The sequence below is a fragment of the Artibeus jamaicensis genome, unplaced genomic scaffold, assembly GCF_021234435.1.
Source record: "Artibeus jamaicensis isolate MK-2021 breed Jamaican fruit bat unplaced genomic scaffold, CSHL_Jam_final contig_685, whole genome shotgun sequence".
In the NCBI taxonomy this organism is placed as follows: Eukaryota; Metazoa; Chordata; class Mammalia; order Chiroptera; family Phyllostomidae; genus Artibeus; species Artibeus jamaicensis.
In genome coordinates this window covers 33,657,223-33,728,147 of record NW_026521924.1, presented here as the reverse complement: position 1 = coordinate 33,728,147, position 70,925 = coordinate 33,657,223, and the positions used below count along the sequence as shown (strand labels likewise).

General features: G+C 51.9%; 2 protein-coding genes across 3 annotated transcripts in view; one reads left to right on the top strand and one right to left on the bottom strand.

Moving 5' to 3' along the window:
* The window catches only part of APCDD1L (APC down-regulated 1 like), a 10,894-nt gene extending 6,114 nt beyond the window's left edge, over window positions 1-4,780 (top strand). The window contains exon 4 of the mRNA XM_037153521.2: window positions 2,614-4,780. Within this exon, the coding sequence (XP_037009416.2) occupies window positions 2,614-3,384 (771 nt within the window). The 3' untranslated portion in view covers window positions 3,385-4,780. The remainder of the gene's footprint in view (window positions 1-2,613) is intronic.
* Window positions 4,781-19,068: 14,288 nt separating this feature from the next.
* Window positions 19,069-70,271, bottom strand: VAPB (VAMP associated protein B and C). Of its 2 annotated transcripts, XM_053671216.1 has the most exons (7): window positions 70,005-70,271; window positions 47,635-47,861; window positions 38,871-39,023; window positions 26,919-27,022; window positions 23,967-24,047; window positions 22,154-22,330; window positions 19,069-19,499 (listed from the first exon to the last, which is right to left on the bottom strand). In XM_053671216.1, exons 2-7 carry the CDS (start codon window positions 47,675-47,677, stop codon window positions 19,341-19,343), a joined length of 717 nt encoding a protein of 238 aa, XP_053527191.1. In that variant the 5' UTR covers window positions 47,678-47,861; window positions 70,005-70,271; the 3' UTR covers window positions 19,069-19,340. The 2 variants fall into 2 exon arrangements, with proteins under 2 accessions (XP_053527191.1, XP_053527190.1); XM_053671215.1 differs by lacking the exon at window positions 47,635-47,861 and having other exon boundaries at window positions 70,005-70,266.
* Between the last annotated feature and the right edge of the window lie 654 nt (window positions 70,272-70,925).

The following is a 70,925-nucleotide window of genomic DNA, read 5'->3' as shown; positions in this document are numbered from 1 at the left end:
CTGGGCTCTGGGCAGTGGGCTCCTGCCCCTGGGCGCCCCCATGGTCGCCACTGCCGCCCACCACGCGACTGAGAAGCAGGACACAGGGGGGCACGTGCGCAAACGATGCCAGGTGCATGCACATTACATTAAATGTCCCCTCTCTGGAAAAAACAAAACAAAACAGATGGAAGATCATTTCAGAGAAGGAAACGCACAGAAACCCTCGAGGAACAGACCCGGCGGCACCGTGTGCTCAGCGGGGCCCCAGCCTTGCCCAGGGCCCGAACCACGTGGTAAACATGAACGTTTGTTAGAAGTTAATTTACAACCAATTTGATCCCCAAATTCATTGCCGGGGTATAGAATCCTAATCAATCAGCCAGCACTCAACCAAAATCGTCTGAGCCTGGCGTCACCTCTGGGGGTTAATTAGAAGCTGCAGGTGATGTTGGAGAAGCAGTTTTATGTAACAGGCTTACACCGGGAAGAGCCTGGCTCCCGCACGGGCGTGCGTTCTGCCGGCAGAGGTCTGTTTATTAACACGTGAGGCCCCGGCCTCTGCCCAAGGATGTGTGGAAGGTGTGTGTGATGGCGACGGATCCCTTCCTTCGCCCCCTGCAAGAGCCCTGGAGGAGGACATGACGTCTCTCCCCCTTCTCTCACCCCAGAAGCTGTGTGGGTTCTCGTCAGTTTTGCTCTCTGAGAAAATGTTCGCACCGAATCACCCACCAGTGCCCTCGGTGCTCTGCCTGCAGAAGACGGCTCTATTCTCTGGGGAAGGGCAGCCTGGGATTACTCCGATGTAGGGCGTTGTGTCGCGGTGATACACATACAACGGTCAGAGTGCGGGTCAAAACGCCGGGGTCCAAGCAGGCCCTCTCCGGCCCGCACTCCATCAGCCCTGCTCCTGCGAGCGGCCCAGCCTGCTGGCTTCCAGCCCGCACAAACCTCTCTGCCCCCATTACCAATATTTCAGAGCGCCTTCGAGTTCTCTGGGTCAGCATCCCCCAGAGGAAAACCAACACACCTCTCTACATTCTGAAAATCAAGGCAAGGGTAGGTTCATCGCAGAAAGAAATGACAAGTGTGGCCACTCGAAAAAGGAAAAGGAAACGCTCTCCCTGGTCCAGGACATCCGTCCTTTCTGAGCCGGACTCCCCAACACCCCTTGTCTCGCGTGAACGCCACTGCGGAGCCATCCGTGGAAATCTTTTGTTTTTACGAGGAAAAATAATAGAAGCGGATTCCCCAGCCCAGTCCCCAAGCAGCCCTTCCCCTGGCCCGCCCTGCAGGTGTGGCTGTCCACTGGTCCCTGTGCCCACCTAGTTTGGACAGGTGACTGTGTCGAGGACAGTCCCCTTTCCAGTGAGGCTCTGGACTAAGTGCTGGGCAGCAGCTCTCTGTCAAAAACCCAAACCAAGCCGCCACCAGAAAGTCTGTGTGGGCTCCTCTTTGGCCTCTACAGGCCTTTCCACTCCCCGGTGCGGGCTGCCTACCCCCAACCATGCGGTCCACCACCTGGGCCCTGTGCACGTGTTTCCCTATAGACTGAGCTCGTGAGACTCCGTAAGGCAGGGACAATCGTCAATGAGGCCGACGAGAAAGTGAACAGAGTCACAGCCCAGGCCAGGAAGTGCCGTGGCTGCGCCTGACACCCCAGGGGAGGCCGGTCATCCCCATTGTAAATGACACTGCAGTGGGCACCTTGCTGTCCCATCCCCTTCGCACAGGCTCTAAGCAATGGCATTCCATGGGCGCTGTCATCCCTGGTGCCACGTCCACTGGCCAAGGCAGGGGCAGGAAGGGCACGCGCCTTCCGAGGGGAGGGTTCTGGGGACACACGGTCTCCCTCTTCCTCCCAGCGGTGGAGACACGGACCCCTGGCAGGGGTGATGGGTCCTGACAGGCAGGGGTGCGGCCGGTCTCGGCCACGTGCTTGGCCAGCCACCTGGCCTGCTGAGTTTAGCTTTCTCTGCTCTAATACATCACAGCTGAGTAAGGACATGCTAAGCACGGCTCCTGGCCCATCAGAGGCACCTAAAATTGTGAGGGGGTAGAGAGAGCCTCCTCTGTGGGCGAGGAAACAACCATAGCCCAACGGGCCAAGTTTCAGGCTGCGTGCGGGGAGGGGTGGCTGTTGTCAAGTCTGCGCCTCTCTCATTCCTTCCCCACTCAGCGATTTGTCCCTGCTGTGAACCAGGCCCTGGGGACAGCGGCCACAGAGGGACAGCCCTGCTTTCGGGAGCACACAATCCAGTGAAGGGAAGGGTGGCGAGAAGGACAGGTGACCGGTTTCTGAGTGCTAGAAGGGACCCGAGGGTGGCCGGGCGTGGGGTGGCCAGGAAGGGTCTCCCTCGGGCCGCTTTGGAGCCAAGGCCCAGCAGACAAAGCAGGAGCTGGCCAGGCACCTTCCGGGGCGGGTGCAGGGAGCAGGGACAGCAGGTGCGGAGGTCCGGGGGAGACAGGAGCCCACCGAGGTCTGAGAGGAGCAAAGCAGCCTCAGGCCAGAGGCAGGGAGTGGAGAGAGTGACAAGGGACCACAGACAGGGCAGGTCGCCCCCATGCCCTGTCCTGGGGTGCACCCTGACTTCTCCGCCTGGGACACCCACTGCCTTCTGTCTGTCTCCGCAGCACCACGCCCGGCCCTGCCCGGCCTGCGGCCTCCTCGCCCGCTCCGACGAGCACCACCCGCCCGTGCTGCCCGCCCAGACGGCGCTGCCCCTGCACCTTGGCGGCCGCTGGGTCAGCCCTGCGTGCGAGGTGCGTCCCGCCGTCCTCTTCCTCACCAGGCTCTTCACCTTCCACGGGCACAACCGCTCCTGGGAAGGGCGCTACCGCCACTTCTCGGACCCCGCCTGCCGGCAGCCCACCTTCACCGTCTACGCGGCCGGCCGCTACACCAGGGGCACACCGTCCACCAAGGTCCTGGGCGGCACCGAGCTGGTGTTCCAGGTCACGGAGGCTCGTGTGACCCCCATGGACCAGGCCACCACGGCCATGCTCAATTTCTCCGAGCCGAGCAGCTGCGGGGGCCCGGGGACCTGGTCCCTGGGGACAGAGCGGGATGTCACAGCCACCAACGGGTGCCTGCCTCTGGGCATCAGGCTCCCCCACCTGGAGTACGAGCTGTTCAGGATGGAGCGAGACCCTCTCGGGCAAAGCCTGCTCTTCATCGGACAGAGGCCCACCGATGGGTCCAGTCCGGACACCCCCGAGAAGCGCCCCACCTCTTACCAAGCGCCCCTGGTGCTCTGCAGTGGGGCGGCCGGGGACTTCTCCCGGCCCCCACAGCACAGGCCTCTGCTGCAGACGCCCCTCCTTCGCAGTGGGGGGTGCTGTCCTCAAGGGGCCCCTGTCCTCCTGCTCCTGGCTCTCAGCCTGGCCTTCCTCCAGCGGCTATGAGAGGGGGACACTGTCTGAGCCTGGGGACTCCCACCTGGTACTGACTCCGCCCCCTGTCTGTGAGGAGGTCCGGCTCTCTCCCCTGTGTGGTGTCGCAGACTGCAGCTCAGCCTGTGGCCTGGTGGCTCAGCCCCTGATTTCACCAGTGCCTGCAGAGCCTGTGCCACGGCTGGTCGCCAAGTCGTGCCCACCAGCCTGGGCACTGCGGCAACGTCAATCAACCGCTTTGAGTTTTGAATGCTTGCTCTCGATTTTCGGGGGCTGTTCGAGGACCAGTGCCAGGGGTTGGACCTCAGAGGCACCCCCATCCCTCCCTGCACCCTTGGGATCTTGCGCCATGAGGGTGAGGCTTCATGGGGACACGCTGCTGCTGGTCTGCCCTGCGTGGTGGTGGCCTAAAGACCACTAATTCAAATTCCAAAACACACACTCAGACCGGAGTCGCGAATTAAAGGTGCCGCCCTGGGCTTCTGGTGCTTGCTCACTGGCAGAGAGCTCGTGTCTTCGGAGAAAACCCAGCTTCCTCGAGCTCTGCCTGCCAGCACCTGCACACACGTGCATTCACCTGCGCACACCTGCGCGTGCTTCCGGGAGGCAGGCCTCCAGCTGTGCACACTGCGTGCGGAGATGTTCCCTCCCTCCGAGCCTGGGAGCGTGGCTGCCCTCACCCGCCCCAAACAATGTCACCCTGGGCTGGCTGCAGGGGGCAGGGCTTTGGGGGAAAGTGGGGTCTCGGCCTTTGGAAAGTAATTAATACTGACGAGCACGATGATGCCAGCATGCTCTGTGATTAGCCCTGCACAGGTGTCCTCTGTCTTTGAGAATCCCTGGCCTTGACTGACCAGGAGGGAGGAAAACAAGCCAAATGCATCCCTGAGACCACTCTAGGAAGAGGTCAGGGTCACGGGGCGACATGGTGACCTCCGGAGGACAGGCAGCCTGCTGGCGTGACGCCGACCACTTCCTCTGCTCGGTGGGGACAGGTCGCGCCTCTCCTGGCCCCTGCCTGTGTTCCCGGGGCTGCGTCTGCACAGTCTGAAACAGACTGGCATCCTGGGGGGCCCGAGGTTTTCCAGACTCGGTGCGGACAGGGCGCCCCCTCCTTCCTCCGCCCGATTCCTATCTCTGGCTCTTGTCACGGATCTCGAACAACAATTGTCTGTGAGGCTAATGATGCTTCCAGAAGGAAGCCCTTGTCCTTCCGTGAGATTGTGTGGGGTTCCATCAGCCCGCTGAAATTGCTCTAACTTATCTCCCCATTCTTCTTTTAAAAAAACCAAAAAACACCAAGTTAATATCGTCTGTGGGTCTGAGAGTGACAAGTGTTCCCAGCGTATTTACCAAAGCACAAGAAATAATTATTTACGGCCTCAGATTGCATCAGAGTGGCGGGTGGGGTGGGGCGGTCCCTGGTGGTGAGGAGGGTGGGTGGCGGCTACGTGTCCGTGGCTGAGCGAGTTTAGTATCTGAGGCTCGAGGCAACCCTGCCGCTATTTATCATCAAATTTGAATCTTTTAATAAAATTAAACAGCCCGAAAACTGTTCTTGCCAGTTATTAAAATCGACCGAGGGGGATTATGATTTGAAGGAAAGGAAGTGAACCGTCTTCCGGAGAAAGAAAATAAAACCAGTGGAGGTCAGCACTGGTATTCTCCGTGACGCGCCTCGAGTGGGTGCTGCGGCCAGGCCCTGCTTCGGACGCTGTGGGGGCTTCCAGTGCCCGGGGATAAGATCCCAGCTCCCAGCCCCCCAGTGTCCGAAAGGTCCCACCTCCCAGGCTGCACCCTGCATCCTTCTCTCTCTTGATCTCAGCAAGCTGTTTCCTGCCCCAGGGCCTTTGCACAGGTCATTGTTTCTGCCTAACACCTCTTTCCCTTGTTCCTTAGAAACTTGCCTCTTTTCATTCCCGTCTTAGTCTTAGACTACGTGTCACCTCTGTCACCTCCTCGGGTGACACCCGCCATCAGCACCCCCAGAAAGCAGCCTCCTTCCCTCCCTTGTCTTCTGGCCGTCCTGTCACTCTGTGTACATTTCCTGTGGTCACAGCCTAAAGTGAGTATTCCCACGGACCCTGCCTCAGCAGCAGATGTAAAAGGGAAGGACCAAGTCAGCCACCCCGACCTTTTCCAACCGGTTCCTTGGTGCCTGGTCTGTGGCGGAACCTCAGTAGCCACCGCTGAGTGACCCCAGTGAACCCTCACACCAACGTGAGGGAGGGGAGGGGGTCCCTGCCAGGCCAGGTGCGTCCCTGCAGGGGCCCGGCAGTGTGGGTGAGGGTGTGCCTGCTTCGTGACATGAGGACCCTGAGTCAGGCTCAGAGAGGATGGGGGGCTCACCGTGGTCACCAGCAGCTGGGCCTCCCTTCCGGCCTGAGAGCTGAGCCTCCTCTCGGGTGGCCGCTGGGGGCTCAGCCCCCCTGACAAGGGTGGGATTCCTTGACTGTGTTTGGGGGAAGCAATTCAGGGCTGCTTTGTGGGACCCGCCCTGAGCCACCCCTAATTAGCTGTCTGGACTGTGGCCCGATCCTCCCTCCAGGGCGTTTTGGTTCTGGAACGGTCTTGGTTCTGACGCGAACAGAAAAACATCTCGTTGGAGAAAGGCCAGTGGGCCTGCTCCAGGCTGGGGTTGAAATGGGAGGGTGGGGTTGAAATGGGAGGGTGGGTTTGGGGCCCGGGGGCCTCTCTTGGCTCCCCCTGTGAGTCTGGCCCCCCCACATACAAGCTGAGATGGCTTTAATCAAAAGCGGGGAGAGTGAAACCCACAGTTCTCGTTCGAAACAAAACAAAACAAAATTAATGTTCTCCATTGTATGTTCAGTCACGTTTAAAAGGAAAAAACTGGAGCAGTTGATAATTTCACAGCGTAAGCTCCCAGGAGAGTAAACGAGCTTTTTTTCTTTTTTAATAAAAAGTTTAAATCGTATACAGCTCTCAGAAGCCCATTAACTAACAGATGCTGGTTATCCAAAGTTATTTCTCTGCTTTCTCTCGGCGAATGTGTTTAATCTCCCAGCAGCACCACCGGCCCGAGGAAATGCTCCAGGTGCCTGGTGACTCGGGCTCTGCGCCTGGCCCTGGCCTCCGGGGGCTGGTGACTCAGACAGGACACAGCACAGCGGACCGGTCCCCTGAGGGCCCCTCAGGGCCATTCGTGCAGCCCTGGGGGTGTATGAGTGGGGTGCCGTCCTCACCTCCCGGCCTCCGGCTTCCTCACACAGGCAGAACCCCCGCTGGGTGGACAGGAGGTTGGGAGAGAACTACCTTCTGAGCTTGAGGGCAGACGCTCCTCGGACCCCCTTCCCACCTCCGCCCTCCACCCCAGCCCAGGGCCTCCAGCTGGGCCCCTCCCGGGCCCGCTGCCGGGCTGCGCCCCCTGGGTTCCTGTCCTTATTTCTCATTGGCCTCTCTCCTCCAGAAAGAGCTCCTTGATGGGGGTGCACATCTATCTTTTTTCCCCACTGCACCCCCAGTGTGTGCAGGGCACACAGTAGGCCCTCAGTAAACAACGAATGAATAGATTCTGAGTACTGACTGGTTAAAGGCTCAGAACTCAGGCATCAAGAGGACGACCACGTACTCTAAGCGCTGGCTTGGAATCTGGATGTTGTTTTTTTTTTATAAGATAGGCAGAGCAGAATCTGCAACCGTGACCTTGACCATACCTGTGTTCTGCTGGCCTGGCTCTAGGAAGGGCACTGGGGACAACCATTGTCCTAGAACACAGGACAACGGGGCCTGACGCAGGGTCCCTCGAGAATCTATCTCAGGTTTCTCGCGCCTACGTGATGGGGAGGCTGGGAGTCCCTCGGCCTTAAGGAGACACGCAAGGCTTTCTGTGCTCCCCCGGGGGTCCCGGTGTCTGCACCCTGGTGCTTCCTGGGCCGCCCAGCCCCACCCCCTGGAAAGACCATCACCAGTAAAAGACTCGGGAGGAATCAACGATGTTCTAAGAACAGGGACTTTAAACACAGAAACTCCCACGGCCTGGGTCTTTTTCCACTGACGTCCCATTTATTTCCCAGGGTTAATTAAAAACCTGCTACTCCCATTCCTACATTGGTCATTTTTAATCCCTCAGAAGTAACAAGAAAACTTAGGTGGCCATTATTCTGGTAACACCCCCCACGTCGGTTCAGTGAGAACCCGTAGATCTACTGCGCCCCCCACAAGGCCCTCGGACCCGGAAAGGAATGAAGGGGGCGCCCTGGGAGGCAGGCTTCCCGACTTCTGGCCAAAGGGATCGGTGGAGTGCGTACCTCTACTTCCTTCTGAAACCTCCGTAAATTATGCGCAAAACCCAAAAAGTCACAAATCACATGGATAAACACAAGAGGAGAAAACCCACAGAGCCAACAGAGATGTCGGTGGAATTCTGGACGCCGGGAGCTGATGGGCCGACCTTGGGGAGCCGGTCGACGAGGGCTGGCGGAGGGCAGAGCGCAGAGGCCGGTCCGTGTGATCTCCAAACACTGGTGCCCGAGGCCCCTGACCGGCGGGAGAGCAGGGGGCTGAACACCCGATGCTCACGTACAGTCCACAACAGAAGTCGGGCCCCCACGCCGTCTCTAACCCCCGTCGGAAACACAGAGCTGAGTGGGCAGGGTGGCCAAGCTGCCTCCGCTGAGAAACAAGCGCGATGGGAACTACAGACACTGACGGACAGAAAGTCCCCAGGAAGTGCGTTAGGTCCCGACCCAGTCGGCTCCCACAGGGACGCACGGGTTGTGTCCCGCCTATACACACACACGCAGTTTCCCTTCCGTCTGTCAGCGCTCCTGTCACACAGACACGAGGACACGCGAGGACCGCCAGGCACTGGAGGAGAGCCCCCAGAGTGGTGGGGGCACCAACTGGCCCCAAGTGACTAGTAGGCGGGGGATAATGCCGGTGGCAGGTCGGTACAGACTACACTCACCTTCGTTCGTGTAGAGTGTTAACCTGTGAAAAACCACCATCATTTCCCAGTCCCTTACACAGAGTGGCAGAGAAAACCTCATGGAACAACAGGACCGGAGCTTCCTCACTGAAATAAAACAATACTCATCTACCAAGAGCACGTGGCTACCCATGAATAATAGTGATGGAAAAGAATCCTCTAGAATTATAAATATAGTAGGAAAATTAAACTTGAAGGGTCTCCCCTAGAAGTTAATTTTTCAAAGGATAAGGAATTAAAACGTCACTGTCACTCCCTAAAGGCGACTCTGGAAGCTGGCAGTCAGTGAGTGACACTTTCAAAACCCCCAGAATGACTTCCAACCTTGATTTTTATACCCAGTGTAACTATCTCTCCAGTGGGCGGGCCAGAATGGAACACTTTCAGACAAGGAAAGTTCTCAGAAAAACGACCCCCGCACACTCCTTTTGCAGAAACTTGTTACAGGATGAGCTCCACCAGAATGAGGTGGGAAAACAAGGGGAAGCCAGGGATCCAGAAAACAGGTGACCCCCGCAGAAGAGAACAGAGGGTGTCCCCCAGATGACAGGGAATGAGGGTCTAGACAGCAATCCGTCTGCAAGAGAATGAACAGCTCTGGGAGTGACCTTTCTAAGAAAAACAAAACAAAACATCAGAATCACAGATTCCCTGTTGTGTGAAGGGGCTGAGGAGATTTACACTCTGTCCGGGGCTGGGGCCGAATTGAGGAGACATACCCAGCACACAGAGCAAACGAAACACGGAGACTCCAAGAGGAGGAAATGGTCACGTACAAAAGGGAAACTGTATTATCGTAGGACACACACAGCTGCGGACAATATTTTGAGGAGTTTGGGTAATGCCAAAGGATACTGATGTAGCCCCAAAATCACACCGGGAGAGGGAGAGGGAAGAATGAGCCCCAGATGGGGGGGAAGAACGGTTCTCGGAGTAAAGTAATGCAGCCACACTCCTCAGAAATACAGAGGTTGTGCTACTGGAAGAGCCGGTGCTCACTGGCTGCCTCCTGCAGGAGGACCAGATGCTGGATTCCATCATCGGCTGCTAGAACGACAGTTGCCCATGAACATGGGTGCGTCCACTTACACGTGAATTTTTTATTTTCCCTTCTTCATGATTTTCCTAAGAACCTTCTTTTTTCTAGGCTATTTCATTGTAAGAATACAGTCTGTAATGCATACAATGTACAAAAGATGTGTTAATCGACGGTTTATGTTGCTAGTAAGACTTCTGGTCCACGGGAAGATGTTCGTAGTGGAGCTCTGGAGGAGTCGACAGTTAAATGCACATTTCTGAGTACACAGGGGTTGCTGCCTCTGACCGGACTATTCAAGGGTCAGCTGTGTTCGGCTTTTTATGCTACGCACATGAAACGCTTCAGTAAAAATTAAATTAAAAATACGAAACCAAATCCAACTACCACCAAACCTACGACGTCTCCTCAAATGCCTTTCCATCGGGGATGGGTGGGCCATGGTAGGAGATTTCAAATGCTTTGGGGTGGAGGGGGCAGGGAGGGGCCGGTGCCATGGAGAGGGCAGTGCCAGCTAGTGGGACAGGACCGCACGTGAGGGTCCGTGCAACTGGGCTCGCTGTCAGTTTCTGAGGCTGAGGAAGACACCGGAAACCTGCCCCCAAGTGTAAGAGTGACAGGGCCACGGCCCTTCCTCACTGGGCGGACCCCCTGTGACGGGTCAGTGTTGGGAAGGCCTCTCTGTGCTTCGGAGTCACATTTAGGACAAGCAACGTGACCCCACGGAGGGGGGGATCCCCTGAAACAGCTGGTCTCGGCTGCACTGTAAAAAGCCCCCGCCTTCCTGCCCCCTTCCCTGACATTTTTGAAGTAGTGGCAAAGGTACATTTTTCCAAAAGTCCTGAACACTAATTTTGTGTTTCTGCAAATGTTTACTGTTCTTTTTCTTCTCTGAAGTGCTCTGAGCAAACATTGCTAAGAAAACTCACACATACACACACACACACGCAGAAGAAATCTACACCCGAGTGCAATGTCTGAGGGTGTCTGCAGTTGCTGGTGGGGCACGTCACACCGGTCACAGGACCCCAGCGACCTCACAGGGGGTCGCCTGTCCTGGAACGCACCAACAAAAGGTGACCACCAGGAGTGCAGCTGCCGTTGCTACAGGCCTGCATCTCTTCTATTGTGCAGAGAACACCTGCATCTCACTGCTCCGGTTTTAACCCTTACGATTCCCACCATTTGCAGCCCCTCTCAGAGAAGCTCCAAGCATCTGGGACGCCGAACCCCCCCCCCCCACTGGCATCCTCTGTGCACACAGACCCCTGGGCACCCAAGTGGGACACGCGTTTGGACAAGCGCCACTGTGAGGGTGCTAGGTCAGGGCGAGGGTCCAAGCTGTAGGGCTTGGCCGCAGAGAATTATTTACCTCCCCTGACTCCATTCATTTCTATCCCCATGGCTGCAAGTTCCTATTAGAAAAATAACGCAGACCCCCGTGTCCACACCCTAATTATGGGGCCATCAGCCCTGGGTGTGGTAAGCCTGCCTCCTTCGACATGATTCAGCCCCCATCTTCCTGAGTGTTTAGGTGGTCCTTACTCCTGTGAAAAGCTGCTCAACTTCTTGCAAAGAAATGTGAATGAAAGCTAAGTGAGTACTCTTCAGACCCCCGGGCCCGCAGGACAGAGCGCGGACTCGGGAGCAGCGTGGGCGAGCCCTCCCTGGAGGACAAGCACGACGCAGGCCCCCCTGTGACTCAGCCATTTCTAGGAACTGTCCTGATGTTCCCACTCAGGTACAGAGCTGTCTGCTGAAGCCGCATTTGCAGCAGCAAGACTAGAAACTACGTCAATGCACCTCTGATTCACAGAGTGCTGGGCCGGTCACGCAGAGGAAAAGTACAGGGCCATTAGGAAAACAGGTGGGCGCGAAATGATCTCCAACGCGCAGCACGAAGCCAGAGCCCAGCTCGCACGACAAGGGAGGGGAGGGGGAGGAGGAGGGCCACTGGTAAGAAAACACAAGGGCTGGGTACACATGCACACACACACACACACCCCCCACACACACACATGTGCACAGAGGGTCTCTGGCATCAAACAAGGAATAGGGAACCCGGGAGCTGCAGGGAAGGAAAGGGGTTTTGGGGTTGGAAGACAGCTGACTTTGCGGAGGGTGCCCCTTGGCCTCACATGAAGTCTCACCATTGGCACGAAGTCCTTTGCCGAAAGAAGCTAAAACAGTCTGGGTTAATGTGTTCACAAGGTAACAGTGTGGCGTGGAGAATTGTCAGCCATTGCTCAGGACAGGCACCGCCTGCGCTGCAGACTCAGATGCCACGGATGCCTGTGAGGCCCCGTCAGTCAGCGTCACGAGGCCCCCGACAGGAATATGAGGATGTGGGCTGGGGCCCGGCGGGGGCTCTCAAGGCAGAAGTCCCCTCATCAGAAAAATGAGGGTGTTGACCCGAAACCATCCTTATGTCTGTTTTCTGGCATAAAATATCTATAATTTTTCATTTAAACCCATTTTCTGTTCCTAAGCCGCAGTGAAAGAGTGGTGATGTGCACTAGAATGTTCTCTAAAGCACCTCTGAAGGCTCGTAAGCCATCCATTCAAAATAATTTTACACTGAAGCATCCTTTAAACACAGTCAGAGCACAGCTTATTGAACATAATACGGGGAGGCGGCTCAGGCCATTGCTGATGCCTCTGCAGGCTCCATCAGGCCGCCACGGGACACGGGAGAACCTGCTGGGAGTCTCTGTCGCCCCGGACGCGGCAGAAATGCATCCTCTTCCATCTGGCGGACACAGACCCGGCCAGAAAACCCCGCACGGACTACGTATCCCACCACCAGAACGGAGAATGGCGGAGTCCTCTCCTGCAGTAACTTTTCCAGTGAATTCCATGTCCAAACAGGAAATACACTTAAAATACATCAAAGAAAAACTGTGCAAACCGAAGCACTCTAAGGCATCTCTGGAAACGCTCAGTTTCCAAAATGTGAATGTGCACGGGAATGACAATAAAAACACGCCGTGGAGGTCTCTTTCCAGACCAACCGAAAGATGTAAAAGCCGGGCAGGGAAGAAGAGCAAGCCCTACTGAGAGGGCAGAGGGCGTCTAGATCATTCCGAGTTTCCTATAGGAAGTTAGTTCCAAATGGCAGCAGTTTGTAAACTGTCTTTGAAAAGGAAGTGCTGGGGGACAGAAACAAGAGCCAAATGTATTTTGCATTTTCCTCTCCACGTAGAAGCTCAATGGAATCGCCTCACTGCTTGGGAGTAAAGACCACAAAAACAATCCCTCCCACTGATCAATTTCTCGGTAACTAACAGAGATAGTAACTTGATAAATGTTTGCTGAATGAGCGAGTGAATGAGGAAAAGCGAGAAGCAGTTCCTGTCCACGTGGTCTCAGGATTAGACAATAAATTCTGGTCTTCGATTCCAAGAAAAAGGGGCAATGGGGAGGGGGAAAAAAGTCCTAAATGAAAGCTGGCCCAGAAGGGAGCCACTGAATTTGAATTTCGTTTACTTCTAAAACCCCAAGGAAAGCTGGGAACGAAGGCACACGGTTCATAGAAAGCACCAGACCTTTGGGCTCTGCACGGGATGCGTCCGAGTCATGGGCAAGGAGCACGCGTGCTCATGTATCATCGCCAAACGGGAGGCGTCCTCCTTAGCTCAAAGCCTTAATGACACTGTGTTGAGAAAACTGATTTGTCTTTCTTGGTTGGTGTTTACCAAGGAGAAACGAAAACTAAGGGGAAACCTGTCTGGTTTCCGCCAGCCCCGGTGTTGGGGACCCCTGGACGGGGGCTCTGGGGCCGAAGTCCCACCTGCGGCAGCTCTGGGCGCTCCCGCGGCTCACCGACATGCAAGCGGGTGTGCACAGGACAGGGAGCCGGTCCGGGGACCGCACCCCCATCCATTAGCCAAAGGATTAAATATACATCAGCCCCGTGGGATAATAAAGTAATTGTAATGGGGCATTGTCACAGGATCAATGTTTCCAGGTTTCAAAATAAACATTAGCATTTATCTAGCAGCAAAAACTATTATCCCCCCGCCCCCTCACTGTTTCATTCAACTGACATCTTTTAATCAAAGCGATCCATATTGTGGCCGCATTCCAAGGTATCATAATTGCAAATATTTATGGCAAGTTAGATAATAGCTATATTTTGGTTGCTAGCATTTTCTTCCTTTCCTCTGCAGAGCGGATGCTGGCATTTTCTAATGAATTAGTTCCATTAAGGGAAAAATCCGAAGTAATTATATTAATCGAGACAAGCTCTCACCCACCTCCACCGGTTTCACTTGTAACTAGCGCGCGCGGCTGTGTGTGCGCATTTGAGTCATCTCAATTTTTCAAAATACCTCTGTAATGAAAATAAATTAAAATGAAAGCGTATTTGTCAGTGGTGTAGATAAGGACTCTCCTCCGAGGGAGGCCCGGGTCCTTCCACGTGCGGGGGTGGCCTCCTGTGCCAGAACTAATGTTCTTGGAGGCTGAGCCCGGGCCCGGCCCGTGGGACCTGGATGAGGAGGAGGGTTCGGGGTCTGGCTGGAGATCCCCCGCCCCAGCCTCTCTAACCTGCCGCCCCGCGGATTCTCCTGGTTGAGGTCTGCTCTTACCGGCTCCCTCTGATGATTTCCCAGAGAAAGGCAACCTGCCTGATTCGGGAGCTGAGACCAGCGGCCCAACACACCGAGGTCTTGCTCCCAAACCCCCCAACTAGCTCCCCGGAAGCACAGGGAAGATTATAGGCAGTGGGAAAAGGGGAAATGAATTTCTTCACTGTCTGAAACGTGTCGTGCCAAAAAACAAAAGGTGCCCGAAGGAAAGTCCAGATTCCAGCGACTTTGTAATAACCACACAAAGGCGCACCCAGGCCTGCAAGGGGGGGCTCGCTCACCGCAGCCCGCAGTCCCCTCTGAGCAGCTCTGAGATCGAAACCCTGTCTCAGTGAGTGACTCGGGGCCTGCCGCAGGCTTCGCAGAAGCGGCCTCCGTTCCGAACCAGAGGTTCTAAAAAGACACCCAATTTCATCTGCTCCAGGCTTTTTCCTCCTCTGCAAAACAGAGACACGTCCCCTTGGCCCCAGCGACCTTGAGGATGAAGTCCAATGAGGGAATGTTCTGGAAATGCACGGTGTAGGGAGGGTGTAGCAACAGCAACTTTCCCCTAAAGGTGCTAGCACGGCCTCCTGCAAATAGAACTGGGGCGCAGGTCCTCATGTCCCGTGGGACACACGGAGGCCCCGCGGGCCTGGTTAGCTCCGCGTTCTGTACACTGGAGACCCCACTGCTCTCCGGGGAAGAAATCCAACCCCGTGTCAGCAAGAGCCACAGGGCCCAGGCTTCCTGAAGGTGGGACTCTTCAGCGGCGACTTCTATTCTTTCCATAATTTTACTTGGCTCCTTCATTCCTCCTGAGCTCCATGGGAAGGGGCAGGGAGGCCGGCTGCTCTGGGACTGAGGTGACCTGCCACCGCTAGCACAGGAAGCAGGGCCTCAGATGTCCATGTCCTTCGCGTGTTCAAGGTGACTTTGCAGCCTAGGTCCCTTTTCTCTCCTTCTTTTTTTTCTTATAAACCGAGGATGTCATGAACACGCCAGAGCCGAACATTTGTCAATGGGCCAGTTCTCCAGAGAAGGAACCGAAAATGGCAAACGGCATGATGCGTTGGCGTGGATTGTGAGTTTGCAAATCAGAGATTAGTGTGTGAAAAAAAATATAGGCACCATTGGAAAAACAAGGAGCTACTTCCATGTGGTCCATGCGCCACACACACACACACACACACACACACACAGCTCGTTGTCAAATTAATTTGAAAGGCCATTTAGCCCTGAGCTATCACTGCATTCAGTCCTCTCGGCCCCTGCGCCCAGCACCAGTATCTCCCGACAGCAGTTCTCTGCCTGGGGTCGGTTTGACAGCCTTCAGGTTTCCGCCCATCACTGGAAGCCCCTCGTCCCACTCACCCCCACCCCCTTCGGTTCTGGAGGTATAAGCCATCTCTTGAGGCACACACTGTCCACTGGTAAAAATCAATTTTGATTTTATCAGTATTTATTACTGCTGGTGCCAGCAGTTTAGACAGATTAAAGAGGGAAAACATGCAAACTAGGAGAGAAAAAAATTAAAGATGGGCCTTCGTGCCTATAATTAATATAGCCTGCTCTCTTGAAGGGGCGTTTTGCATTGTGCCGAGGGAACTTAAATTGTCCATTTAAAAATGCAGTCAAATAAATATGTAAGGGACTCTGTTCCCGTGTACGTCTCTTAGTGCTCACGAGCTAGGCGGTGGGCGTTCCTAAAAGAAGGGCGCTGTGCTCAGGTGTGCAGCAGAACCAGCAGCAACCCCGCCCCTGGGCCTGCGGCCGCCCAGCTCAGCTCTGGGCCAGGCCCTGCCCAGCGCCGGCCTTGTTCTAAGCTGGTTCATTCATTCCAAGGATCTCTCACCCTCTTGGGGGAGAACAGACCATGTGAGAGGACCACATGTACCCCTCTTTGCCTTACTCTTTTTTGCCTCCTTCCAGAAAAGACCCTCAAAATGTGTGGGCTTCGCTGGGGTCAAGCCCTTGAGTGTTTCGGCACTTTGAGTCGTCCCCGAACCTCAGCAGAGCTGGCTCCTCACGCATCCTCTTCTGACACACTCTTGACTCCCCAGGACGACCCAGGGAAGAGCCCGAGCCACCCCCGGGGGCCCCCACCACTACCCTCCCCGGGGAGCCCCCTCATCCCGCTCGGCCAAAATGCCCCACAAGCGAACGTGTTCCCCAAGTTGGAACCTCTAACGGGGACACAGACTCTACAGGATGTTGAGTTAAAAAGAAGAGACAACTTTGGATTTTCAATGTCAATGTCTGGCTGCAAACAATGCCCACATCCGCCTGCTCCCGGGTGTCTGTAAAATGCTGAGTCTCATTCAAAATGCAAAGCCCAGGAGGTCCCCCAGGCACTGTAAGGACAGTGGAGCAAGGGAGGCGCCGGCCTCGGGCCAGCCCTGCTGGCTGTCGTGAATGAAGCTTTATCGGAACACACAGGCGTGTCCTTTCACACCCAGCCTGCGGAGCCCTGCCTGGGGGAACCAGGACCTCCCTCCCTGTCCAGGACGAGCACGGCCCTCCCTCCCTTCAGTCCACTCCTTCCAAGGCCAGAAGCTCCTGGAGGCTACGTAAACATCACTCACCGCAGCTCCCATACTTGGGCAAATTCTAGTCCGCTCACAGAAAATTGATGTCAGAAGGCACATGCCTCACCGCGTGGTCCCTTTGTTCCCTGGGTCCATGTGGAAAAAACACTGGAGGCCCATGTGTGCCTGGGCAGCCTGCCCTGTCTGCCAGCTGAGTGCAGTCTGAGGGAGATGTGGGGGGAGGGGAGGGGTTGCGGCCAAGAACTTGGGACAGAGTGAGCCCCTCATTGAGAAGACAGGAAGCTACCGGCTAAATAGCCAGCGATCCCCCCCCCCAGCCCCTCTCGAGGTCCCGGGACCATGGGGACCAAAACCTCAGGCCCCCTTGCCCGCCCCCCACCCCCACCAGACTCAGGAAAGTGACTCAGGGTGTGTGACTTCTAAGAACGCTCTTCCTGGTGTTGAGTTTGTCTTTTGAAACCCACTCGCCCGCTGCAGCCATGCTCAGCACCCCCCCCACCGGTCTCTTCTGCACGACTCCTTAACCCAGAGGGAAGGCTCTTTCCACTGAGGGCCCAGTGAGGGCAGGACAAGGGTGACCGGCTGCTTAAGATGTTCAGCAGTTTTGTTTTACTGTTTAAGCTACTCCCTCCCAAGTGTGTGTGTGTGTGTACATGTGTGTATATATACACATACACACAGGGACAGACCTTGTATGTTGGCTTAGATTTAATAATTACATATGTATATATAAATAATTAAACATACAAGGTCTGTTCAGAAAAAGTCCAGCCACAGTTGATACGAGAACGGTTCACACAGCATCCACGTAACCTGCTGGCCAAGGAGAGTGGACTGGAGTGCACACGTGTGAACAATAACGACTTCACTGCACTAGTCAGCGGGGGCGGTAGACGCTGTTGAATGAGCGTGTGCACTGTGTGGCCGCCACATTAAAAATGACTGAGCAAGAAGAGCAACAAACCTGCATCGGATTCTGCGTTAAGCTTGAACATTCCTCTGTGGAAACTGTTCGAATGATTCAGAAGGGCAACTATGGGCAACTGGGGATGGGCGGCTTCATCTCAACAACACACCCACTCGTGCATCACGTCTCGTGCAGAGTTTTCTGGTCAAACATCAAATCACCCAGGTGACTCAGTCCCCCCCACAGCCCAGATTCGGCACCCTGCGACTTCTGGCTTTTCACAAAACTACAATCACTTTTGAAAGGGAAGAGATTTCAGACCATCAGTGAGATTCAGGAAAATACGACGGGGCAGCTGATGGTCAGTGGGAGGACAGTGTGAGGTCCCCAGGTGCCTACTTTGAAGGAGACGGAGGCATCACTGTCCTACGTACAATGTTTCTTGTACCTTCTTCAGTAAGTGTCTCTACTGTGCGTATTGCCTGCCTGGATACCTTCTGGACAGACCTGATATATTTTCTCGTGAGTAGGACGCACTTTAAAATCAATCTTCTAATAACAAAACAATGACAACGATAAAAGTAATAAATCCTCCCAAGCAACAAACGTGACAACAAGTGGATTCTTAATTTGGGGGCTTTATTTCATTTTTTTCTTTTTAAGATGCTACACAAACAGAAGTGGAGTGGTCTTTCGCGGCATGACCTCACAGCCAAACTCTCCGTCACCGCATGACGGGCAGACAGACGACCGGAAGGGCCCCTCGCTCGCCCCTCTGCACCCGGACACGGGCCCCTTCTCCTGACCCTTGCTGCCCCAGCACCCCAGCGGCTCCCCGGTCCCGGTCCCCAGCTCGGGCCGCAGGAGTGGAGTCCCGGCCAGGCTGCTGCGCAGCGTGCCGCAGTGGTGAGCGTGGGCAGTGGGCTGAGTGACAGAGGATGCGGGAGCCCGGCTGCCCCTCCCCATGCGAGGGGGCAACACAGAGCTGACTGTCACTGCTGCGAACCTCCCTCCCTGCGACAGCTGTTAATTGGTTATACAGAGAAATACTTCCTGGCCTGTTCCCCAGCCTTCCAACGGACCACATGCCCATCTACACGCATGCAGAGCCCAGAGCCTCCAGAAGCAGGAGTCCCGGCCCCCTCGCAACAGTGCTGGCCACAGCCACCAGCCTCGAGTAGCGCAGCTGGTCTTAGGCTACAGCATTCATTATAGTCTTGTGACAATAAGAAAACATGAGATGAAATACATTAAATAAGTTAAATGTGCATTGAATGTCTCTGAACAGAGCTCAATCCCACTACAGAACCAACGGAATTTGGCTTGGTCCCCTTAAGAGAGCGAAGCACTGACCTCCCTCCCGGAAGTGCTGGGCCGGCCCGTCCCACCCCCCCAGGCCCGTCCCCACTGGGGCCCGTCCCGCCCAACACATGTCTTCTCAGCCCAACACATGTCTTCTGACTCCCAACACCAGTCCCCAGGAACGAACGGATGGCCTGGGTGGCACATGGACAAGCGGCCTGGGGAGAGTGAGCGAGCGGCGTGGGGCGGCTGTGAAGGGGACGGCACTGCCACCATGCTGGGCCCCGGCTCCCCGTGGGGGCCAGCACCACCGGGCAAGGAAGTGTCGTGTTTTCAGAGAGGTGACCCAGCAATGCAGACCAAGGCTACAAACGTTTACAATGACATTTACAAGACGCCATTATTGTCGTTTAATCAGGGTTTCCCTTGTCATTAACAAAGATCATTCTTTTCCCCAATCACGTACTATACATTTTTAAACTTTCTAAAAGGTCGTTATATTATGTTACATTTGTGTGTGTGCGCACTCGCAGGAAGGGGTCATTTAAAGGCAAGACCTGTGAGATGTCGTCATACATTAATTTCTTTTTATACACGGTTATAGTAAATTTGAATCCCACGACGTGGCGGGCCCACCGACCACCCTCGCCTGCCGCCTCTACAAGGCGATCTTCCCGACGATGACCCCGACGATGAAGAACAAGACCACCAGCGCGAGCAGCCGGGTGCTGACGCCCTCCTCCTTCCCCGGTGCGGCGAGCACGGGCCCTGGGCTGTTGCTCTGCACCGTCTTCCTCTTCCGAAGTCCATCTTCTTCCTACGGGAGCGAAGGCACATGTGAAGACAACCCACCCACCGGAAGCAGGAGGCATACGCACGGCCGAGCACAGGGGGTTCACACCCAGACTCGGACCCCGTGGTGTGGACCACCCTCCCCACGGGGAAGCCTGTGCAGGGACTGGCTGGAGGCCACTACAAAATACCGCCCCTCTTTGCTTCCATCCCCCCGCACGCTGCGGCCAGTCACCTTTCCACAACCCGAGTCGAAGCAGGGCACTCCTATAGAAAAGGGCTCTAAAGAGGGTCCAGACGGGGCCCGCCGACCTTTGTGGCCACGTCCCAGCTATTCCTCTTCCCCTACAGCTCCAACACCCTGCCCTTCCTTCCTCTACAAACAGGCATCCCGCATCAAGTCACTGATCTGAAATGACAGGCGTCTCTCAAGGCGCAAATATAAAAATCACTAGAAACTTCCAAGGAGGGACCTGAAAGCTCTCCGATGGAAAGCTGTGTGCGCAGTGGGTATCTGATGAGTTCCACAGAGACTGTTGGATTTTCACTCTTCATATAACGTGACTTCTAGAATGTTAAAATGTAACTAAACTTGATACATGCATCTCAAACATTTGCTACGCGCTGCATGGGTTTCCCAAAGAGGCAGCGTGATTCTCCCTGCACATAAAGACACTGGCACGTCTGCCCTGGCTCCACAGGTGTGCGAGGAGCGGGGATGGATGCCTTCCTGCCCCTGCGCCCCGGCCCCTCCCTCCTGTGCAGCACTCGCCCCCCCGGCTCCCGGGCCCCCCACTCCTCCTGGGGCCCACACACCAGCTGGGCTCTTTCTTTTTTCCCTTCTGTTCCTTTACGTCTACCAGTAGGTGCCTGCAGGTCCTGGAGATGACCGGCAGCCAGCCCACCAGGGGGACTCTCCAGCCCTGGGTGGCCCCGCTCCTGGCCTCGGCTGCCGGTCTAAGGCAGTGCCTGGGCTGTGCCCCCGGTCCCACCACTATCAGGGAGCCCCTGCAAGGCAGCACTGCGCCTGTCTGTGCCCGTAGTGCTGGGCACATGGCAGAGACTCAGGAAATGTGTTGAACAAATAAAAGAATGAAAAACACAAAACAGAAAATCAGTGTTTGGCAGGAGAAAGAATCTTCTAATGTCAAGAATAGTCTGGTGGTATTTTAAAGGTTCCTGCTTGTGGGCACAGCCAGTATCACTGCCCGGTGATAAATGACCAGTGTTATCCCAGTAACTTCAAAAAAAGAAATGGGCGCAGCAAAATACAGCGTTGATTTTATTGGGTTTATACAGAAGCTATTTCTACCTATTCATCACTTTACACAGCACAGAACTGTTTCTGAAGAGAAATAGACTCAAGAAGAGGCTTTAGGCATATCTTAGGTTTTTAGCCAAAAAGTCAAGTGTCAGCACAGTAACTTCCCCACTGACAGCTGTTACTGAATGCAAGGATGAAGACTTCTGCAGAGAAGAGCTTGGAGCCACTTCCCAGGCCCGTGGGCTTCGTGCCGACCACGGGGTCAGAGGGAGGGAAGGGCCGGCCAACTGAGTGGGTGTGTGCCAAGAACCTGGGGCTGCGGGCTGAAGAGCGAGACCTCGTGCACTGTTCCATGCATGGGAGGCGTGACAGGGTGGGGTGGGGGGGAATAGGCCAGTGTCAAAATTGAAGCTGCAACAAAGTCCCTATGGTCTGAGATCAGAGAACAGAAACACTCTCTTCAAGACCAAGTTTAAAACACACACTTTGAAAGCTGAAGGAGCCGTAGAGGCATCTGGTGAACGGTGGTCCAGAGACTCTGTGACTGACCGACTGCAGGCCAATTCAAGTCTCACCAGCCATTTCCACAACTGCACAGGCCTCCTGGGCCCAGCGCCCCCCGCCTCCTGCCCCCCCCCCCCATGCACCCTGACCCTGCTCCTTCCCCATCTCTGCCTGGCTGATCTGACAACTTCCCACCTCCAAGCCCGACAGTGGGGCCATAGTTTGACGAGGGCTTTTGCTCAGGGCTACTAGAATCTTCAAAAGTAGAACTGTACCTGTGTTAAGGTGGAACAGAGGTCAACCCCCTTCAAAACGAAATCTCACCCAGTGGGGATGGATGGAGGGGGGTTTGAAAATGTGAATCCCAATAACTCTTACAGTTTTAATTTTGGTCTCATATCTTACTTTCAACTTATATAAATGGAGGGTGGGAAGGTTTTTTTGTATTTTTTTTTTTAAACAAGAGGATAAGAGTTTAAATAGCTGAGAAACTTCAGGTTCTTGATGGAGGGGGGAGAAGGTGTTCCAGGACCCTTTGAGAACCAAATGAAAGCTATGAAATTTCTTCCTGGGGAAAAAAATGTGCAAACATAAACAACTCTACAAATTCAGGGGTTCATCAACTTCCCTATCCCAGGTCCTTTTTTTTTTAAAGATTTTATTTATTTATTTATTTATTTTGACAGAGGGGAAAAGAGGGAGAGAAACATCGATGTGTGGGTGCCTCTCATGTGCTCCCTATTGTGGCACTTGGCCCACAACCCAGGCACGTGCCCTGGGAACCAAACAGGAGACCCTTTGGTTTGCAGGCCAGCGTTCAGTCCACTGAGCCACACCAGCCAGGGCCTTACCCCGGATCTTAGTGAGGAAGCCCCATTCTCTGCACACTATCAGAGGAGAAGTGCCATTACCTTGACTTGTCTGTTCTCTTCCCGTAGCCTCTGTACTTCACCTTGCAGCCTCTTACACTCGTCCATCAGCTTCTTGACTTCAGTGTCATCCAAAGAGGAGCTCAGAGATTTAGACACCACTGGTGTTTCTGTCTTTGGTGCAGTTGTGGATATAATTTTGTTTATTTCTACATCATGCTGTTCAGAAACAAACGAAAGCCCGGGTGTCACCAGCTATGCACTGAAGGACTTCTGACGCACAGTAAAGCAGCTCTCAGCAAACAGCTACGGCTGTGTTTCACCAGCACTGGACCATGCCGCACCTACTTTTAAAACGGGTCCCTTTACCTAGCATCTTAATCACCGAAAGCAGCTGAGCCCCAGAACTTATGGACCAGACACAAGCGAAGTCCGGCTGAGTCCGGCACTTCGAAGACAGAGCCCCGGGCTCTGTGCACTGTGCCCGCGGGTTCCTGCCGCACAGAAATCAGCATATGGTGATCGTGCAGGTGCAGGGGTTGTTAGCCACAGACTGTGGTCACCGTGAGACGTGAACATCCCAGGACCAGCTGGGCAGGGGTGCGAGGCCAGAGAGGGCCCGGAGGGTGGTTTACTGTGTGCACACTGTGCCGGGAGGCTGGGGTGTGGGGCGGGGGCGGTGCCGCAGGGTTTTGGTCTGAGGAAGCACATGCGCCCCCCTGCTTCCCACGTTAGGGCACCGTTCGGAGACTGACTAGGGATGCAGGTGTCAGGAAGGTGGGGAAGGGTGGGTGTGGAGGCTCAGGTGTGCCGGGGGGAATAAAGTAACTGAGAACCACTCGCCTAGCGCCACCCTTTAATTTCCAAGTGGCGACTGGGAGTGTGAGGTCCCATCTGCAACACTAACACCACAGAGCAAGGACCAGAACAAGGGTCCCACAGCTTCCAAAGCCACCCTTCACACAGCACACTGCCCGACGCGGAGGCCCAGCGTAACGAAGCGTGCTGACGCCTGGGCCGGCAGCGCTCCAGGAAGTCTTCGGGGGTAACACTCGCAGATGGTCTCAGAGCATTTTCACCGCCCAAGGCCAGCCGGCCAGGAACAGCCAAGAGCACCTGATACTCTGCCAAGACTTCCAATTGTGTTTTTAATGCAACTGAGGTTTCCTCTGACAGGTCTGAGGGCTCCACACCAGCACTTCGGTACTGTCTCCAGTGGGTCGCCCCTCAGTTTCACATGAAGAGAGAAGGGAGGCGCGGCCCAGAGGAAGCTACTCCAGCGACTCCCCCTCCGCAGCCCAGGAGACTCTCAATGGGGGCAGCTGCCAGTCCCTGGTGGGTAGAAGCCAGGCGTCCGACAAGGCCCAGGCCAGCCCCACAGCAGAGTGTGGAGCCCTGGGGTCACAGCCTATGGCTAAGAAACCCACCCCAGAAGGCAGTCTGCCGGGGAGGGAGAGGTGCGGAGGGGCCAAGCAGGCAGGACCCTGCACAACAGCAACCCTCCAAGTTTGCTGCCTGCTCATCAGCCTCACGACAAGCAGCCGATTACTGCCCGTCTGAGTCCAACCCGGGTTAACAGTGACTGGTAGCTCTTCTGGGCTTTGTAACATTTCAACAGCCAACAGGCTTGCGCTTTGCAAGGGGAAAAACTGTTTCAATTAGTTGTCTTTCTGTAAGTCTTTCAAAGGCTGATTTCATGCGGGCCCACTTATCTGTTGACTTCAGCTCTTTTCCCCTTCGTACATCAGAAAGAGGAAAATAATTTGCCAACTTAAATCTTGGTTTTGCAGGAGATGGTATGCAAATAAGTATCAGCTTGCAACATTCAATTACTGTTAACTGTAAACATACTTACTGGTTTATCGTTTTCTGCTGGCAATTCAAACACACATCTAAGTTTTGAATCCATAAGGTCTTCCGGTTTTGCCTCCTTCCACTAAAACAATTTAAATTTAATAATCAGGATATTATAAAGCTACTGGAAGAATAATTTTCTTCCTATAACTGACAATTTCAGAAAAATACTCTTAATGAGAAAGTCCTGACGTATGTCAAATGAAGAACCAAGTCTGCTGAGATTTCAGTACGTCTGACTTGACAGGATTAAACATGCTCGCTTTCCTGAGTATTCAGTAAACACCACGGACCCCAGCCAGCGCCCCTCCCGCTGCCTGTCCGAGGGCAGATGTGGGACAGAGGGGCCCACTGCGGGCACTGGGAGGGCCGGTGCCCACCGACTCTGCAGAAGGGGACGGACCTGCTCCACGGCCCCGCCCTGCCCAGAGCAGGCACACCCCAGCTGGGAGTGGTTCCGGAACCACGCGGCTCTCGCCCAGCACAGCGGTCAGCCAGCACGCGCCTCTTCTCGGCCCACGCCTGCTGTGTTCTGTCCATGCGGACAGCTTCCCCTCCCCTAGAAGTGCACGGTGGGACTTTGGGTGTTCCAAACACTGCAGAAGGGACAGCTCCCCCACCGCGCCCCAGGGCCATGCAGGAGGCAGCCAGGGCAACGCAGGCACCAGGAACCAAAATGGGAAATGAGCACGTGAATGACAGGGCTGCCCAAGAAGCCCCGGCCGACCCCCCTGCGGGACAGCCTGCCACTCAAACAACATGGAGAGTGTTTGGGATGTGGGGCAAGTCCAAGGGGCAGTCAGTGAGGACGCCCCAACTGCAAACACGCTTCCAACTCTGTGCCTGTGCGCACATGTGTCAGAGTGTCAGGCAGGGACTGCACCCGGATGCTGGAGCCACCGGGAGAAAGACTGCAGGCCGGTGGGACGCTCATAGGCCTCTGACATGCTCAGAGCATCACCTGTTCCCTAGGAAGAGCCACCAGGGCAAAGGTGCTCTGACACTGGAGAGAGCTGGCCGCTCCCGTCTTAGCCGAGCAGCTCAGTGCGGTGTCACAGAGAGGGTCCATCAGCTCTGAGTACCTCCTGGTATGATGCACACACACCACCACCTAGCAACTATTTAATCCGAGTTTCATCCCGGGAAAGCAGCTGCACAGACCCAGAATGTGGGGCGTCCGCCAGCCCCTGGCCTGGAGGCTAAGACTTTCAAAGCCGCGAAAGGCAGACCAGGCTGGGGCTGCTCTGCCGGAACAAGAGCCACAGGCCACCTGGGGACCGGGCAAAATGCTGTGGTGTGCATTCCTCTCTGAGACCGCACCCCGGACAGGCACTTCCAGGGCTCTGCCTGCCTGTGCAGGGACTGGCGTCGCCCTGCAGCAGGCAGTGGGGGAGTGCGCGTCCCTCACTCAGTGACAGGAACGGAGCGTGCGTGGCAGCATGGCAGACGGGGAGTCTCAGGAAAGGTGATACGAGTGGTTACTTTGCCATTTTTCTGTATATCAGAAGAAGATGCATTTGTATATTTAAAATAAGGAAGAAGCACAAGGCTTCCCTTGGTCAACAGTGGTTAGGGTAAGGATAAACAAACACTGGGACCTTTTCATTGTGGCATCTCCAAACACCTCACACTGTGCACTTTGCACGGACGTCTCCTAAACTGCTGTCACAGCGAGCACACGGGAGTGAGCGTCCCCCCCTGCGGACACCGCCGGCCACCTTGCACAGAGTGCCTCTACAGAGCCCACGCCCCAGCTGGCCGGGCCCCAAAGAGGAGCAGCAGCTGCCCCGGGCCACGGAGTCAGCAGACCTCCGTGCCCGGACCCCAAGCCCGCACTCTGCACCGAGAGCCCCGCGGCACCAGCCCACAGGGTGCGTCCCGTGCGCCCTGCAGCTCCTCCACGGCCCAGACCCATATGGAAGGGCGCCTGTGCTCTAGGATGTGAAGGGGAAGGGTGAGCGCCTCGGCGACGCCCCCATGACAAGGAAGAGGGCGCCCGCCCTCTCAGACCCCCACTGGGGGCACATCCTGGGGGGCGTGTCCTTCGGGCACTGCCCGGCCGGTCCACACCGTGCAAACAGCCGCCTCCTCCCAGAGGAGCGGAGAGGGTTGCGTGCTGACACAGGACACAAGGGACTGAGCGCACATGGTCCTTGGTAGCAACTCTCGGAGGGTGAGTGTGAGTCCCAGCCCACCTGAGTCCCACCCTCCTCCATGACGCAGGGCCCCTGGCGTGGGCTGGGGAGCACACGGCAGCCCCGCCCAGGCAGCCCCGCCCTCCTCTCCCCAAGGGCAGGGCCCGACCACTCGCCCAGGGGAATGCCTCCTCCCTCACTCAACCTGCATCGCTTAGGCTGACCCTGGAATTCCGCTACACTCCTTCCTCCAGAAAAATCAGTAATAGAATACTGTTTACTTATTTCATGAAAATGAAGTCATCTTATTTTTAACAGAATTAAACATGTATTTAAGTGGGAAAAAAATGAAGAAATCTAAAGAAAAAAAAAAAAAAGAATCATGCTTACCAGAACCAAGCAAAATATGTAAGTAAGTAAGTAAGTAAATAAATACAGGAAGGGAGGGAGGGAGGGAGGGACAGCCTGAGGACATAAGTGTGAACCCTCCCCCCTCCGGACTCTGGTACCAGGTGGCCCCCTCTTCTGTGGGGCCCAGGGTGGGGAAAGGGAGAGGAGCCGCAAACCATTCAAGACGGGACCCATCAGAACGAGGGAGTGCTGGGGAAACTGAGGCAGAAAAGTCAGAAAAGAATAGTATTCTGGAGAGTTACATAAAACGTTAAAATCAGAGTTTTAGAAAAACCAGAAGACAGTCAAAGTGCAACCCCCACCCCTGGAACCCCCCCAAGGCAGTTCCGACACACTGGAAGTACATGCACCCACAATTCCGCACCTAACAGTGGCCGCGGAGAAAAAAAGAAGCGTTCCGTACTTACTACTGCTTCCATATCAGAAGTGTCAGTTGGCGCAAACATAGACTGAACCATAAACTTGTGTTTACTTTTCTCATTGGGGTCATAATCGAAAGGCTGTAACATCACTGAGAAAGAAAATAGTTCATTAGGAGGGTCAGACTTGGTTAGCAGCAGCCAGTCGTCAATACCTGCACGTTGGCTATAAAGCGATTACCCAGTTCTCGGTGCCCCTCGGTGCCCCAGGGGAGTGAGCGGGCACAAGGACCAGCATCTCCCCACGCTCAGGTCTCAAGCCCAAGGCCCTGCCCAGCTACGTGACTTGCCTGAGGTCGAAAGCAGGAGGTGGTGGAACCGGGACCCAGGGGCCCTGAATCCCAGTCACCGACCACACAGCTGACAGCGTCTCCTACAGCCCTCAGGAGGAGGTGAGCCAAGTTGGCAACGCCACAGGCTGGCTTTGCTCAAGAAAACAGGCCCAAGCACAATATCTGTACCAGACTGATCCGAGGCGTATGAGGAACTGTGTTTGCTCCTCTGTCCCACTTCCCAGAGCAAGGCCATCAAGGTCATCGCTGAAATGTCATTCTGCCCGTACCTGCTGCTAGCACTTTCACAAGCAGCACACTCATGCTCACGCCCCTTTTCCCCTGCTGCACCCAGAGGGGTCTCACCCAGGGGCTCCCTCGGAGCGCCGAGCCCTGTGCACTGAGGGAGGGCTCTGCTCTGACCAGCTTTATTTAAAGTGACTCCTTGGCACACGCCCCTGTGCTAAGGAGTCACTTTAAATAAAGTCTCTGAAACACAACACTTTCTCACATGGGAAAGGCCCACCGTGGTCCCGCCAGTACCAGGAGTTCACGTGGATGGAGCCTCTCCCACTGTTGGGGACCAGGCTCTGTGCTTCGGGCCTGTCACCTGTGCCAGATGACACAGCTCAAGTACAGAGAGGTCACGCTGTGGAGAAGAGCGCCCTCGAAGCGGATGGTCTGCCTGGAGGGCGAGCTCTGCCCTCCTCCCCCCCCCCCCCAGGGGATTCCACACCCTTTCTCTGGGCACTTGTCAGGGTTCTCTTCCCCTCGAACCCCATGTCAGGGCTTCCCAGGTCCTCCCTCCGAGGCCTCCCAACCAGCCGCACCCTGCAGCAGGTGAAGGCTGTGCCCGAAGGCGGAGCGCACAAACGAAGATGCTGGAGCCCAGGGAAGTGAGCCCACTTGCTCAAGGCCACAACGTCCGGAAGATGAAGAGCCACGTGCAGCCCAGTGCCCCTTCTGCCACGAGGGTCTCTCAACTGGACACGGGCCTCTATCCTGCACCACAGGCTCACACACCTCCCAGAGCCCGTGTGACATGGAACAGAGACAACAAGACCCTCCAGCCCTCTGGGGTGCCAGGGCCCTTTCTATCTCGGGGACACAGAGGGTCTGTTAAACCCCAACGACGCGGTGACGTGGGCACTTCAGTGTGCACAGGCAGCGGGCAGCTCTGCAGCCCACACCCCACGGGGTGCTCTGAGCTACAGGGGGCCATGCCGGGAGACTTCAGGACACAAATCAATAAACACGCAGCCCTTCCAAATCTTGGGGCTTGTATACACGTGGCACCAAGTTCAGCTACCAATAAAAATCACTAAGATAAGGGTGTTCTGCCCGAGTACCCAAGGCCCCAAGTGCGACCATTGCAGAGAGAACAAAGGCCACTTCAAGCAAGGGGGCAGGTGTAGTGGCGCCTCCCCCAGGGAAAGCAGTCCTGGCCGACAGCTCTGGGCCCGGCTGCCCTGAGCTGGCAAGAGCTCTTCTGGACAGACCTGGGACATCGTGGCCCAGCCGCAGGTGAAAACCAAGCACCCTCTGGAAGCTACCTTCCCACAGTGTCCCTCCACCCTCCAGTACGACGAGGAAGTTAACACATGATAACCTCGGGATTCGATGGGTCTTTGTTGGACAGGGTACATCAACTCATTCGGAGCTGGCTCACAGTCTTCAAACCAAGGTCATGACAATATTTGTTTTCTAAAACTTAGAGTGAGCTGGGTTTGAGAATTTCGGATTTTACGTATCTGCGACAACGTCCCACTCCAGCACTTTTGTGGGTGGCAAACAAGCAAGCTCTGTCCCACAGACACGCCACAACCAGCAGGGCGCAGCCTCCGCAGCGGGAACTGCCCCTGCCCTCTGCTCTGGAGAGCGCCCAGGCTGAACCAGGATTACGGGCCCAGTGCCACCGCCCAGAAGATGAAAGTGACAGAAGAGCACCACTGACTTTCAGGAAGCTGGCGCTCCAGCCCGAACCACGCTGGTCTAACATGCAGAGCTGCTAGGCCCGGAGAACCTAAGGCCCCTGCGAGCACAGCCCAGGGGGCTCTGCCCCGCCAGACCGCTGTGCCGGGGGGAGGGGAGGAACCCTCACCAGTGCCCGTCACGCACGAGGCCCCACACAGGCCCGGGCCTACTTCACAGCCTCCCCACCCAGTGCTCCCAACACTGCGCCCAGGCGGCCGTGTCTCATCCTGCGGACAAGCAGGTGAGGGCTCAGAAAGGCTGCTCGGCCTCACTCGGGGCCTACGCCAGTGCCTACGCCAGCGTATCAATGGCCGAGCGGTCAGCTCTCTGCCTGGCTCTGCCCCCAGAGTCAGACCCCCACACCACAGGGTCTCCCAGCATAAGTCACTTGCAGACCCCGAGGGTCTCGCACTGGGAGACCCATGAAGTCAAAACTGTGCTCGTGAAGATACCAAGACGCTATGAGCCTTTTCAACCGTGTTGACACTCAGTGGTGCTGGCACACAAGCGCCGGGTGGAACTGCGAGCGCCTGCCACGCCGGCGTCCTCTTGTCGGGTGTGGCCACTTTCCCTCAGGACAGCCCTGACAACACCTGGTGGCACAGCGGCCCCTGCGCCCACAGAGCTGGGCTGCCGTCTGAGAGGCTCCTGGGCAGCTGCCGGCTGGGGGCCCGGCCGGACGCCGCTGCCTCGCGGACCTAAAAGCCACGTGACTCGGACCTGGGCTCGGGCAGGCGTGTGCTTAGGCACGAATGCGGCGAGTCCCTCTCCTCGAGGAGAACAACTCACAGTCGTTGGGGCCAGTGACAAAGCCCAGGCTGCCAGGCAATCTTGCCACCAAGAGCTTCGCGGCTTCCCAAGTACTTAAAGACTTTTCCAGTGAAGTCAGTGGGAATAGTAACGAATGTGACCTTTTTGTTATATAATGAAGTATGTTGACATCGGAAGACCTGTATAATTCAGCTAACACAGTATTACACAATCCAATCAGAAGTGCAGAGACCAATGCATCTTAGAGAACCAAGTTCAAATAGCTCACAGACGGGGCTTCCGGTTCGACACTGTGCTGAGCTCCGAGGAAGTGCCGCTTGCCCCGTGTGGGTGAAGGCATCCGAGAACAACGTCCGTGATCATCTGGAAAGGCCACCGAAGCGCCCGTCCCCTCTCCGACCGCACACTCGGCGATGTGCGTGGTCCTCCTCCCGCCTGCCGGTCAGAGGGCGCCTCCCACCCACGGGCTGTCTCCCGTGGGCCAGGCATGGATGAGGTTCGCAGAGTGTGTTCAATAGCACCGGTCTCCTCACTACGTTTCTCGGATGGAACTGATTTATTAATGTGATCACAAATGAGTTAATACTTTTTAAATGTCTCCGTTTAGTTTGCAGTACGATAAATATTGACACGACCCACAAACAAAGCCACCCTCGGGTCACCAGCCTTTGTGAGCACAGGCCCTGGGCCGGAGGCCTGAGTGCCGTCAACCCCCGCTGCACCGCTGCCCAGGAAAGCCCTGCAGGCGGGGACCACCCTGGCTCGAGAGCGGGACACCCTGCTCAGGAGAACTGCAGTTGAGAGAGAAAGCAGTTCCACACAGACCCGGCCCTGAGTTCTGGTATGGACCAGGACTCGGTGGCACTGGAAGTGCACATGTCCTTTACGGGGGGTGAGGGGGGACAGCGCTCCTGTGCTATTCTAACCAAACCACCCTGAGGCTGCCTGCCCCACCTCTGCAGAGGGTGCCGAGACCCCTGCAGTGGCGGTCACTACAGTGCATGCCTGAAGCCTCAGGGGTCGTCTGCACTCAGACCTCCGAGTTAAACAGGAATGTAAGTAAGTGGGTAACAGTGGTGACCAATATTCACCACCTCAAGGGAGCACTGGAGACAGCCATGGTGACAGGTTGATATCCCTCTGGCCTTGATCAGCGTGGCTCACCAAGTGAAAGGTCACCCGTTCGATTCCCAATCAGGGCCTGTAGCCTGGGCTGTGGGTTCGGTCCCTATCTGGTCAGGCGCATAGGAGACACAACTGACCAATGTCTCCCCTCCTTTCCCCCTCCCTTCCCCCTCTCCAAAACAAGTGAGTAAAGTCTAAAAACCACATCTATCCCTCTGCAAAGGGGGGCACTTGTGAGATGTGAACAAGGGCATCCATCGTACCAGGGAGGCCGGTGGGAGTGGGAAACCGAGCTGTTGGTACGCCGTCAGGACACTGGGGGGATGGGGGAAGGTGGTGGCCACCCACCAGCTCTCCTTTCCTCTGGGCCCCAGAGGTGGCGAGCAGGAGCGAGGAGGTCCAGTGGCCACACAGACGCCACACGGACCCCCGAACCCCGGCTGGGCCCCAGTGCACGCCGGAAGCCTGTCTGTCTCAGCCACTGTCATCTCGCGTCAGACTCAATGGGCTCTACCCTATTAGCTGGCGCTTTATGAGAACATGACAGAATAAATGCTGTTAATCGTTTGTTCTCTCGGCTCCGTACATGCAAATTGTGACAGAAATTATGTACTTTTTCCATGACAGGCTATAAAAGAGCTTCCCATTAACTTAATTTATTTCACTTGAATACCAGAGACACTGATGATAAAACCCTCTTAAATGAACCATCTATCCTACTTTTAAAATGTATCTGCTGATACCACATGAAAAAGAAGCCTGTTACCAGGAGACAGCCCGGAGACCCGGGCGCCGCTCACCGGTGCTAACACCTCGTGATGTGCCGTCTGCTGCATGGCCCACGGCAAGAGTGGGTCCCAGCAGGAGAGGGCGTGGGGGCCATGGGACGCTGGATCGGAAGAGCGGGTCTTGCTCAGAAGAGAAGAAATGCAAACTGTATCATACTTAACTCTCTCTCTCTGTCTCACACACACATGCTTTGGAGAAATGATGACTTGATTAAATGCAGCATAAAAGTTTCCTATGAGAATCCAAGCAAGTCACGCATCATTTTCATCTACATCACAGTGTTAACAGAGCTAATGAATGAAAGTCTAACAAGCCCCGCAGCTTGCGCTTTATCATTGTCGTTTTATCTCAGAATCTTATCTTCCAAGCGCCCCTCCTTGTTTCACGTGACCAACCTCAGCTCAGGCCCCACAGACACCTAGACTCTCCCGCTCAGATCTTTCTAGTCTCTCTCACAGGCAAGTCACCTCATTCTCGACCCCCGTAAGCCCACAGACGTGTCCCCTCCCGCACAGCCTTGTCACTATGGCGCTCCTCAGACCCAGCCCCCTGCTGGCCCCACAGGTGTGTGCCCAGCGCCGGCTCCACCCCACCCACACCCAGGGGTCCTGCCTTCCCGAAGTCTCCTCTCACCGTGCTGCCCCTACCCGGCATGCTCCCCTCATGGTCCCCTCCTCACATCTCAATAACCTCACCTGTCGGGGTTTCACCCACTACCGACTAGAGCTAGTGCAGCGCTTGCTGGCAGGTCTGGGGTGGGGCCAAGAACATGCAGTGCTAATGCGCCCCCATCGGACGATGCCCTGCGGGTCCAGGAGCCACCTCAGACCCTGGCCCCGTGGCCCCTGCCGGGGGGTCATTTCACAGCCTCCCACACGCTGAGGGACCTTGTTCTACCAGTGGGCCTGGCTCCCCACACTCCTAAGCCCCTCCCCACATGCTTGCCCTTTCCACCCAAGAGCCCGAGACCAGGCAGGGCCTCATGTCTTGACGTCTCCCACCCTGGAGACTCACCTGCAGTTTTTCACTGGTTGAGGGATGAGGACCCTCTTCCCTTCCAACACTCACGCTCCCTACAGAAACCTCCCTGGGGAAGCACCAGGAGAGGACCCAGCTCGGACCCTCGACCACCTGCTTCTCCTCTCCCCTACTGCCCGGGTCCTCGCTGTCCTACCCCGCAGCTTGAGGCACCATTCCCAGTCCTCGGGCCACAGCTGTCCCTTCTCCTCTTTTTCCTGCACTCTGTGTATCAAAGGCTGCTGTCTACCAAGCTGCATCTTTGGTGCACTAATGAAGCCATCGCTCCACTGTTGCAAACTCATCAAAAGCAGCCCAGGGCTTGTGGCCAGACTGAGATGACCTGCGCCAACGCAACCAGGCAGGGCCGCTCCAGCCCAGAGCAAGCGGCTCGGCACTCGCTCGCACGGTGCACCCTCATTGTGAGTGAACCTACCATTTCCTTTAGGGCCCTCAGAACCTTGGGAACATGGCCACTCTCCTGGACCTCTGCCTACTCAGGGACCTATGGAGGGAACCGTGCATCTAGCAGGTAAATAATTAATTTTACCTCTTCAAAAGTAAGTTAACACTGAACTCTGTCTTTGTGTCTTCCCCAGGTCAGTAAAGCCCCCCCAAGAGCGCCGGCCCCTCATGGGCGGACGAGCCCGTCTGTGCAGAGACACACCCTGCATGGGGTGTGCCACATGCAGGCTCCAGTCGGAAGACAAGGCTCGTCCCCTCTTTTTAACATGCATCTCTAAAAACACACGTCCACTCCAAAGCTCCGCACGCCTCCCGCCCAGCATTGCCCCTTTATGATGGACACAGGGCAGCCTCTCCTGGGTCGTCCTCAGGTGCGCACACACGCCCGCTGCCCCCCACCTCAGTGAGGCCTGCACAGCGGGGTCTCAAAACCGAGCCACTGAAATGCAGAGGACGTCTGTGCTGAGGCTGCGGTCCTTCCAGGTCCCTTCTGTCATTTCTGAGCTCTCATTACGTGTCCTGCGTGGGCTCCTGTCCGCTCCCCCACTGTGGCCACCTCTCGCTGCCTCCTCCTTTTCATTCTGCTGTGTGGCGGGTTAAGTGTATAAATATGCAAAGAACTGTAACGAGTGAAAAGAACAGGACTCTGTACGCCCCACAGCTCCGCTGAGTGTCTGCTCCGCAGCCGTGGTGCCGAAGTCCCCTCCGGCTGAAAGTGCGGGGCCCTGCACGCCCCGTGCGCCCTGCTGACCTTCGAGAATGGACTGACTACGTTGACTGTCACACTCAGAAAAAGTGAAGCAGAGTTTTCCTTAAGAAACTTGAATACCACAGCAAACTTTTAAAAAAACCTTTAGAAGTAATAATTAAGCTTATTTTTTGTTGGTAAGTTTCTTTTTTTATAAAACGAGAATTTTTCATGCGGTGAAAAAGATCAGAGATCCCTGTTAAGTGTGAATGACAGTGGCTCTTACCGAGAGTAACAAACTTGGTTCATGAAAACCACTTGTCCAAAGTTTCTCTTATCAGAGCCACCAGTTCCAAAGCGAACGATCAGACAGAGAGAAGGAAGCCGTGGGGATGTGCTCCCGGAGCCCTCTCTCTGCGGGCCACGCGCTTTCACTCTGGTGCGAGCCGCTGAGCGCCGAGGCCGCAGGCCGGCCAGTGCGGAGCCAGAAGAGTTCCACTAACCCCATCGGCAAAACCTCAAAAGGATTAATGACCAACTGCAATACGACCCAAGTTCCATTAACTGACCAGTGTTTCCATTCAAGAAGAGTTGCTGATATTCATTGTCTGTCCTCGGGATTTTAATGGAAGAACTTTATGCCTTAAATGTGATTGAAGTAAGTGCTAAAAAGGGCTATATGTCAGGAATGAATGCTGCTCCTTAATTCTTCAAATTTTAATTTAAAACACAGATTCAGACACTGGAAGACTGTGTGTGCTTGTCTCTAACCATCTGCGATTCCCAGGGTCCACTTAGTAAAGCATGCCTGTACCTAAATACCGATCTCTCCGTGACGCTTCCCAACGCCCCGCCCATGACAGATAGTCTGCATTTCCGATTTGCTGGGCATGCAGGCGGCCGATGAGCATAACTGCACTGTGAATGGAAGTGCACTTGCTACTTTAGTGAAATTAGAATTCAGCGAAGGTTATAAAAATACTAAACTTAATATCATATTACAGGAAGCCTAAGTATTTTTGATGGGCCCATAATTTTACCACTTCACCTGCTGTATCCGCTGGCAAACGTGGTTTGGAATATTAATGGAAAACTCCCTCATTATTAAACTGCAGTATTTAGAAAAAATCCACAACCACTAACAGCTTACCACAAAGACATTTTTGGAAATTATCTACGTTAAAAATATTTTCCCACTAGACAGTTCGGAAAGTAGATTGAATTTTGAAAAGCTAGAACAAATGGGGAGACCCCCCCACTGTTTCAAACAACTCGTTAATTCAGAAAGTTCTCTTTTCCTTGCATTTAAAATCTTGGGGGGAACCCAACGTCTCTTCCTCCGCTCTCCATTTAAGTGCCCCAGTTTTGCTGAGGTCCAGACCTGAGTAACTCAAAACCACCTCTGGGAGATGGTGTGTGTCAGGTGTAAGGGGCCAGAACCACAGCCTTCTGGTCCACCTGCCCAGAGTGGAAGCACCCGCGCCCCTCCCACTGCACAGCCTCACCCTGGGGGGCCTAGAAGGGGCTCCTGGTGGAAGGAGGGGAGATGAGCCCCTGAGCAAAGAACAAGGAAGAGGTCAAATCACTGACCTGAGTGACCAGCTCCAAAATAACAAAGTTTATAAAACAGAGTTGTTGTTGTTTTTAAGAAACCGATTAAGTGATTTGCCATCTTCTAAAGAAAACAGCATGAAAGGCCAGAATCTGGACTTTTGACAAAAAAATAAATGTGAGTTCCACAGTATGTGTCTTTCAAGACACACATCTGACAGCTAGAAGCTCTCACTCGTGCACCACGCCCTCGGCCCCTGCGGTGGCTCCCATGGCTCCAGGGGCATGTTCCACCCTCCACCCCCTCACCGAGAATGAGGAACAGCCTTCCCTAACAGCTGTGCACCCCCCGGGTTTTCAGAAATGGGAGAGAACCAACGTGGGAGTCCTGTCCTTTGCAGGCAGGTGGTGGTGCTTGTGTGTCATGGGCAGCGCCTGCTGGCAGTATCTGCAGTTCACTTGATGGCCACCTTTCCACAGATTATATCTGAAAACTTACCAGTGGCCTTCACTATAAAACGAATGTAGAATACTGCAGTTAGAGTATTAAATACGTACCTCAGCCTCCCACCACAGCCTGGCCAGTGCCCGTCAGGGCTGGCAGAAGCCCTCCTGCGCAACAGCCTCCAGCTACCAGAGCGTGGCAGGCCTTCTACGAGCAAACACCACTCTCCAGGTTACAGATGAGAAAGCTACCACCCAGAAAGGTTGATGGACTGGCCACAGATCAGCCAGCCAGTCAAACAGCAGAGCTGGGCTTCCTAGTCAGGTTTCTGGTGACCCCAAATCCAGTGACCTTTGAGTTGAGTGGATGAGACCACACTTGGCCACAAGTGCGCCTGGGAAGAAGGGAGGCAGGTCTTCGGACAATCTGCACAAATGGCCCCCTGAGGACGGCCTCTTTCCCAAGGAATTGGGCACACTGCATGTCCCCAGGATGGCACCGTGTACCTGCATTTAAGAGGACCCTTGGAAAAGTGCAGTGCCCTTCGCCCCAAGACATGAATGTCTAGTGAACGATAGAGTAAAACTGCAGCACAGAGGGCCAGCTTCCTGTGCCCATGGGCAAGAGTGTCCTAGAAACGCAACGACCCCTGGCCTTACCCGCGTGCAGCTTGAGCACTGAAATACGCACACACCAACAAAAGCTAAGGAATCCTCGTCCACGTGCCAACGGCTCCTGTCTCTTGCAGGAGGAAGCCTATAGACACACGGGTATTTTATGACTCAACTGCTCTTCCCCAATCCAACCTGTGCTGAGCCAGGGCACCTTATGTCTGGTATTTATTTGCCCGCAAGCAGAGGCTTATCCCTAACACTGCTGGGGCAGCTTAGAGCCTCCGGGTCAGGAGCCAGGACACCTGGCTCCTAACATCTAACTCTGCCACTCACCACCCTGACACTCCAGATGACCCTGCCCACTCTCTGGACCTTCCGTTCTCATCTGCCCCAAGAGGCCACACCCACAGTGTCTTGGTCTTCCTTCAGTAGGTAATCATAAACCAAAACAAATGCCCAGGGTCAGTTATTACTTTAAAAAGCATTTCTGGGACGGAAAGGGACAGATCTTTCTAGAAGACATACACACACAGAACATCAGAAAGCACACCTACACTTTGCAACCGCCTGTTGAGATGATTTTACCCAGAAAGCCGTGCTGCTGCTCCCGTACTTACTGCGGAAACTGGTCACTCTCAGCTACTGACAACCTCTGCTCAAACGTGGTGTGGACAAGGGGGTTGAGGGGGAAGGAAAGTCAGTGGAAGAAGGGAATGAAAGATGAGGCTGCCCTTGATCTCAACAGAAAAATGGAAACCCATGTGGGAGAGAGAAGGAGAGAAACATCGATGTGTGGTTGCCTCTCACATGCCCCCCAACGGGATCTGGCTGGCAACCCAGGCACGTGCCCTGAATGGGAACTGAACTGGTGACCCTTTGGTTTGCAGGTGAGCACTCAATCCACTGAGCCACGCCAGCCAGGGCCCCTCCCTTCGGTCTGGCAGTGCGCTCCCACTCCCCTACCCCGGGTCAAAGGGCCTAACCTTCAGAGCCAGGCAGAGTGACCCCATCCTACGGTCCCGAGCATATTTCCTGAGCCCACCGCCGCCGGTACCCTCCTTGGTACGATGGAATGCCAGTGCCCTCCGCCCAGGGCAGACAGCCAAAATCACAGGAGAGGATACGTGCACTGGCCCTGCACGCTGGAGGCCACAGTGAACACACGGGCCCTACCTTCCCGACCTCTCCTGGGTAAGAAGTCAACCCAGGAGTCCAGATCCACTCTTGTGGCCTCAGAGAGAAGTGCACAGGGGACAGCAGGTGCAGGCCTGCATAACAAGAGCGCCCGACAGACGCGGGGAACAAGAGTCTGCAGAGCAATCAGATAATGAAACACCTCCTACCCTTCCAAAGAAGTGAGTCATTTTCTTTTAGGTGTCAAGTGAACAGCCAAATGTATCACAATCAAAATCTGTCGTGGAAAAAGCTAGCCAGGTACCCATTTCGAATGAGCAGTAGCTTCTAATAATACAGAAGCCGCTGTGACCAAGTCTCCTGATACTTAAAGGATAAACACACGCCCCCCGTAGCTCCTTCACAAACACAAAAGCATTCTTGGATCCAGAAGTTCTAATAAGCTAAAAGTTTATTTCACTTCTAAAATACATTAAACTCAAACCCATCACTTACATCTCCTTAATTCTGAAATCTAGTTCTCAATTTGGGCACTTTACCAGCATCTTTTCAAAAGTTTGACTTTGGAAAATATATGCACTCTCAGACAGAAGGGGAAAAAAAACCATTAGACATGCACAAAACTTACACCCTTGAGAATATTCCAATTTCCTCGGCCCTCGCCCCCCTTCGCTTTTCACAACCAGTAAAGTGAGGTTACCAATCGTGGGAAATGACATGAGCTTAATGTCAGAAATCATTTAACTTAAATAAGAAAATAACTCCATTTAGCTTTCTCCCGCAAAGTAAAATTAAGTTTGTTTAGCCCTTTTTTATTTATTGCCAAAGGGCAGATTTAATTTCAAGGGAGTGAAACGTTACCATTTTAATTTTGCTCTAACCACTGAGGCACGAAGGCCTTAAGCATTAAACCAAAGCAGCATTAACTATGGAAAAACAACAGGTGAGTAGGGCCCACTGAGCTTGGAGGGCTAGGGAGCGAAGGCTACCCTCCTATTTTGCTACGCTGCGAACAGAAGCTTAAGAAATCCCACCAGCTCCGGGGGCCTCTGCAGCCCACCCTTCCAGCCTCCAGCCTCCAGCCTCAGGACTTACCAGATACATTAATGGCAGCCCCCGCGTCAATGATCCCACTGTTGGGCCTCACGCAGTACCTACGTGGTGCCGTGGTCTTCACTTTGAAACACACATTTCGGTCTGTCGGGTTGCCAAGCTTTAGGTTGGTGGTAACAACATCAGTGAAGGGACCTGCGGAACGAGAGACAGACACTGATTGGGGAACCTCACGAGGAGAGTTTGCGAGACTGACACACGGCCTGGGGCTGGGCAGAGTGCGGAGTGCGGTTAGGAGAAGACTCAAGGTCCAAACCTCTCTCGCTGCCGCTGCCGTAGGTAAGAGAGAGGAGCTGAGGTTAACGTGCAGGGAGGGGGGGACGGACGGGACACGTGCTCGGACACGCCTCCCGGCCAAAGGGCTCCTGGTGTCACAGAGCGGCAGTGGTCGCCAGGCCCTGACTCCGATGCTGGCCCCCAGCCCGTGCTGGACACCGACTCTGCCCGACGAGAGGACGGCAGGTGGGGAGAGTGCACGGGGCAGACCAGGGCGCGCAGTGGTGACCGACGGCAGAGCGTTTGGACGGCGGCAGGGGCAAGAGAGGCTTGGAGGTGTTCGCCGTCTGCACACACAGAACCCCAATGCCACGCTGCTGCCACCCTGGAAACAGGCGCAGGACCCCGGGGCCCCAGTGGCGCTGGCGGCCACACCAGCGGTGTCCCACACAGTCTGACCGCCCAGGCTGCCGAAAGACCAAACCGGAGCTTGGTGCCCTCAGGGTGTATTTTATTATTATTTATTCACTTTCTACTTTATTAGATGTTTTTTCATCTTTTTTTAAAAGACTTTTTATTTATCTTTAGAGGGGAAGAGAAGGAGAGAAGAGAAACATCAATGTGTGGTTGCCTCTCATGAGTCCCCTGCTGGGAACTGGCCTGCAACCCAGGCATGTGCCCAGACTGGGAATCGAACCGAGATCGTGTGGTTCGCAGGCTCAATCCACTGAGCTACACCAGCCAGGGTGTGAATTTTTTAATTAAAAAAGAAAAACATGCTTCTTACAACAATAAAAGATGTAGGAAAAGGAAGTTAATCAGCTTCCCTTGTCCCCTGAGGTAACGACATGGGGATTTTCTGTGCCGTCCACGCTCCTGAACAGCGTACTAGCACCCGACGGGACGGGACCGCCTGCTCCCCACACTCCAAAACCCGCCTCTTCTCTGCGCACCAGTCTGCTGGGATCATTAAAGAGTTGGGTGGGGAGTGGGAACTCCAAAACCTCTCAGGTCCTTTTCAAGTTTCTATCTTTTCACTGTGTAAATCACTCTCTTGTTTTTCCAGGCAAGCTCTTTACATTTACAAGGAAGTAGGAGAAGGGGTGGGAAGGTGTGTGGGGGTGTGTCCACCAACTGAAAATTACCTAATGCTGCTTCACCAGATTTTCCTTAAGAAACTCAACCAACACAGACATACGAATCCATAACCTGAAAACTTCGTAATGAGACTCTTAAGCCCCCAAGGACAAGGGTGGTGCTTCCCAGGCCCCTGTGTCTTGGGCGCTGTACCTGGCATCTAGGGAAGGGGTGTGTGTGAGCGCGAGTGTGTGTGTGTCTCTATGGAGACGGACGTACGCCGAGATGCATGCACCAAGGAGGAAACTACCTCACCGATCACCACTAGCTAAATTAAAATCTCAGGCTGCCTTCTCTCCTCCAGAGGCGCTCAGGGGATGAAAAGTCAATGTGATATGGGCTTAACTTAAACATAAATTAAGAAATCAATAATGGCAGAAAGGAAAAACAAAACAGAAACTCCATTCTGAAATCAAACAGACAGCTGTAAACTACTGTAAAGCTGATTCTGAAGCTGTGACTTTGTTTCCACGTGACTCAGGTGCATATTAGGGAACACTCCGGGCACAGAACAAATTTCACGTTTGCTTACGCGTGACCGTCTACGAGAAATACTAGGCGAACCCAGAAAACTGCACCCCGCCGGCTGCACTGTGCAGAAATGCGCACCTCTGGCCCCCACCTCCTGTAGCTCGTCCGCCCAGTGGGCCAGGGCCACACCTGCCGCACCTGGCGTCCTCACTCCCTTCTACTGCAGGCGACCCTCCTCCTACCTCTCCACCCACTCCCACGGGCAAACATCAGGTCTTCTGAAGTGCATCAGGCACCACACTCAACTGTAGTGTTTGTATTTCCTACCTTTTAATGTGTGCAAAACTGTGCTACTGCTTTTACATCTTTGTACGTGTGCACATACAACCAACAAAGTGTAAGGATGTAGGTATGTATGGAGTAGATGTATATGTAAAAAAAGGAAAAGGGACAAAGAGAGGAAGAGAAACACAGATGTAAGAGTGACACAACAACTGGTCACTCTCGTACACGCCCCGCCTGGGGACCAGACCCTACCCAGGCACACTCCCCGCCGGGGAGCTGAACCGGCGACCTTACTTTGTGGACAATGCCCAACCACACTGGTCAGGGCTAAGGCTTCTCAGTGCGCTTCACTTCATTCCCCCTCACAAGTCCTGTGGGTCTGATGGGCTGTTTTGTGTGGAATGATCATTTTTAGGAACGCCCATGGCACATTAAAACGGAACCAACTGTATCAGTGGATCATCTCTTGTCTGGGGGTCAGGTGTACTGAAAGCTATTCGCACCAAACAATACCTTCAGGAATGAAATGCCCAACGAGCAGTCGTCGGTCCACCTTCCCAGTGGGTCGTGCCTCTGGTCCTCCTTGTGGGAGCTGGCGGAAGCCTTGAGAAGGAGGCCCTGCATAGGTGTGGCTGCGGCCAGACGTGGGGCGAGGCGGAGCCTTTGGTGGGGCATCACCAACTGGCTCCAGCGCAAACCCTTTCTCTACGCCCTGCGTCGTCTCCTCACTAAGAACTGCGAGTTTTTGCAAGAGGGCAGGTACCCTGAGGCCCAAGCGGATTTCCAGCTACTGCGAGGGGTAGCCAGACGCTGACCACATTCCCTCCCTGGATGGAGTTCCTGGCACTCAGGGAGAAACAGGATGCCTGGTGCTAAGGCAGGGTCTGGGGGGTACAGCGCTCTGCCCCGCTCTCGGGGCACCCACCCCGCCTTTACACGCACAGGGAGAAAGGCTGGCTCCTGCAGAGCCTCCGCCTCTTTGGGTGGAGAACACGTCAGCAGAAGTGAGAGAAAAAAGATACTGCTGAACAGGACTCCAGTTTTCAGGGATCAAAGAAAAGAAACCCAGAGACACACTCATCCAAACGACATACACGCCTCACAGACGCCATTGCCACCCACATCACTCCGGGCCGTCACATGCCTACTGCCCATCGCAAGGACTCCGCGTGGGTCACAAGGACTCCGCGTGGGCCACACTCCCCCTCAAAGAGCCCCACAACAATGCTAGGGACAGCAGACAGATCAAAGGTGTGTCTTTACAATGACTCACCTGGAAAGGGGCGGGCTTTCAGACAGAAAGCCCTGGGTAAAGGAGCTGCTCACCGACAATGTGAAGGTGACTTATAAACTATCAGGTCTTCAAGCTTTCCAGACATAAGCTTGAAGCTATCAGTTTCAACAAAATTCTGCCTCAGGAGCACAGAAGCATCTTCAGATTAAAATGCCAACAACTTAAAATTACCCACAAACATGAAAACACACAGATCTTTCTGGCTTTGAAGGACGCTGTGGGCACACGCAGGGATGCTAGTAGGAGTGCCCTCTGACGACACTGAGAACACGTGTTTCCAGCTCCGCTTCCAAAGTCTCTTCCTCCCACCCCCCCTCATGAAGCGGGGGAAGCCTGAACTTTTAAAATACAGGTAAGTCCTTAACATCACAGATAGGTTCTGCCACTATAAGAAAAACGAAATATAAAGAAACCAATTTTGCCACAGGCTAATTGATATAAACAAGAGGTCAGTTCCTATGGCATCTCATCAACATTACAGCGAAACTACCTTGAACAAAACAACATTAATTGAGGAGCTGCTGTATCTGTTTACCCCTTAACACTGACCTTTTCTTCCAGGTAACTCCATAAAAAAGGAAACCAAATTTAACTGTAAAGACTAAGCTGTTTTTGGAAATTCCCCCAGTTAATCTATTATACAGCAATCTAAATACTGTTTCAATCTGTATAAATCACATAAAAAGTAATCTAAATTATTAAAAGACAGTATTTGTAGTAATAAGCAAGAAAAAAAAATCCCAGGTTTCTCCTCAACATTCAATCATGAGCCTTTAAGTATTAAGGATTTCTTGGGCTTTCATGGGTTTTAATTTGTACAACTCTGGAGAGAAACACACTGAGAACACAGGGCGCAGCAGAAGTAAGGCCTGAGTGTGGCTGGCGGGTGGTAATATGGGGGTGCCGATCTCCAGGGTTGAGGTGAACGTCTCACCTAAAATGACTTTATGCTTGAGTGTGATATTATGCTACAGAATTGCACGCTTATAATTTTGTGATGAAAGATTTTGTAATTAAAAGGGGATTTTATTTGTACCGGACCCAGTATATGCGAGTGAACAACATGCCTGGTAAAACAGCAAAGTCTCATGAGAAAAAAATCAAGACATTAAAAAAAAAAAAAAAGGCCAACCCTTCTCTCCCCACCCCTGGCAATTTATTCTAAGACTTTTATTGAAAATAAATTCTATTTAATTTGAGTAATTATAGGAAATAAACCATGTTAGTCTTCTCCTTTTCCCCTATATTAATGAATTAGAATATACAAAAACCTCAATAAAAATGATGTAAGGGCTTATGAGCATCATTCAGATTTTTACTAGTCACTTTATTCCATAAAACTGCCATTCCCACTAAAGCATTATGTAAAAAACGGGGCTGTACTATACCAACATGCGTATTTATCACCAGTGAATTTAAACAGTGCTTGTAAGGTGCAAAGTCAATTTTACAAATTGCAATCTCCTTCCAAAGTTAGACTTCGTACTTTCTAGAGATGAAAAAGATGATTAGGTATCTCTGGCACATACTTTTAATAATTTTTCTTTCTAATCTTCTATTCTGATTTCAGATGTTTATATAAAATTAGAAACTAAGCATCTAAAATGTGAAACAGGGCAAAAAATGAAGCAACATGATTTTGGAAGAAGTTAGGACTACTATATAATTTTTCATTTTTCCTCCTTCCAACAACTGGACTAATGTCCACTGGGGCCTACATGATGCGTGCCCCCCTGTGAGGCGTTCTTGTGAATTACACATTCGTGAATACCGTCGGCCAACCTGAGTCTGAACTCCTCCACAACTGGGGAGCAAGACAGACCACTCAACCCAGGGCTCCAGCGTGGTTTGGAAATAAAACCTCAAAACCTCTGGCTGTAAAACCCTCTGGGGGCTGAGGTGGCAGGAGAAACTCCCAGCTTCACAGAAGAAAAGTTTGTTGGAGAGACCCACAGGGTCCTAGAACTTACACAAAACCATCTACCCAGGAATCAGCACTGGAAGGGCCCAATTTGCTTGTGGGCACAGGAGCAAGTGACTGAAAGTTGGTAGAGGGCCAAGCAAGCAGCACTGTATTTTCTCGGGCCCCTCCCGCAAGACAGCGCCACAACCCAGAATGTGGTTTGCCCCACCAGGTGAATACATAAGGCCCTGCCCCTTACTACCTAACAGGCACACCGAGACAAAATAGAGGAAAAAGTGAAGGCTATAAAAAGTGAAATAAAGAAAAACATACAGGGAACCAACAGTGGGTGAAAGGTAACTGGGACTTATATTACTGATTTGGACCAGAAATAAGAAATAAACATTCAACCGGAACAGAATGAAGAAACAAGAATTCAAAAAAATAAAGAGAACTCTGCAACAACTTTAAATGTTCCAACATCTGAATCATAGGGGTGCCAGAAGAGAAGAGCAAGAAATTGAAAACTTATTTGAAACATAATGAAGGAGAACTTCTCCAATCTGGCAAAGGAAATAGACTTTCAGGAAGTCCAGGAAGCTCAGAGAGTGCCAAAGAAGTTGGACCCAAGGAAGCACAAACCAAGGCACATCATAATCACATTAGCCAAGACTAGAGATAAGGAGAGAATCTTCAAAGACAGTTACCTAAAAGGAGTTCCCTTGAGACTGTCAGCTGATTTCTCAAAATAAACCTTGCAGGCAAGAAGCGGCTGCAAAGAAGTATTCCAATTCATGAAAGGCAAGGACCTATATACAAGATTGCTCTATCCAGCAAAGCTATCACTTAGAATGGAAGGGCGGACAAAGTGCTCCCCAGATAAGGTCAAGTTCAAGGAGTTAATCATCACCAAGCCCTTCTTATATGCAATGTTAAAGGGACTTATCTAAGACAGAGATGATTGAAACTACAAACAGTAAAATGACAACTCACAACTATCAACAACTGAACCTAAACAAAACAAAAACAAAAACTAAGCAAACAACTAGAACAGAAACAGAATCACAGAAATGGAGATCACATGGAGGGTTATCAGCGGGGAGTGGGAGTGGGGAGAATAGGGGAAAAGGTACAGGGAGTAAGAAGCATAAATGGCAGGTACAAAACAGAAAGAGGAGGTTAAGAGTAGTATGGGAAATGAAGAAGCCAAAGAACTTATATGTACGACCCCTGGACACGAACTGAGGTGGGGGGATGCCAGCAGGAGTGGGGTACAGGGCAGAGGAGAATAAAGGGGAGGAAAACTGGACAACTATTAATAACATAATCAATAAAATATATTTTTTAAAATTTAAAAATTTTTAAAGAAAAAATAGTAGAACAGATTTTTTTTTTTCATAATGTATTTATCTATTTTCAGAGAGAGGGGAAGAGAAGGAAAAAGAGGGAGGAAAACATCCATGTGTGGTTGCCTCTCAAACACCCCCACCAGGGACCTGGCCCACAACCCAGGCACGTGCCCTGACTGGGAATGGAACCAGCAGCCATTTGGTTGGCAGCCCATGCTCAGTCCACTGGGCTACACCGGCCAGGGTGTGAGAGAATTTCAGGGGAAATATATAATTTTATTTTTACTCAACAATTCAACTAGAAAGATTATATACATTTATACACACATAATCTATCTATATATCTGTCTGGAAAAAGTCCAGCCACCGTTAATACGCGAACCATTTGCATGGCATCCAGGTAACCCGGCAGCCAAGGAGCAGGGACTGGAGTGCACGAGTGTGAACAATGACGACTTCACTGTGCTAGTCTGTGGGGGCAGTTGATGCCGTTAAGTGAGCATGTGTTCTGTGTGGCCGTCAGTCAAAATGACTCAGTGAGTAGAGCAATGAATCTGCATCAGATTTTGCAATAAGCTTGAACATTCCTCCATGGAAACTATTTGGATGATTCAGAAGGCCACGGGCAACTAGTGATTGGTAACTTCATCTCGACAACACACCCACTCCTGCATCACGTCTCGTGCAGAGTTTTCTGGTGAAACATGAAATCACCCAGGTGACTCAGCCCCCCTACAGACCAGATTTGGCACCCTGCAACTTCTGGCTTTTCCCAAAACTATAATCACCTTTGAAAGGGAAGAGATTTCAGACCATCAGTGAGATTCAGGAAAATATGACGGGGCAGCTGATGGTCAGTAGGAGAACAGTGTGAGGTCCCCAGGTGCCTACTTTGAAGGGAACAGAGGCATCACTGTCCTACGTACACTGTTTCTTGTACCTTCTTCAATCTACTGTGCATAATGCCTGGCTGGATACTTTCTGGACAGACCACCCACACACACACACACACACACACACTCGTGTATATATGAAACACAGAACTCCTAGAAGTTAACAACAACAAAAAATTCTAAATAACCTTGGATTTAGGGATGACTTTTCAAATATAACAGCAAAGGCACACTCTACGAAAGAAATAACTGACAAGCTCTACTTCATTAAAATTAAAAACATTTGCTCTACAATGGATACTATCAAGAGAATAAGAAGAAAGCAAGAAGCCCTGACCAGTGTGGCTCAGTGGGTTGGTCATCATCCTGCCAAGTAGGAGACTGGGGGTTCGGTTCCTGCTCGGGGCCCAGGCCTGGGTTGTGGGCCCAGCTCCTGGATGGGGTGTGCACACAGTACCAGATCCCTGCTTCGCCCCAACACTGACATTTCTCATCCTCCCTTCTGCCTTTTCCTCTCTCTAAATACAAATAAAATCTGAAAAAAGAGAAAAAGACAAGCAAGCCACAGACTGGGAGAAGATATTTGCTAAAGGCATTATTTGGAAAAAGAAACCCATGTGATAAAGGACTGTCATCTAAAATATACAAAGAACTCTTAAAACACAACAATAAAAGAAAACAATCAGCCTAATTTAAAATTGGGCAAGAGATCTGAAGAAACACTTCACCAAAGACGCACAGATGGAAAGTAAAACATACAGATGGAAAAATACACAAATAAAAGATGTGGAACATGTCATTAGGAAGCTACAAATTATAACAGCAATGAAACAACAAAATACCAATAAACACTTATTAGAATAGCCAAAATCTGCCCTGGCTGGTGTGGCTCAGTGGACTGAGTGTTGAGTGCTGGCCTGTGAGAGGCAACAGATCCATCTACCTGTTGTCACACACTGATATGTGTCTCTCTCCCTTCCCCCTCTCTAAAAATAAATAAATAAAATAAAAAATAAAAAAAAAAAAAGGAATGGCCAAAATCTAAAACACTGAACATGAAACGCTGGCAAAGACATGGCAGAACAGGAGCTCCTGTTCATTGCTGATGGGCCTATGAAATGATACAGACACTCTGGAAGACAGTTTGGCTGTTTCTTTAAAAAACAAACAAACAAACAACAACAAAAAACCCTCTTACCATACAATCCAGCAATCAATCTCACTCCTTGGTACTTATTCATACTGCCAAAACTTGGAGGCAACCAAGATGTCCTTCAGAAGTAGGTAAATGGCTAAACTGCAGTCCATCCAGTGGGGTACCGTTCAGCACTAAAATGCGCTATCATGCTCAGACACGAGGCATCTTACATGCATATTACTGAATTAAAGAAGCCAATCTGAGAAGGCTACATCCCGTGTAACATTCTGGAAGAGGAAAAGATCAATGGTTACCAGGGTTAAGAGGAAAAGAAAGAATAAATAGATGGATAGTGAGTCTATTCTGTGTGATAGATCCCATGACGGTGAATGCATATCACACATTTGTCGAAATCCATGCAATGGACAACGGCGACACCGCCCGATGCAGACCAGGAATTCTGTCTGGGTCACAGCGGTGTGCCAGTGTGGGCTTACCAACTACGACAAGCATACCGAGCTCGTGCTGGATGTTGACAGTGACGGGGTCAGCATGTGGGGTGGGGTCAGGGGCTTCAAGGGACTCTCTGTACTTTCGACTGCATCTTTCCATGAACCTTAAACTGCTCTGAACGCCACCCCTCTTTTTAAGAGGAAGAAAAAAGAATCTGGCCTTCGTATTAATTCACTTTTGGTAGCAACCCCAACATCTCTGATATTAAATATCATTGAGATTTTCAAATATGCATGTATACAAATGAGTAAATAAAATATGTAAATGAGTAAGATGCTTTCTTTTGCATAGAGATTGCTTTCCTTTCCTTTTTCTGGAGTTCATGAAATTCTGGTGTTAGAAACACACATTCCTCCTTTGTATTATGCCTCCTGATGTAGCAACAATACTTTGAAACTCAAATTGTGTGTGTTATCAAGTAAGTTATATACACCAATTTGATACATGATCTATCAGGTCTCAGCTTTCAAGATATAAACTCAGTTATTAGCTCCACAACATTTTTTTTTTCACTGTGCATAAAAAGAGCTGTATTTTATACTCTTGCAAACACAATTTAGGTACAATATCTCTCCTTTCTTCAACGATTCCAAAAAGCAAGTTACCGTATTTCACTTCGACTCTGGAAAAATTACCTCCTGGGAAGGTAATAATCTGTCCCCAGAAGCCTAGGGCTGGTGATGGATTGTGTTAAGACAATAAAATCATGCTTGGGGTTTCAATACAGTATACTGTGTGCATGGGGAAACGACATTAAAATGGGGGGGTTAGCGGACAACACAGAGTAGTCTGTGGGACACCTCACAGACATCTTTCCGATCGACCCTCTGGCAGTCCGTTTCCATTTAGGGCATCCTCCTGCTGCCTGCATTCTCCACTCATCTGCAATGCACCAACCCTCACATCATCTCGTTTCTGGTTTATGTAAGTCTTTCTCCTTCCAGAATGTAAGCTCCATGGACAGAGACTCTTCTGTCCCTCTTGTTCACGACTGACAACCAGCACGCAGAGCACTCCCTACCACAGAGCCGATGCTCAGGAAACTGGCTGAACGGACGGACGGCCACACCACACCTCTGCCTACTTTGAGCCGAGGCTCCCCCTCCCCGCACGCATCCTCCGGTGTGCACGGCCGGGTTCTGGGTGAGTGGCCGCGGAGGCTGCCATCGCCCCGCTCCAGCGTCACCGCCCTTCACATCTTCAGCAGAGGACTGAGGAGGAACTCACATTCCATTTGTCCCCATCTAGAGCGAACTTCCACATGAGACTGCTCCGGTCCCACTCATCCCTGGACGCCCTGAGCCCAGAAGAGTGCAACTCGTCCGTGACAGTTTCAGTACAGGTGCTCGGTGTGAAAGAACACCCTCCTCAGAGGCGACATGACCCTGACTGTGGCATGCTTCCTGCGACAGATGCTCACTCCGTAACCTGGGTCCGGAGTCACGATGAACCTGTGCTGTTCATTACAGGTGGGAGGCAGTGAAAATGTTCCCTCGTGTCGACACCGCTCTTGTCACTACTATCCTGCGATAACTTTGTTTAACGTTGCCCCCTCTAAAAAATGGGAAAGGAAATCAGAGTAACAGATATTCAGAGAGCAGGCTCTTAAACAGCCATGAATTCAAGAGTAAGGACACTGGGAGGAGTTTTTTAAAAAAATCTATTGTCTTGATTGAATTGTTAGCTCACACATTAAATCAATGCTTTAGAAACAAATAAAGCTTTACAACCAATGTGTTTTTAATGGCAGACATTGGATTCCAATATTTCAGCAGAAAGCCTAACTGTGTAGCTCTTATTTTGAAATGACCACACATCAAGAACTCTCACACAGATATAACTTTCCTGGAGACATCTTGGACTGCAATGTGTTCTGAATTAATAAAGTAACCTCCTTGATATCCTCGGGAGACAGCCAGCAACTGAGAAACATCACACCCATTATGACAGCGGGAGAAACCAGCACCAAGAGTGCTCCCTAACGATGCCATTACCGGCGCACTGGAAGCCGGCCTGATTGAAACGCGGACACGCTCTCCCGTGCACCAGGCTCCTGGTTCCTCTGGGCAGCAGGGAGTAAAACCAGTCTGCCCCGTGGGGAGGAGAGCTGGTACAAAGACCCAGTGGGTGAAAGCACTATGGAGGATCTGAGACCGAACTCGGGAAAGCCACCCCAAAAGACGTAACACCAGACAACAAAGAACAGCCAAGGGAAACTAAAAGATACCTGCAGCTTATGCTAATAGATAAACAATTACTGTTCAGAATATATAAAGAACTCGTTAATAATAAATGTGCCAAATCCCAAAAAAGTGCCCTTTTTGTCACTGAATTCACCTAACATTCCTAATTTAAAAAAAAAAAAAACAGTAAATAGCTTTAAAAAAATCGCAGGCTGCCTTTCTGGGTGGTTTCGGGGGATGTGTTCACGGCCAGAGCCCCTCCTCCACATCCGATTCCTCCACTGCGTGTTGGCCCGTGTTTGTGAATACAGGTAGGTGCTACATTTGTATCTGCTGGTTTAAATTCTGTCCTACTTCACTTCTGGCCTTTCGTGTGGCAAATCCTGTTCTACTTTCAATGAAGCGCTGGTGCCGGAGCGTCTGGTGCAGCTGGGAAGTAGTTCTGTAACCGAGTTTGTCCTCACTGCGCGTGGATCATTCCTCATTTGTAATGTGCCCCAAATGTGGCTTCCACTTCCAGATTCCTTGACACAAAATAAAGGTTTTCACCGTTAGGTATAAAAGAAGGTGCTATACCTTATGAAGTGCTATCCGAGGAAAAGAATGGACTAAACCTGCACTCACAAACCCGCTCAGTGCCGTGTCCCTCGGCACAGCGCTTCATCGAGGGGACACCACCACGGCCACCCTTCTCACTAGACCCTCTGCAGGGCAGAGGGAGAGGGGGGTGAAGGGGCAGACGTGGGGCTCAGAGAGGTCTTTAGTTCTCAGTGCAGTTTATTTACTACAGGAAGATTTAAACAAGTATAACAAGTTACTAACAGGTAGTCTGAATTCAGGTGTTGTTTACTGCATTACCTGTGTTTTTCGGTACTCAAATCTTTTCCACGTAAAAAGAGCTGCCCGTACTTCACGGAAGGTCCAGACAGTGTCCTTGTCAGGGACCCTGCTCACCTGGAGCGCCTCGTGGGGTGAACCCCCGACCCTGCTGAGGGTGCTGGGGGCAAGGGGCCCGTGCTGAGCGCAGGGCAGCAGCAGTCACGCTGCTTCAAGACTAACACGAACCAAAAATTCTAATCAAATGTACTGTAAGAACTGTGAAAACTAAAAGCCTCCACCCACCTGTAGATAAATACTATGACTACTTTTCTATAATGCAACACTTTTCTAAATAGAAAAATAGCTACAAGCATTACATAAGGACTCGAGTTCCACACATCCTATCTACACTCAGCAGTAGGACAGATTACAGTGCATGGCTGCAGATCGTTTTAGAGTAACAGCACTCCTGACTCGTGTGAATTTTATATACCATTTCTAAAAGGGCCTTAGACTACTTAATAAACTGAATGTTTTCAATGCATAATCTTTACCCCACTAACAAACATCTAGTCATTTTTCTCTATTTAGAAGACCAAAATTTGTGATTACAGTGATCATGAAAATAAACAAAAAGATAAGCAATATTCCACTCCAAATAAAATCCCACCTAAATCGGAGAATGGCAAAGCATGAGTCATTCTGTTCAGACACAGCAGGAGCCAACACAGATGTCAGTGAGGGATGTGAGTGATGAGGGAGAAAGAGGTCCTGATTTCTCAAGGTTGTAGTTGTGGTTTTAGCTTGACTGAGTTATAAATTAAGAGTTTGAGCCGAGCACACAAAGTTGGTATCAGTGGGGGGTGAAAACTCCCCCGCCCCGTGTCAGACCCTCAGTGGAGACGACAGCCAGCGCACAGAAACACTCCCACCAGCAGCAGTGCCCCCCAACGCGCAGCAGACACATGCGAGGCAAACCACGGGCGCTCCACGCCCCCAGGGGGGCCAGCTTGAGTTTTCACCTTGTGTGCAATGGGGGACGGCAGAACAGGGCGCTCGGTCAGTGTGTGATCTGTCCTGGCTTCCTTTCCAGGGGAGAACCTGCCTGGCTACATGGGTGAGAGTCATGACCAACTAGGCCTGCAGCTCCTCAAGCCAATTCAACAGGGACCCAGGGGATCAGTTTTCATGTTCCTTACCTTCTCCTTTAAAAGTCGCACTCATGCTCCAAAGTTTTGCTCAAATGCCTTCTCTTTTGAAAGGCATTTCAAAAGAGACCTAACCCCGAGTCAGGAAAAAGCAGCATCTTCCTGCCCCGTGCTCTGACCCGGACCCTCCAGGCGGACCACACCCCTCCGTTTCACAGTGTCCACACTGCCCTCCCCCGACATCCCACCCCCTCGCCCAAACCCACTGCCCCCCGACTCAGGAAAACAAGCCGCTGTCCACCAAAACGCTGGGCCACCAGCCGTCACCCTGGTCTTCTCTCCGCCCCTCCCACCCCACACTCAACCAGCAGCGAGTTCTGCGGCTCTGCCTCCAGACTCGACTCGAAGCACTGCTTATCACCTGCTCTCCCTGCCATCACGCCAACCCCAGCCAGAGTCTCTGTCACACTCTTGCCTGGACTCCTGCCGTGCCCAGGGCTTCCACACACAGCGGCCCCCACCTCCCAGACCTCTCCCCACACCAGCCACGTTCTCTGAAAACAGACCCCTGCTCCAAGTCCTCTGTGCGGGCCCGCAGCCAGCACTGCCCGCCGCCCCCCCCCCTCTCGGAGCCGCCCCTCCCGTGCCACTTCATCACGCCCTGGAAGGCACAATGACCTTGTTGTCCCTAGACTACACCAGGCTCATCACAACCTTGGGGCACTGCACTTGCCTTTCCCTCTGTCTGGAAGGCTGTTCCCCCCAGCGTGCACATGACTTGCACACACATTTTATCCAGGGTCTCTCGGTTCAGGTGTCACCTTCTCAGAGGCAGGGCCCACCGAGGCACGCTCTTTAGGACATAACCCACTCCCGAGCAAGCCCCTTTGCCCTGCAGCTCCCTCATTCAGCACCCCCAACTCCGCAGCACCCCGGTTCTGTGCCCCCTTTTAATTCAGTGCCCACCTTTCCCAAAGGGCATGCTCCGTAAGGGAAAGGTTTCACCTCGGTCTGTCCGGTTCTGGAATGGCACTCAGCACCTCGTAGGTACCCAGTGATGGACAAGCAGCGTGCCAGGTACCGCCCCAGGCCTCGAGCTAGAGCCACAGCTGCCCGGAACCCTGGGAGGACAGGACATGCCTGGGGGCCATTCCAGAACGCCCCAGGAATGACAAGGAGGAGTTTCTGGGGTTGGGACTCCGGAACAATGCATCTTGACAAAAACTATCAGGGACTTCCGCCAAGATGGAGGCACAGGTGGAGACGCCGTGCTTTCTCCCACAACCAAGTTTAAAGACAACATAATATTAGCAACAGAAAACACAGCCAAACCACAGAAAATTGAGCTTTTCAGAAGTCTGATAACAACTAATTCTTCAGCTGGACTGATAGACTGGTGAAGGAGTGAGCAGTGAGACAGACCAAGCAGGCCCCAGCAGCGAGAGGCAGCAGAGGGGGCCGCTATTGCCCCACTCCGCCCCCCGCCCCCCACATACAGCGTCACAACCCAGCGACCTGGGCAGCCCCACCCTGGTCAACAACTAAGGCTCCTCTCCTCATACTTAATGGGCACGAACAGACCAAAAATGGCTCAAGAAGATCTCAAAGCCCCAGAGCCCATAACTCTAAGTAACGAAGAAACACCAAAACTTTCACATGCACAGTTCAAAACACTGGTGATCAGGATGCTCACAGAACTGGTTGATTTTAGTCACAAATTAGAGGAACACATGAAGGCTAAACTAATTGAAATGAAGGGAATTGCACAGGAAACTAATAGTGATAAAGAAGAAACTGGGACTCAAATCAAGGGAGTGAACCAGAAGGAAGAAAAAAATAACCAAACAGGAAAATATGAAGAAACAAGAATTCAAAAAAATGAGAAGAGACCTAGGAACCTCCAGGACATCTTTAAACACTCCAACATCCGAATTATAGGGGTACCAGAGGGGGAAGAGGAACAGCCACCAGTGGAAAACTTATTTGAACAAATAATAAAGGAGAATTTCCCCAATCTGGCAAAGGAAATAGACTTCCAGGAAATCCAGGAAGCTCAGAGAGTCCCAAACAAGTTGGACCCAAGAAGAAACACACCAAGGCACGTCATAATTAATTAGCCAGGATTCAAATGAAGGAGAGAATCCTAGAACAGCAAGAGCTAAGGGGACAGTCACCTACAAAGGAGTTCCCATCAGACTGTCAGCAGATTCCTCAAAAGAGACCCTACAAGCAAGAAGGGGCTGGAAAGAAGTATTCCAAGTCATGAAATCCAAAGACCTACAACCAAGATTACTCTATCCAGCAAAACTTTCATTTAGAATGGAAGGGCAGATAAAGTGCTTCTCAGATAAGATCAAATTCAAGGAGTTCATCATCACCAAGCCCTTATTATATGAAATGTTAATGGGACTTATCTAAAAAAAAAAAAAAGATTAAAAAGATGAACAGTGAAAGGACAGCAAACTCACAGTTATTAACAACCACACCTAAAACAAAAGCAAACTAAGAGGACAGCTAGATCAGGAGTGGAAACATAGAAATGAAGATCTCGGAGGGTTAGCATCAGGGGAGTGGGAGGAGGAGAAGGGGGGAGAAGGTACAGAGAATAAGTACATAGACGATAGGTAGAAAATAGGGAGGGGGGCAAGAATAGTAGGGGAGATATAGAATCTAAAGAACTTGAGACACATGGTCATAAACTAAAGGGGGGGGGAATCGTGGGGACTGAGGGGTGCAGGGTGGAGGGAAATGAAGGGGGAGAACAGAACAACTGTAATGGCATAATCAATAAAATTAAAAATAAAAACAAATAATAATAATTAAAAAAACTATCAGACGACAGTGACAGCAGTGAACACTTAACAATGCCAGGTCTGTTTTAAGCGCGGTACATGTGTCAACTCATTTAACCCAAGATACCCCACGGTGGGAACTCAGAGGCACAGAGAAGGTAAATACTGGGTCCAATGACACGGGACTTCCACATGACAGATCCCGGACTCACACCCAAGTGGTCAACCCCTGAATTCACGTTCTTAACTGCTGGCTTGCGCTCTGCCTCTCGATGCGCTGAACCACAGACGGAGGTGACGGAGGCTCTCTGCAAACTCGGGCGGGTGAACAGGGCGCAGAGCTGAGCCCAAGGAAGCCCAGGGTCTGGGGAGGTGAAGGCAAGCCCACGTGACTATGGGAAGGCCCGGGAGAGGTGTGGCCAGGTGCCAAGGGCCCTGGAAGGGGACACGGTGAGGTCAGAGTAGAAGGGGCTCAAGGGAGGCGAATGACGTTGAGAAATGGGGGCGGGGGGCAGCAGCGGCATATCTTCCTATGCTTTTAAAAGCACACACACGGTTTAAGCAAAAATAAGTTGTGAAAGCCATCTTAACCATACCCAAGTCTGGCAACCAGCTCTACGTGAGGAAGTGAAAGGAAAAATACTGAAAGTGGTTCTAGCAAGGTAAGTGTGAGGGAGGAAAATGGGTTTTCTTTTTCTGATCACGGGCTCTAAAAAAGTCCTCATTGCCTCTACGAGTATCCAGTGTGAACCAGAGACAAAACACTCTTGCACGTGGCATGTCTGTGTGCGCATCTGAGTGTCTGTCACTCTGGACAGTTTGAAAATACTGCACTTGTTTAGAAGAGAATATATCAGCTGGGATTTTCCCCCTAAAGCATGGCCTGATTTTAAAAGGCTTTGATACAGACTAACAGGGTTGTATCACTAACCCATAAAAACTGGGAAGCTGAGGAGTATTTTGAAATAAAGAAATTACACGATCAAATCTCAATTTTAGAATAGTAACTCTGAAGACTGTATACAGGACAGTCTGAGGGGGAGGGAAGCAGCGAGGAGTTAGAGACAGAGACCGGACAGGACAACACTCGCGGTGGGAGAGGGCCTGCACTCGGATGTGGTGGTGGGAAAAAGAGCAGCAAAGGGGCACTGCGGCCGGTGCTATGAAAAGGGGCTGGTGAAAAGGGGTGGAGCAGCCGGGAGAGTGGAGGGAAAGGGAGGAGCGTGCTGACTTCAGGACTTCTGTCTCTCCCAATGGAGTGCCAGGGCCGTTCCCGAGACGTGGAAGACACATTTGATGGGAACGAGGTCAATCTCTAACTCAGGGCGGAGAAGGTTCAGTCCGTGGCGCTTTCATGACGACTAGGTGGGCAGGGGTGCACAACGAGCAGGCAGGCGAGAGGTTCCAGACTTGGCAGTTTCTGGGCGCACTCAAAGCGGAGGGTGGTGCCGATGACACAAGACACAGAGGAGCCTGCGGAACGTCGACAGGCAGTAAGATGACAAAGACCTGTGTAGTTCACCAGCACAGTGAAAGCCAAGGGTCACAGAGAGAAACCTGGGGAACCGAGAGGGTTTCAGTGGAGGGGTAAAGTCTCAGAATTGAAAGGAAAGCAACAACATAAAGAAACAACTGAGATTCACTGCTTAGAAAAATTTAGTTATTGTATGATGAAGACTGGGCATTTACTTAGGTAGGGGAACAATCTGGAGGAATGTGATTTCTTTTTAGGAACGAAAAACTTAAACAGGTATATCGGCTCTGGAAAGGAGTAAGTAGAAAGAAGAGAAATTCAAGGCACCAGAAACAGTCTGACGAACAGAGCAAGACACCATAAGTGACAGGAAAGGTCTGAGTAAGGAACAGCATGTGAGGAGACGGTGCCGACTCTGAAGTCCCGGGGGCGGAGGCACGGAAACGTAAGTCTAGGAGAGAAAAATGTGACCAGCGCTCAGCAGGAAAACCTCACACACTTTCTCCATGAACTGCATTGAGCCCGCACGCACCTGCTGCCCACAGCAGGCCTGGCCATCCCGCAAGCTCTCTCCCCCTTCTCCGTTGCTGGGACCCAGACACCGTGAACTCCCTGAGCATCTTCGTGTGCCAAGCACTGTGCCAGGAACGGGGCCCGAGGATAGAAGACACCGTCCAAAGAAGGCAAAGGTCTTGTGGATTAACAAGGAAAGAAGCCACCACGTTCACTCACGGTGAGGAGTGTGGAGGCCCAGGGGAGGGGCACATTGTGCATGGAGAGTTTCAACAAAGTGCCCTCAAAGAAGTGAGGCCGGGCTGAGCCTTGAAGTGGAGCGAGCAGTTAAAGTGGGGGGAGTGAACTCATCACCCTGAGTGCTGGGAACACTGAGTGCCCAAGTCCACCACCAGGAGGAACGAGAGGCTGGAGTGCGGGCGTGACAAAAGAACAAGGGTGACAGGCGCCCACGATTTTCTAGGTCTCGTTAAAGAATTTAAACGTTTTTCATTTGGCACTGGGCAGACATATAATGATCTTAATCAAGCAAGAGATAAGCGCAGATTTGCACATTTGAAAGAGCCATCAGTGTGGAGAGGAAGAGGCTCAGACAGGAAGACCAATTAAGAGGCCATCACAGTCATCAGGGGGATGAAGCAGCTGCGGAGGGGATGCAAGAAAGAAGGGGCAGATCTGAGCCACAGGCTCTCCAAGTTCATCAGCAGTGTAGGTGTGGGTACCACTCAACGAGGAACGTGCACTTTGGAGGACAAATGTGAATCAGAGTGACAAGAAGTACAGTTGGGGCCATGCTGCATTTGAAGCCCCTGTGGTCCTGCTGTACATGGGCTTGGGTTGGGCCTGGGATCACCCCTAAGTGATGACAAAGGCCAAGGGTACTGGCAGAAGAGCTCCACAGAGGGGAGAAAGGAAGACAGGGAAGCAGACAAAGTGAGAGAAAGACAGAGAGCGAGGAGTAAGGGGATGGGCAGGGGGAGAACCCTAACCCTTCCATTGCCGACAGGACTCCACGAGGAGTGGGCCAATGTGGCAAGTGGGTGGAAGAAAGCCACAGTAGAGTGGGGAGGGAGGGCAGGGAAGAGTGTCAAGGTGCAGCGTGGCAACAGGCACGCGCACTACCAAGCACGCACAGGGGGTGAAGAACAGAAGCGCAAAAGCGGACGTGGTGACGGAGCGGGCAATGACTTCAGGAGCAGGTGGGCAGGGAGAAGGTGGAGATCAGACTACTGTTTTTCGGAAGTCTGCCAGGATCCACAGTAGCAAACACGGCTGAGAAAGCGGTTATCCTTTCTCAAGGTGGAAGAGACAGCGCCCAGTGCTTACTGAAAAGGCCTGACTGCCCAGCACTGTGCTTACATTAGGTACACAAAGGAAAGAAGGAACAAATCTTGCTCTGAAAGGAAAAGGCAACAAAGACATCTGTTTAAAAATAATGATGAAATAAAGTAAAAGACCCACACGAACTGGCCCGGTTTTCTCTGGACTCCTCTGGGTTCCCGCTCACGTGCTTCCACCTCTGCCATTCTCTGAGCTAAATCAGAGGTCAGCCAGCCGCACCCCCTCACCCCTTGTCAGCTGTGACCCTCCCGTTCCTCAATTACACGGGGAGCTGTGAGTGAGCGCGTCTGCAGATTCTCCGAGGAGTGACGCACTGCTTCCCTTCATCCAATTAGTGAAGCAGCGTCTGACTTTAAAAAGGTCAAAAAGCACAGAGTTAGATTTCAGAGCCGTCCATCAGGACACATTTACATGCCAACAAATCGATCCAACCAACAGAGTGAGAATTCAAATTAGCGCCTGCAAGGACAGGCCTTTGGTTTTCCAGCAAACCCTCTTTTCATTCTTGTCGAGGCTCTGTTTCAAATGGTCACACCAAATGCTGACAAGATGGCCAAGTCGGGGTTATATCTCCTTCTCTGGGGTTACTCTGAGAAGAAAACAATGATGAGAACAGGGCATATTCTGTTTGTCTCTGCTGGTTAAAACTAAAGACGCAAAGTGCGCCAGAGCTTGCATTCCAGCGTGGAAGACGGGACAGACCTGCACAAGACACGCGAACCGAAGATGCGAAGTGATGCAGAAAAAACTGGATGAGAATCTCTCCAATACTCAGGAAAAGTTAAAGGAACATCGAGCTTCTAAACAGGAAAACAAGGGTCCGCTGATTAAGTCCGTGCAAGCCCACCGTGCAAAGCGCTAGTGAGTGCTATGAGGAATGCAAGCTCCAGCTTCTGTCTCCACGGGGATTTCCACATTTCTCCTTCAGATACAATAAACTCGACCCTCTCAAAGTGAGGGCTGGAAGAAAAGCCAAGATGCACTGAGTTCAAGCCTCCCCGTCCAAAAGAAGAGAAAAGCCAAGCTGAGGTGGTCAGCAAGCGCCCGGGCAAGGGCAGGAGCCTGAGCCCCTTTGTAATGCAAAGCACAGGAGCCTGAGAGACCACCAGACAAGGGGCACGTGGACACAGGTTGCCAAGTCCTGGTCCTAGGTTCTCCCTCTCTCTCTCTAATTTATTAATTTTAGAGAGAGAGAGGAAGAGAGAGGAGGGGAGGGGGGAGAGGGGGAGAGAGAGAAACATCGATTTGTTGTTCCACTTACTGACGCACTCATTGGTTGGTTCTGTATGTGCCCCGATCAGGGGCTGAACCCCCAATCATGGCTCTCCAGATGCAGCGCCACCAAACTGAGCGAGGGCAGTGCTCTGACTTCTACAGTGGAGATGGTTAACACCGAGTTCTCAAGTAGGTCCCCTCCTTTCCCTCCTACACTGTAAGTGCCAAGCGGTGTAACTACAAGGCTAAGATGGTAGCAACACCCCATGTGAGCTCGGTGGCAGACAGAGAAAAGAAAGGACTTCAAGTGGGGAGTGGGGTGGTACCAGGGAGGGTACAGCATTAACATTAGCACACAGTTCTCAATACAAAGAAATGACACAACTGGAAGTGATTGGGTTAGGACGCAAGTGCTTAGGGGAAAAAAGAATTGGTGAAAAAATGCTTCGGTCAGTCACTCTGACGTCCCAGAACAACGCTGCACTTCACGTGCGCAGTGCCAGGGAGGCCATTACTAGATTACAATCACGGTAAGCTCCTTTCTTCTTCTACCTCATTTCTCTTTTAATCCCTTCTCCATTCCCAAGGTCCTATCTCCAGTCCTTTCATCTTCCTAACAACATAAATAAAAAAAATCGAGAGCCTTCCTAGTCAATCACGTTCCCATTCATCTTTTAAGGGAAGAAATATGGCCAACATAATGATAAAGAACATGGGCTTTATACTCAAAACAGATCTCGGTTCAAATTCCAGCTCCACCTCTAACTCAGGTGCACAAATCATGAATCCAAGCACCACAGCTGTGCCTACTTTCTGGGCCTGTTGTAGAATTAGACGAGCATTTACAGGAAAACGTCCAGCACACAGCATAAGCTTGCCCAATCACACACCTCGAAGGTCACCTTCCCTGTGAGAGCCAAACCAGGAAGTGGAATTAACACAGCCTTTTCTAAGCTCTAATGGGGGGCTGCATCCACATTCTCTCTCCCACACCAGTGAAGCTTTCAGAAGGTAGTGACCGAGCCAACCCGGCCTCACAGTCATGTTATATTCCACCGGGCAAGATGGGGCCACCGGTCCATAAAGGAACCTCGAAGAAGGAATTGTTAAAAAGATACAAACCCAAAACATGCCCAACTGGACAACCATCGATCACACAGTCACTCTATCCATGCGCGTCTCTAAACCCTCCCTGAGCCAAAGGCCTGGACGTCAGCTTTAAGGGAAACAACTTCCCTGGGAATATCTCACATGGAGTAAGACAGCACTTCTGTTCTTCACCTTGAGTTTTATCTCTTGCAGCACCAGAGAAACCTCTAACCCTGTATCACTCACCTTTATTTGTGTCCCCACCTAGGGTAGGGACCGACTGGGAGCATGAGAACTAAAGGCCTGGCAGTTTAAAGGCTTGCACAGTTTAAGGTGGCACCCATAAAGGTCATTGATTTTAGACATTCTTCTGTAAATAAGCACCCTTTCAAAGGTCTCCACTCCCCACTTTACAAATCTGCAAACCTGCCGAAATCTTTACAACACGTGACTTCTGCCCTACCTCCCAAACCCAGCAGCAGAATGCAAAAATTACTCTTACGGCTAATGTTTTATAAATACAGCCATTAAACACCATCAAAATCTGATTTTTTTAATTTTTAAAAAAATTTATTTGATTTTATTATGCCATTACAGTTGTCCTAGTCCCCCCTTCATTCCCCTCCACCCTGCGCACCCCCCCACCATCTCCCCTTTAGTTTATGACCATGTGTCTCAAGTTCTTTAGATTCTATATTTCCCATACTATTCTTGCCCCCCCATCTATTTTCTGCCTACCGTCTATGCTACTTATTTTCTGTACCTTCTCCCCCCTTCTCCTCCTCCTACTCCCCTATTGCTAACCCTCCCTGAGATCTTCATTTCTATGTTTCTGCTCCTGATCTAGCTGTCCTCTTGGTTTGCTTTTGTTTTAGGTGTGGTTGTTAATAACTGTGAGTTTGCTGTCCTTTCACTGTTCATCTTTTTTATCTTTTTTTTTTTTTTAGATAAGTCCCATTAACATTTCATATAATAAGGGCTTGGTGATGATGAACTCCTTGAATTTGATCTTATCTGAGAAGCACTTTATCTGCCCTTCCATTCTAAATGAAAGTTTTGCTGGATAGAGTAATCTTGGTTGTAGGTCTTTGGATTTCATGACTTGGAATACTTCTTTCCAGCCCCTTCTTGCTTGTAGGGTCTCTTTTGAGGAATCTGCTGACAGTCTGATGGGAACTCCTTTGTAGATGACTGTCCCCTTAGCTCTTGCTGCTTCTAGGATTCTCTCCTTCATTTGAATCCTGGCTAATTAATTATGATGTGCCTTGGTGTGTGTCTTCTTGGGTCCAACTTGTTTGGGACTCTCTGAGCTTCCTGGATTTCCTGGAAGTCTATTGCCTTTGCCAGATTGGGGAAATTCTCCTTTATTATTTGTTCAAATAACTTTTCCACTGGTGGCTGTTCCTTCCCCCCTCTGGTACCCCTATAATTCGGATGTTGGAGTGTTTAAAGATGTCCTGGAGGTTCCTAGGTCTCTTCTCATTTTTTTGAATTCTTGTTTCTTCATATTTTCCTGTTTGGTTATTTTTTTCTTCCTTCTGGTTCACTCCCTTGATTTGAGTCCCAGTTTCCTCTTTATCACTATTAGTTTCCTGTGCAATTCCCTTCATTTCAATTAGTTTAGCCTTCATGTGTTCCTCTAATTTGTGACTAAAATCAACCAGTTCTGTGAGCATCCTGATCACCAGTGTTTTGAACTGTGCATGTGAAAGTTTTGGTGTTTCTTCGTTACTTAGAGTTATGGGCTCTGGGGCTTTGAGATCTTCTTGAGCCATTTTTGGTCTGTTCGTGCCCATTAAGTATGAGGAGAGGAGCCTTAGTTGTTGACCAGGGTGGGGCTGCCCAGGTCGCTGGGTTGTGACGCTGTATGTGGGGGCGGGGGCGGAGTGGGGCAATAGCGGCCCCCTCTGCTGCCTCTCGCTGCTGGGGCCTGCTCGGACTGTCTCACTGCTCACTCCTTCACCAGTCTATCAGTCCAGCTGAAGAATTAGTTGTTATCAGACTTCTGAAAAGCTCAATTTTCTGTGGTTTGGCTGTGTTTTCTGTTGCTAAAATTATGTTGTCTCTAAACTTGGTTGTGTGAGAAGGCATATAATAGTCTCCACCTATGCCTCCATCTTGGCAAAAGTCTGAAATCTGATTTTTAAAAAAGTGAATATTCGCAAGGTAAATAAAAAAATGATTTGGAGTCATCCATGTGAACTTTTTAAAAAGCATGGGAAGAAATCCCGCTGAAAAATTCTGCGGAGACTAATCCTTAATTAAGTAATGCTCTTAATAAATCACCCCGACAGCTATGAACACCTCCTCAACGTTTTCAATTCCGCAGCTCCCTCCCCCAAAAGCAAACCCCTCAATGAGTCCATCTGAAAGAGCTGGCAGGGATACACTGGAAAGAATGAGCTTCCATACGGACAGACCTGGGTTCAACCTGCACCAGTGCTTACCAGTGTGGCCTCACCCTCTAAGCAACCCACCTCACAGGACAGTGACAGATTAAATAAGACCAAGAATGTAATGCATTTCCAATGGACCCTAGACTCTGTGGACTGTATTCTGGAAATTAAGCATTTATCTCCTAGAATGTTTATTGTTCCCTTACCTATCCCCCCGGCTTTCTGCAAAATAGACGCCAGCATTCCTGTGACCACCGCTCTCAACTCCCCCCACTGAGGGTGTGGGGGAGAGCCCACCCTTGCCCCTCACAAGTATGCCTCTGTGCCGAGCCCCCCAAGACTGTTTTCTCTTCCTCTCCACTCTGTGAGCACCCTCCAGCCTTAAAAGACAACCCGGACACACAGGAGCCATGAAGGCTCCAAGCCACGGCATGAGCAATTCCAGCCTCGTTGGATGGTCCGGGGACCCAGCCCACTGTCTTCGAGTAAGATCCAAAAGACATGAACAATGCTCTCAAACCCTCTCCCCCAAAAACCTTTACAGATAGCCCCTGACTTACAATGGTTTGACTTAGGATTTCTGATTTAATGATGGTGTGAAAGGGACATACATCCAGTGGAAACCGTACTTTGAATTTTGATCTTTTCCCAGGCTAGCAACATGCAATGCGTCACTCCCTGACAGTGCAGGGCGGTGGGGCGCCTCTGCCTGACTGCAGGCCGAGGGACGCTCTCTGAGCACGTTTCCGGCGTGCTCCCGTAAGCTACAGTGCTTGGTTAGGTTAAGTGTATTAAATGCATTTTCTACTCATAACGTTTCTGCTTACGGTGGGTTTATGAGGACAACCCCACTGCAAGTTGAGGAGCACCTGTCCATCCCCAACCTCCTTTTGCCAAATGAGCTAAGGCTGCGGGAGCTGCTGAAATGCCGACTGCACACTAACTCACACTACTGGTAAGTCACGTCCACCAGCAGCTCCTCCGGTGTCCAGCTGGGTGTGCACCCGTGCACACACGCACACCCAAAGCCTGGCTGACACACTATTTTATAAAGAGGAAGAGAAATACTAAATGCCCATCAAAAAATGACTAGCATAAAGGACAAAAGTGGAAAGGATGAAGGGAAACCCTATGAAACTATCTGCAGCTTACCTGTTTTGTGTGGTTAATGCTAAAACATTACTGAAAGCGAGCCTTCAGAGTTTCCCATAGGACTGTTCCACAGTTCTACGGGGAAAACCTGAAGTGTCCCACGGTCTGAACAATTTTCTTCCCACACAAGGGGGGACCCTAAAACACATCAGGGCATTGTTTCTAAACATCAACAGTTTCTGTAAAAACAACAGTTAACACGTTGAAAAATAGACATTCTAGAGATACTATTTGCCAGACTGATTTTTTAAAATAATCTTAAAGTCAAGTTCAGTAGCTTTGTTTCCATAACAAAGCTCTTTAAATAACTCTTGTTTTTAAAAAGCTAGCACCCTAGACTGTCAACCAAAAACTTCAAAGAATGCTCATCCACACTGAGCAAGGGCCAACGCACCCTGGATCTGCGATGCTGGTGACCCGCTGAAAGGGGCCTGGAGTGACAGACAACGAGGGAGCAAGCCTGGAAACCATAACGCAACTCCTTCTCTAGCACAGCCTCGGTGTAACGGGACCGCGCGGGAGGCTCTTACTGTGCTTTGTTCACGACACTCTAAGGCAGCCTTGTCCCGACTAATGGAACTCAGCACTCTGTGTTTCTCTCCCTCGCCACTGTGCTGAAAGCTGTGCTCATTTGTCCCAATCACGGTCCTCTTTCAGATGGCAAATTTTTCAAAGACAAATGGAGGGTGTGTCAGACAATCTTGGAGATAATTCCTTATGCAAAACTTCAAGCTTCAGGTTCTAAAAATGGAGCCTGAGGGTAGTATTTGACCACCGCACCCAGCCCCCCAGCCAGTTCTCACCTACTTAGTGGTAATACTGTAGGGTCAAAGCTCTCAGTGTGTTGCTGTCAGCACTGGCAGGAAAGATGCTACATAATCTTAGTAAGAGGTACTATTAATAAAGTTTAAAAGTTCATCCCTTCAATAAGCCTCAATTCAGACCAATTACTTTACTAAACCCACATGTGGATGCAGAACTCCCAGGTAGCCACGAGGGTAACTGTGATACCCGTCCCACCCACGTTCCCCAAGGAGCCGTCAGTGTCCCAAACACTGTGAGCACAGCCAGGAGCTCACCATGTCTTTCTCAAGAAGTCAACCATCAAGACAAGTAAGTGGCTGAAAGAAAGGTAACTTCTAGTTCTTTCTGTCTCCCAGGAACAAAACTCCTTGATCTAAGGAGATTTAAGTTTGACTCAAGTTTAGCAAGTTTAATGCCATTTGCTTCTGATGAGCAAGCTGGTTCCCAGTGAAATACATGAGGACAGTCTATTCAGGACAGGTCCAACCCACTCCCATACAGAACTGCCGGGACACTGCCGACACTCTGCTGTGCCGTCGACCATGGCCATGGGCCGTTGCAGGGATCAGTGCTACACTGAGGCCAAAGAATGAATGCTGCACTTAGCATTCATTCAAAGACAAGTAGTGCACTGAACTGTCTGTATGTATAGGGTTTTAAGTTTCTGCTTCCTAAACAATGTTAAGTTACACATTACCATATTTCTAGGACTGCAAGATGCACTGGACCGTAAGACGCACCTAGGTTTTAGAGGAGGAAAACAGAAAAAAGAATCTTGAAGCAAATAATGAGGTAAAATATTTAATAACATAAATAACTTAGTCCCCACCCACAGTGAGCCAGGTAAGCTGTATTCAGAATATAAGACACATCCCCATTTTCCTCCCAAATGCGGGGGGGTGGGGGTGGGGGGGGTGGCGTCTTATAGTCTGAAAAATACGGTAACTTAAGGGGTGAACTCATGATTCTACATATGCTTTCCCTATACAAAAGACAGTATCCCCAAACTGTGTCCCACCTACAGTACCCACATTCCTATCTTCTCCCCAAGGTAGTACCCAGCCACACCAGTCCATGGGTATATCCTGCCTGATAGCCACACTGACTGACAGCACAACCTGAGACTTCTTGAAGGCCATCGGTTTAGTCTCAGAACACAGCAAAGGTAAACGTGTCCACAGCTGGTTTAAATCTTAGCCCCTCAGCTCCAAAGGCTGGCTAATGGTCATTCTCATTGGAGAGCATCACACGGTGGTACGAGGGATGAGAGACGTGCTAGGATGTGGAGAGGGACTGAAGAGGCTTGGACAAGGACCAACAAACAGAAGACGCACTATTTACCATGGATGCGATCTGGGGAGGGAGAGGAGAGGGAAGCACAGACCCCTGAAAGTGACTCCCTGGAAGCTCCCTCTAGGTCAGGCAACAAGTGGGGCCTCAGAGAGGGGACGGAAAGGAAAGCATGAGGCCTTGGAAGGAGTAGGGTGGACAGAAAGAGCAATGGTGCAAAGCACATGTATCACGGGCTTATAAAAACCCTTCACTCTTCCAGAAAGGCCCCCCACCTGGCCAGGAGTGTCCTCCCGTCTCACCACAGCCAGTGCCACAGCACCACGCCAGCAGTCTTTCTCAGGACACCGAACCCAGTGCGGCATGGTGCCTTCCAGGAGACTGACAAGGTCATGCGAGTCTGTGTTCTCTTCTCTTCTGTCACATCCTTAACTTTGACATCAGCCAATGAAATGCCCAAGATCAACTGGAACCCCCCATAAACAATCTTGTATCATCCTAGGCTGCACTCCAAAGCTGATTATTTTTTCCTTTGGATGGTAGGTATTTTAATTATTACCTTCCTAGGTGAAGTCAGCATCCAAGTTTGATTCCTCATCTAAGTGAACCACCCAAAGTCAGAGTCAGCACCCTGAGTAACCTGGCAAAGACTAGATAGTTCTCATCCAAAAATGAATGACCTCTATACAGCAAGCCTAGGTATTGTGATTCTGCTCCCATTTAATTGATTTACTGATCATCTTAAAACAAACAAACAAACAATCTCACCGAGTGGTTTACACATGACTGCAGATGCCTCTTCTGAAGTCATGAGCCAAGAGCCTTCAACAACTTGACACCACGACTTCTCTTGGACCAGTTTCCTAGCAAAAATACCCAGTGACTTTGGCCATCATTATTTTGGCCAACCCAGGGCCAGACAGTTCACTCTTCTCCACTCTATTTTTTAAGTAAAAAAAGGTGAAATGATGAAATCAATTGTCTAAATACAAGCACCAATCTCTGTATAATATCGTGCATTTACAACACCTTCTAAACAATAACAAAGCTTTTATAGGAGGCAAGGTAACTAAGAGCACCATTCCCAACACTAGGGAATGATCCCAGGCTTTGAGGAGGGAAGTGGCTAGCCCGTGGTCAATACTGGGGGCAGGCGGAGGTGGCTGAGGTTGCAGGGATCAATCAAAGAAGGACCAGCTAAGGAAAAGCATCACAGCATGACCTTGGGTACCAGAGGCATCTGCGCACAGAAAGCCTCAGATCTGACCCCTACCAACCAGCCTCTTCTACCTTACCTTCTGACCCCAACAAATGCCCTGCCCATCCTTCTAGAACTACTGGGGCACCCCAAGGAGCCCAGACAGCTCAGCCCTGACGTGCGACTTCCCCTACTTGACATGCTCCCCACCCGTTTCTTCTTTTAGCTGCTTCCATCTGACCTTTAAATTTGGCTCAAATAACACCTCTTTGAGGAGCTGACCTCCTTATTGCTCTCAGAGCTCTCTGGATTACCTTACATCACTGCACCATCCTGGCTGATTCCGTCTTTTGGCCCCTTCCCTGGACCTAAGCTCTAGGATGGAGGGTTGAGGGACAATCAGGGCATACATGTGATGGGACTCACCTTCTGTTGGTACTTGACACATGGAGCAGGCACTCAGTAAATGTCTGTGGGTGGCATGAGTGAACATGTAGCCACGCCAGGCTTCCCTCCACATTCCCTTCAGCTGCCTGGGTTCCCTTCCCAGCCTGTCTCCTCTAGGCCAGGAGAACATCACGTAAGCCAAAAGCATGGAATTATGATGTATGCTAAGTTTTGTGGTAGATTTTGTTTGTTTTTGCTTTATTTTAATTTTAAAGGGAAAACCTCTGGTTCCCTATACATTGGGAGTCACTCTGAATTGCTCTCCTAGGGGGCAAAGTGACAGCTACCATCACAGAGTACTTCCCAGGGGTCAGACAGCGTGCTTGTCAGGAGAATGAGTGAGTTCCGAAGTCAGGGTTCAAATGTGCCCTTTGCCAACTGGGTATGTGGCCAGCACCAGGTCCACCAATACCTCCTGAACTCCTTACATGGGCAAGTACTAGGGACAGACCGGGGCCTGGCCCTTCCGTCTGTGGTCCACGCTCATCACGTCAGCCTATTCTCTCCCTCACAGTACAGAGCACTGTCAGAAAGAGTCTCGCCTGCCATGTGTGTCCCCTCGTTTAAACAGTAAGCTCTGTGACAGCAGAAACCAAATCTGTCTGGTCCACTGCTGCCACTCCAGTGCCTCAGCACACATGAAAAGAAGAAATGAGTAAGTCGGGCAAGGTCCCCGTGGTCCCATGGTGCTTGTATTCTGCTGGAGAAGGAAGGCAGGGCAGGGTGGGGGCGGAGAAACATGGAAACTATCATGCAGGAGTTTGAACAACAGGAGTGTCCGAGCTGCAGCCCACCAAAGGCAGCTCAGGATGACTATGAATGAGACCCAACACAAAATCGTAAATTTGCTTAAAACATTAGGAGATTCTTCTGTAGTCACTCGCGTGTGCAATGTATTTAATGTCTGGCCCAAGCCAACTCTTCTCCCAGTGTGGCACAGGACACGGAAAGGTTAGACACCCGCTACAGCGAGGGTGTCAAACTCATTTTCACTGGGGGCCACATCAGCTTCGCGGTTGCCTTCACAGGGCCAAATGTAATTTTAGGACTGTGTAAATGCAACTACTCCTTAACTAGGGAAAGGAGCTCAGAGCTGCGGCTGGGTAGAAACAAGGTGCCAGCGGGATAAAACAAGGTGGAGGGCCAGGTTCGGCCTCGGGCCTTGTGTTTGCCACCAGTGTCCGACGGGTTCCCATTGGGAGGGGCCCCGGCTTGCCACAAACGTTGGCCGCACATTAGGCTTCCTCTGGCTTCTGCTCCAGGCAGCTCTCGGGAGGAAAGGCATCTCCCGCCCTGGCAGCTTCCCAGGACTTGCTATGTCCATGTATGTCATGGGCAACAGGCTGAGGAGACGACACAAGGAAAGAGGGGCCACGTCCCATCAGACTCCCGCGGAGGGTCCTTTCCTTCAGGAGTGGCCCAGATACCTGCTCGGCTCTCTGGGCATTTAGCAGAGAAAAGACCAGATCCTGTCCTCATGGAGTTTCCCTTCTAGTGTAGAAATGCAATACACAGGGGGTAAAACGGTCTTTTGGGGGTAGTGGGAAGTGCGTGCTGACCACAGAACCACGAGCTAACTGGGGACGACTGCACGTGTCCAGGTTGGGTGGCCCGTTGTGAGCAGGCCCCTCCAGGAGGGAGGTGACAGCTGACCTAAGATCCCAAGAGGTCAACCCCGCTGAGAGCAGTGAAGAACCTCGCAGGCAAAGATTGTCACCAAGGCTCATACTCAACGAAAGAAATCTCACAAACTCGACAGTAAGTTAAAATGGCAACTGTGCCAAGTGGCTGGAGAGCCAGGCGCACACGGGAAGGCTCTGGGGAGGAGGAGTGGCACAGCCTCCCGCACCCAGGCACCCGGACGCCTGGCTTTCGGGTGCAAGCAGACCTCACCACTTCGTGGGGCGGGGAGCCCGCGCCGTCGGGTGGGGGCGGGGGCCGCGGGCCTGGCGGGATCCGACGTCACCACAGCGCCGCCGATCCCTCTGGAGCGCAGGAGGGGGCGCGGAGTGGCAGGGCCTGGCACGCGGCCGAAGACGGCCGGCCTCCAGCTTACCTCGGAATTTGAGCTCGTGCTGTGGCTCGAGGCTCAGGACCTGCTCCACCTTCGCCATGTTCCTCAGCGGCGGGGCACCTCTGGCGGGGAGACCCCTGAGAGGTCACCTGAGGCGGGAGGAGTTAATGCTGCGCCCCCTTTAAATTTGGGAAAGGGGGGCCGGCTGGGGGTCGGGCGGGGGTCGCTGCGGGGTGCGCGCGGTGGGGGGGGTGGCCTACGCGGTGCAAGCGCAGGGGCGGAGGGCGAGGGCGAGGCCGCGGTGCCCGGCGAGCGCACGGCACGCACGCAACGACGCACACAGCGACGCACGCACGCACGCATGCACGCAGCAGTCTGGCTGGCTAGGACCAAAGCGCAGTCCGGCGGCGGGAAGCTGCGCTCCCGGAACTGCACTTGGGGCAGTGCGCAAGCGCAACGTTGCCCTCGGGGGCGGGGCTGGAAGGGGCGGGGCGTCGCGCTGGACTAGAGGAGGGGCGTGCCCAGGAAAGAGGGCAGCCTCCTTGAAGATTGTTTTTCCAGTGCCTGTGGGATTCGTCAGTTGTGTTAAGTGCTTTATATAATAATAATAATTAATAATAATGAACTTCCCGTTTTCCCCTGCTTATGTAGTGCCAGGCACTGTTAGAGACTTTGAATAATAATGAAAATACTATTTATTCTCATTATAAATACGGGTAAACTATGCGTTCTAGGCACCGTGAAGTTTGAATAGCAGTAAGTATAAATAGTTGCCAATTATTGCTTGTTTATCTTGTGCCACTCTGGTGAACGCTTTCAATAACAACAGCAATAGCTAAAATAAAAGCTATGCTACATTACACGTTGACTATGTAACCAGCGGTGTGCTGAATGAAACCTTTACTAATAGATGCAACAAATATTTAGAAATTCAATGATCAGAAAAACTGACCTGCTTCCTGC

Coding starts and splice junctions, on each gene's coding strand:
- VAPB (XM_053671215.1), bottom strand. CDS start 70,062: ATGGCGAAGGTGGAGCAGGTCCTGAGCCTCGAGCCACAGCACGAGCTC. Junction 27,023..38,870: donor GGCTGCCATTAATGTATCTG/GTAAGTCCTGAG, acceptor TTTCTTTCTCAG/TGATGTTACAGCCTTTCGAT. Junction 19,500..22,153: donor AAGAGAACAGACAAGTCAAG/GTAATGGCACTT, acceptor TCGCTCCCGTAG/GAAGAAGATGGACTTCGGAA.